Source organism: Nuphar pumila, chromosome 10 (genome assembly GCF_984573655.1).
Source record: "Nuphar pumila chromosome 10, dmNupPumi1.hap1.1, whole genome shotgun sequence".
NCBI classification, from domain to species: domain Eukaryota; kingdom Viridiplantae; phylum Streptophyta; class Magnoliopsida; order Nymphaeales; family Nymphaeaceae; genus Nuphar; species Nuphar pumila.
The window spans coordinates 6702080-6764641 of record NC_143258.1 but is presented as its reverse complement, the minus strand read 5'-3'; the positions used below and the strand labels follow the sequence as shown (position 1 = coordinate 6764641).

General features: G+C 37.2%; 2 protein-coding genes across 2 annotated transcripts; one reads left to right on the top strand and one right to left on the bottom strand.

Annotated features, from left to right (window-relative positions):
* Positions 1-29469: 29469 nt before the first annotated feature.
* LOC149823398 (soluble inorganic pyrophosphatase 4-like) lies at positions 29470-36765 on the top strand. The gene is made up of 9 exons (XM_090018812.1): positions 29470-29695; positions 31470-31611; positions 31719-31747; positions 33621-33686; positions 33764-33871; positions 34410-34475; positions 34568-34688; positions 34924-35005; positions 36509-36765. The coding sequence occupies exons 2-9, from the start codon at positions 31479-31481 to the stop codon at positions 36549-36551; spliced, it is 648 nt and encodes a 215-aa protein (XP_089874938.1). The 5' UTR covers positions 29470-29695; positions 31470-31478; the 3' UTR covers positions 36552-36765.
* Positions 36766-46165: 9400 nt separating this feature from the next.
* LOC149823397 (uncharacterized) lies at positions 46166-53110 on the bottom strand. Its single transcript, XM_090019951.1, has 5 exons — positions 52625-53110; positions 51543-52551; positions 50469-51050; positions 49839-50336; positions 46166-46347 (listed from the first exon to the last, which is right to left on the bottom strand). The coding sequence occupies exons 1-5, from the start codon at positions 53108-53110 to the stop codon at positions 46166-46168; spliced, it is 2757 nt and encodes a 918-aa protein (XP_089876077.1).
* Positions 53111-62562: the final 9452 nt, after the last annotated feature.

Genomic DNA, 62562 nt, shown 5'->3' with positions numbered 1-62562 from the left:
GTAATGGTGGTGGTGGTGGTGGTGGTGGTGGTGGAAATGGGAGGAAGGGTGAAAACTCTCCTCCTCCCATGTTTTGCACTAAGGGTTTTGCACTTATACTACAAGAAAAACTCTAATTAGTGATGGAAATTTGCGACGGATTTTTTTCATCCCAAATTTGCGATGAATTAGCTAGAGAAAACTATATGTCACTAACATTCGAATTATTTATAGAATTAGCGATGGAAAAAATTTCGTAGGGAATCCATTGCGAATTAGCGATAGATTCACGACGGAACAATTCCGTCGCAACTTCGCGATGGCTCAGCAGCAGAAATTTTCTGTCGCTACTCTGTCGCACATTTGCAACGGCGTTTGTGACAGAATTTTTTCATCGCGAATCCGTCGCTAAATTTCTCATAAATCCCTAATGTGAGCCCATTTTCCCTTTCTGTTTCATCAGTCGCTTGCTCGTCTGCCTCCCGTCGCCCTCCCTCTGCCAGGCAACCTCTCATCGCTCGCCCGACCGGCGACCTCCCATCGCCCGCTCGATGACCTCCTCTCTCTTTCCTCTCTTGTTCTCTCTCCCGTTGCTCCCCCTCTGGTTTTTTCGGCGAGCCCCATTCGATAAGCCCCATCCGCAGGTAACCCTCCCTCTTTCCCCTATGGTGTAGCCTCCCCCTTCCCTCTATGGTTGTCGGAGGGTCAGTAGAGGCCTGACAGCCTCTATCGGGCCATCCCCACCCTTGTGTAGTCGGTGGGGGCTGACAGAGGCTCCGATCGCCTCTGCCAGGCCCTCTCCTTGCCCTTGATCTCTTCAGCAGAACAGGGGGCTCTGCCCTGTCCTCTTTTTCTCTGGCATGATAGGGGGCTTCGCTCTTGTCCTTTTGAATGTCGACAGAGGGTCCCTTATCCTCTTGACTTTGCCGATAGGGACCCCCCTGCCAGCTGTCGGAGAATGATCGACAGAGGGAGAAGCCCCCTGCCCTTTTGTTTTCTCTGGCAGGGGGTGGCTTAGCCCCCCTGCCCTCGATAATTTCAACAAGGGGTGAAGCCCCTTGTCTTTTTTGCTCGGTAGGGGGCGGATCCCCTGCCGGGAAAATTTGCCCAGCAGGGGGCGGATTCCCCTGCCGAGAAATTTTGCCTCGATAGAGGGCAAGACCCCCTTGCCTCATGATTGATACAGGAGGGGGCGAGACCTCCCTGCCATGACCTTACTGTCGGTAGGGGCAGCGCCCCTATCTGTCTCGCTTTCACCAGAGGGTTGTGTCTCCTTGTTCAGGCTCATTTTCGATAGGGAGCATCACTCTCCTTGTTATCGGGTAATAAACTTCATTTTAACACAGTGTCTCTTGCAGATTTCTCAATGGATCTCGCTTGTGCCCCACGACCCATGGTAAGTAAGTGGCAAAAGTAATGCAAATCAGGTAAATACCCGTGGTGAGTAAGTGATGCATATGCATCAAAGGTTATTTAATTTTTTGGATGCAACATTTTTCTGTTCACACACTCACTTAGTTGTGGATATCTAAGACTGCTTTGGTGGAGTTCGGAGATCATGCTGAACATGATTTTAATGTATGAAAATAGAAGTATTCTTGTTTTTAGAGTTTGGATTTCATGCTAGTCATGGTAGTAGTTAGCGGGATATTGGAGTGTGTTTGCTACAGTTGTATGTTTGACATTGTTCTGATATGAATGATTTGAATGTATTGCAATGTTTGATGTGATTGTATCTATGCGTACATGAAGTTACTTTCAATTTGATTATGATTTTCATGTGAAATTATATCATGAAAACATGCTTCAAATGAATATATCGTGTTATGAATGAGTTTGCACTTGAAAATGAATGATAAGTTATCAATGCTTCAAACATGTTTCAAATGAATGGTTTTGCACATAAAAATATTAAGTTATCAATGCATGCATCATAGTTTTGCGATTGTATGATTATATATATATATATATATATATATATATATGTGTGTGTGTGTGTGTGTGTGTGTGATATATCAAATCATTACATCTACCACGAATGCATAATAAATTTGATATTTTTTTTATCATAGCATTCTGATGATTCTCTTTTAACTGGTTAGGATAATATCTATAATATTATACGACAAAATGACTGCAAACCATGAATGAATGTATCGTGGAATAGTTGACAATGAGGTATCGCTTGAATATATGGATGGTGTTGATAGTTTTATTGAATTTGCAATGGCAAGTATCAGTACAGTGGATCCCACAGGTCGGATTAGGTGCCCCTGCACGATGTGTAAGAACAATCAATTTGTAGAACCTTATGGCGTTAGACATCACCTATAAAGGAAGGTTTTTGTGAGTGATTATCAAAATTGGATATTTTATGGTGAAGAATTTAGGAACAATTTTGACACACGGGTGGATGTAGTGCACGATAATCCATATATGGATTTGATATTTGATGTTACAGGACCAGAACTGGGTTTTGATATGTGTTCTAGTGATGTACCAACTGGGGTAGAGGAAGAAGCAGCAAATGATGCAGTTAGTAGATTTTATGATTTACTTAAAGATGCTAATGAGACACTTTAGAATGATTGCGAAAGTCACACTATCTTGTCTGTCGTTCTTCAACTACTGAATCTGAAGTTCGAGTTTAATTTGAGTCAATAATGTTTTGACCGTTTGTGCTCTATTATGAAGAGTATGTTGCCCAAAGATGAGAAATTGTCATAAAATTTATATCATGTGAAGATTATGGTCAACGCTCTAGGTATGAAGTATCAAACAATAGATGTTTGTCCAAATCACTGCATGTTGTATTTCAAAGATCAGAAAAATAGCAGGTCATGCCCATCATGTGGGCATCCTTGGTTCAAGCCAAATATAAGAGGAAATGGTAGCACGAGGTCAAAAGAAGTGTTATACAAGTCACTCTGCTACTTCCCTTTCACCCCTAGATTGCAACGATTGTATATGTCTTCGAAGACTGCTAAACACATGAGATGTCATGTAAATAAAGCTCGACATGATGAAGACAATATCACGCATCCTGTTGACATGGAAGCTTGGAAGCACTTTGATCGTACTCATCAGACCTTCGCAATAGAAGTGAGAAATGTTAGGCTCGATTTATATACAGATGAATTTAATCCATTTAGGGGTATATCAACTCCATACTCGTGTTGGATAGTATTTGTAACCTCATACAACTTTCCTCCAAGTTTGTGTATAAAGCATCAAAATCTTTTCTTGTCTCTATTGATCCCTGGTCCGACCCCTCTGGGCCAAAATCTTGATGTATATTTAAGGTCATTAATTGATGAACTGAAAGTACTATGGGATGATGGTGTTCTCACGTACGATGCCCACAAAAAATAAAACTTTAATATGAAGGTTGTTGTTTTATGGACAATGAGTGACTTCCATGCATATGGTATGTTATCTGGTTGGAGCACACATGGGAGGTTGGCATGTCTGTACTGCATGGAGGATACAAAATCTTTTAGATTGACGCATGAAAGGAAGTCGTGCTGGTTTGATTATCACTGTCGATTTTCACCCAACAATCATCCATTCCGACGACAAAAGAATATGTTTCGAGCAGGCACAACTGAAATAAAAGATCCACCCACAAGGTTGTCTGGCATAAAGATTTTAAGAAGATTGTGATACTTTACATATGGATTGACAGATGCCCGTATCCCGTAGCCCGACACCCTTCCTTGGATTTGGGAAGGATCACAATTGAACAAAAAAATATATATTTTGAGAACTATCATATTGGCCGACGACCTTATTGACACGACATAATTTGGATGTGATGCATGTAGAGAAAAAAGTGTTTGATAATGTGTTCAATACGATAATGAATCTGAAAAACAAAACAAAGTATAATCCAAAGGCCCGTATGGATTTAAAAGTAATATGTAAAATATCATAATTGGAACTCAAAGAGTACAATGGCAAAGTATTGAAACCAAGTGCTTGGACCAGATTAAGTAAAGCAGGTATGTCAATGGTTGAGACAGTTGAGATTTTCAAATGGATATGTCTCTAACATTGCTCAGACTGTGAAGATAGACGAGGGACAATTATATGGGTTGAAGAATCATGATTGTCATGTCATTATACAACGGTTAATACCCCTAGCATTCCATGATATGTTAGACAAACCTATATGGGGGGTATTATCTGAGTTGAGTAGATTTTTTAGAACATTGTGCGCATCGATAGTCGTAGTATCTGAGGTAAAGAATCTCGAAGATTCTGTCGTCACTACTATTTGTCAGCTAGAGAAGATATTTCTGCCAACATTTTTCGATGTTATGGAACATGTGATCATACATTTTCCATATGGAACGTGAAGATCCAAAATTCTTATATTCATTCCATAAGAAGCCTCTACAATCCCATCTACGACCTTGGGTCCTTATCTTTCTAAAATCCTTAGAAGCTTTCTCCATTCTCTTAGAGATAAGTCATTGCTATCCTAGGAAGCCTCTAGAAGTCATTCAATGAACCTAGTCTTCATTCATGAATCCCCAAAACACATCATAATCTCAAAAACCTTAGCCTCTAAGTAAGGTAACTCCAGCCAATAAGAATTAGCCTGGCAAACATCAACCAATAGTATTTTACAATGCAACATTTCCATCCAATCATATTCAAGATGTTGTACAATAGCTGAATCTGGATCTTTAAACCTAAAATTCATAGGATCAATACCCAAATCCATTTCAAAATATATAAATAGGGATCTACTCCTCTAGTCCAGCCATATAGAGTCTAACCCAACTTGAGCATCCTCACTTTGTCGAACCTACCTACCAAATCTATGTCTAGATCACCTGTCATAGAATCCATTCTATTGGATCTAAACCTCTCTGAGCTCGTACCCTACAGAAGTGCTATTGAATTCATCGCTCGTTCAAGTCAATGTCTTAGGAAGGCTACCTAAGCCCATGATGAGTTTACTTCATTCTTATTTTTTTTATTTAATTTATTTAGAGTGTGCTTATCTCTAATTTCATATGTTTGTCTTTGTTTCGTGCTTTTTCTAGCGTTGGTGGTGCTCCGCACCATCAACCTTACCTTTTTTATAGGACCTACATACGAGGTATGAGCCACCTTGCAATCCCAAAAATCTAGGTATAGATCACCTATCCTAGGATTCATTCTACTAGATCCAAACCTCTTTGAGCTGGTACCTTATGGAGGTGTCGTCGAATTCATCACTCGTCAAAGCCAATGTCTTAGAAGGGCGACCTAAGCCCGTGGTGAGTTCACTTTCCTCTTATTTTTATTTTATTTATTTTATTTAGAGTATGTTTGTCTCTAATTTTATATATTTGTCTTTGTTCCTGATTTTTTGAGTGTTGGTGGTACCCCGCACCATCAACCATACTTTTTTTTATAAGACCTACGTACGAGTTTAGAGCCACTTTGTAAGCCACGACCTAGTTATCAAGGATTTCAAGTCTCTGGTGTGGTTGATCCCTGCTCAACGGAGGAGGAAAGGCACACAACTTGAACAGTGAACCCCACATATCTCTTTTTGTTTTCAAAATCCGAATCTATTTTGAATATCCAAATCCATATTCTAATTTCCTCAGTTTTTTCTTTTAAAAAATTGAGGATCCATAGGAGAAAACAATGTAAAAGTATTATCCTTTTCATTATCACCTTCAACATAATTATCTCCAGCACACTTAGATTGGGACAATGAAATATATAACCTTCATCTTATAAATACTTAGCAAATACAACTAGTCAAACATTTGAGTTTGGCCTAAGTTTTCAAATATGAATCTAGAAAATTCAACTTGGTTTATATGTAAATTTATTTCCAAGGATGGTGAAAAGTTAGCAAGATTCATCCAATATGAGACATTATATCCAATTATATATCTGAAACAATATCCAATATTGCCAAAGTAGCACTAATCAATATTGGCAAGCATGTAAAAAATGCAAAAAATAAAAATATTAACTAGCTAACTCAGTGGATTCAAAAGATTTTGTTTTTAATAAAACATTATGGAATTATCAATCACACTACTAATGCATTATTTAAAAAAAAAAAGATGTCTTGGCAACTAGAGTTCAGTCTTCACAATATTGTAGAGAAAGGATTAGGAACCATTTGATATTTTGTTTATCAAGAATTATACAATGTGTTTCAAGGGATGAATTACATAAATATAAAGCCACAAAAACAAAAATCCATCTTCATTAAAATTTGCTATATTTCTTTACAAAAAAAATAGACGTGTATATCAAATAACTCTTGCTAAAGCTTACTTCTTCAAATAGTGATGATGTGATTGACAAAAAAAATGTCCTAGTTGAGCTAAAGGAAAACTAGTTCAAAAAGAATAATATGATTAAAGGAAACCAATACAATAACAAGCAAGAAACCAAGGGAGAGAACATATAAACACAACCAAACTTTTAAATCATAGCATTAAATATCATTCTTTATTTCTTATTTTGATATTTACACGAGAAACCGTCCCTAGGATCAGAGACCTACCTGCACTGGCTATGCCTGTTGTACTTACGATCAGTGTCCTGGCAGTGTAAAACTCAGTGAGCTTACCCCCTTGCACCCAGGGAGTCACCATCATTCTTTCTTTTCAAAACACAATCATCAAACACAATACTGAACAGAAGTTAACAAAAAAAAATGATGATCGATGGATGTCTTTCTACATGATACCTCCGTAGGAGCGGCCGATTTGGCTATGGGGAAAATCTCATATATTGAAGCATGCATTGCAGCAACATGAGCTTCCTTCTGATTATTTCCTTTAAAAATGTCCATAATGACATAGCAAACATAAAAGGTTAAGAACCAAGAAATTAGTAAAAATAGTCTAGTAAGCCAAAAACGAAAACAACTAAAACACAAGAAAGCAATACATGTCCAATCCTAGACACACACGCATGCACACATACACATGTACACATGCATGCAAGCAAACACATGCACACACACACACACATGCATGCAAGCATACACACAAGGTTACATGGGAAAATTTTGTCTCAAAACCTTATTAAAGTTTCGAGTCTAAAAATTAACCTTTTGACTGGATTTTTAAGTCTAGAGAAGCCAATGCTACAAGAAAAGTGGGTCCAATCCATAAAAACAACACGATAATAAGAAAAGCATAAAATTGGAAATATGACTTTAGAAAGAAAGCACTGTGAAGTATCTATTGAAACAATTACCACCGAGGTGGTATCCCATGTGGTAAGTGGGGTCCTGTGTCAAGTTGAAGGCCTAGGATCGAATCCCTCTGACAGATGGGGAGGCTGTTGTTCTGGTAGGGGTCTGCCTAACCCCAGCTTGCCTTTCAAAAAAAAATCTATTGAAGCAATTTTATGACAGCTAAAATAGTTGTCAGTGTTCCAAGTTAAATGTCAAAATAACAAATTTCCTATAAATAGTTTATAAATGGCTCACAACTAATCTTAACAAGGTCGTCCGTATATTGCAGCTAGGGATGGTAGTGGACCGGGGCGAGGATGGGGGACAAGGTCTCCACCCCCACCCCATCTCAAAATTTTGTCATTCATCCCCACCTCCATCCCCATACAGGTTTTGATTTTAACCTCCATTTCCGCATACATCCCCATTTCATGTTCTCCTTCCCAGGTCCAAATGGGGCGAGGCGGGGCCCCATTTCTCCTCAGTCCACTGCCATCCTTAAAGAGTATTTTAGCATTTTACTAACGGGGATCGGGGACGAGGCAGGGCGGGGTGGGGGAAAGCATAAGTCCATCCCCGCCTTCATCCCCACACGGGTTTTGATTTTAACCTCCATCCCCAAACATCCTTGTTGCGGTCTAAACGGGGTGAGGCGGGGTTGGCCCCCATTTTCCCCCTATCCACTGTCATCCCTAATTGCAGCAATGATATAGTGAGCCATGAAAAGAGACTACTTCAATAAAAAAAAAATTTGTTGCACTTCTGAAAATGAAGGTCAGATCTTCACTCACGATATCAAAACAACAAAGGTGATAGTGGCCAAAGGCCCCAATGGAGATGAAAAAAAATCACCTATCACCCCCATTAATGTGTACACAAGTACGTTTGCTATTAGTTCTTCCATCCACCTCTCACTGAAACTGAATCAAAAGATTTAGTGAAGTCTACCTTCAGTAGCGAAGGATCCCCACTCTGTGAAATATTCAGTGGCTAGGGCTGCACGTATGGATAGCCCTACCAAGGATGAAGGCTTCTTGTGATTCACTAATGACCTTGTGGATGACGGACTTTAAACATGATGCAATGACTTTAGCTACTATTTGATAGAATAACGGGTCCTTGCTAAACCACATGCTAAATGGGTTTTTCAGGCTTTTTCATTTTATTTTTTAAATTCTCACCGCACAGATGCGATTTATGTACTTGATTTTATAGGGATCAGCTCTCGAAGCATTTGATTCCAACACGGGTAGATTTTTTATAAAGTTCAAAAAATCAACGGTCCAAAATTTTTGTAAATTTTCAAGGCTCCAAACATCAATTTTTTTCAGCGAAAACACATGACCTAGGTGTGGACTCTCAGTAAATCGACCATGCCCACCAACATATTTATGGAGCCGGAACCGCATAAAAAGCATTGGAGAAGCTCAAAAAACTCATTTAGCATGCGGTTTAGCACCAAATGGGTTTAGCACGGACCCATTTTCCCTATTTTATATATTTCTCCAATGGTATCCAATTAGAAGGATGGAGAAATGGGAAAATATATTAGTTAAAAGAGGTCGGGGTAGGCCTAAGAAGACTTGGATGGAGATGATAGGAATGGATATGGATGCTTTGAACCTCACCGAGGACACGACATTGGATAAAAATGATAGGAGGAGATGGATTCATGTGGAAGACCCATAATGATTTTCTTTTTTGGTTCATATCACTGACCCCAATTGTTTTGGGATGAAGGCGTTGTTGTTGTTGTTGAGAGATTGGTCGGAACTGCCCAGTATCCTTTGCACCATGATGCTTGGGAAGGAGCATGATGAGCGATCTATTTAGGGCCTAGATCAATCAGCAATATATTGCAGTGAAATTCTCAAAAGAGTTGCAGTAGATCCTGTTGATATCCCAAAACCACTTGAAAAAATTAACCAGGTATCCATGAATGCTCTATGGGTGCTTGGAGTTTTGACAGGCTTCAGACGGCCTCATGGATTTCCTTTAGTGAGAACATGGCTTGCATGCAGTGAAAGACCATCCTTCCCAAAGATAGTGTAAAAATTTGTAGGGAAGGTGCCCCACCATCGATTGGTGACTTCTGGTACCTACATGTCATAGTGACAAACGTTTTTATTGGCAATTTCTCATTTTTTCAAAAACTTGTGAGAAATTTTAAAAAAAATCCATAAATCTCATGCTTTTTTTGGCAAAATCTCTGCAATAAAAAAATTAATTAAAAAATATAAAAAAATAGCTTTTATAAGAAATATCAATAAAAATTATTTAAAAATAAAAATACATGATTTTTTGTGATAAATGGTCGTTTAAAACGTAAATATCGCATTTAAATCATGGTATTTATGTTTTTTTATAAATCTCACGATATTTTGTAAATCTCGCAAGAAATTGCCGTTTTAAACTTTTAGGGAATTTTTCACAATATTATGGCAAGATTTTTTCATAAATCTCGTGATATTTGTCACACTGCTACAGGTTCGTAAGTGATTGCCCCAAGAGGGATTTGTGGGGCCTTGGCTGCTAGACCATGTGCATCTCTGCGCAAGCCAACACATAGCATAGGCCCCGAGAGCAGGGATCTTAGCCTCGGAGTTTTACGTTGCATGGCAGGCTGAGCCAACGCGACCAGGTAGTTATCTTGCATGTCCTAAACAAATATGGAAATAGCATGGATTAAGATGATAAGCTTACCTTAGAAAATACTGTCAAACATTTGTATTTCTTCAAACAACTAGCCCATCAAGGGGTCTTTAGCTATAACCATCATTTGGCTAGAATACACCTTTTTTAACGTGCAATTCGGACAAGTTGTGAATTATATAAGGAACAAGCATGGTGACAAAAGTTTTTTTCAGCAAAATCTCGTTTGTCAAAAACTCGTGAGAAATTGAAATTTTTTCATAAATCTCGTGTTTTTTTTGGCAAAATCTTGACAATAAAAAAATAAATTAAAAATATATAAAAAATATTTTTTATAAAAAAATATTAATAAAAATTATTTTAAAAAAATACATGGTTATTCACGATAAATAGTGGTTTAAAACATAAATATCATGTTTAAATTGCAGTATCTATGTTTTTTTATAAATCTCATGATATTTTGAAAATCTCGTGAGAATTTGTCGTTTTAAACTTTCAGGCAATTTCTCGCGATATTTGTTACAGAGGGAACAAGATACATTGTTGAAGGGAGGGGCAGCCCTCAAGATGGGGACATTCAAATGACCAGTCTTTTTTTTTTGTAAAGGCCATCCATGAAGGGAATCACTGTTCAAGTCTTATCTTGAGTAGGTGCATGGTCACACATGAATTCTTGGCTTCAGGATCAACAGAATTGAAATAAGACATAGTAAATCGCAAAAAACTCCCAAAATTTGTGAGCTATTTAAAAACAGGTGCTTAGCTTATTTTGTGATTACATCCTATGTGACAAATATTGCAGGATTTATGAAAATCTCGCGATAATATCGTGAGAAATTGCCTGAGAGTTTAAAACGGCAATTTCTCTGGAGATTTTCAAAATATTGTGAGATTTACGAAAAAACATAAATACCGCAATTTAAATGTGATATTTACATTTTAAATGGCTATTTATCATGAAAAAACCATTTTTTTATTTTTAAATAAATTTTATTAATATTTTCTTATAAAAAATATTTTTAGATTTTTTAATTTATTTTTTATTGCCAAGATTTTGCCAAAAAAAGCAAGATTTATGAAAATTTTCAAATTCTCATGAGTTTTTGAAAAAACAAGATTTTGTCGTTTTTAACGTTTGTCACTATGATTACATCCAGCTTCTTTTTTTCTTTCCTTTATTTTCTGGCCATGCTGGGTTATAAAATTACTCGATTGATCATACTTTAATTAATCAAAATGAATAATTCACCCCGAATGGTTATTTCTTTAATAAATAGGAACACAAAATGAATCATTTTATCAGCAAATAAAGAGAAACAATTTTTATCAACAATTTACAAAAGCACTCCTACCTTTTTGTGTATCTATAAATATACACCTAACATTTTAAAAATTATGTTTAACCCTGTCAACTTTGAAATGAGGAAGTGAGCTTTCACATAAGCACACTTTGCCCCAAGGGGGGGTTGGCTTACTGGGTGGGGCCTTAGCTGCTAGACGGGCAGTCAATGTTTGATTCTCATGGGTGTCACCCCTCTGCGCAAGCTAATGCATAGCATAGGCCCCGAGGGCAAGGGTCCTAGCCTCAGGGTTTTATGTTAGACTGAGACAGTGTGACCAGGTCTTCATGCCGGGTGTGGTTTCTTCGGGTTATAAATTCAAACAAATATAAGTACACTTTGGAAGTGGAAAACTCATTGCTTTCCTGAAATGAGGGGCAGCGATGGAAAATCCACTTTCTATATTTGGGGAACTCATTTCCCCTTTGCTTCATAAATGAATTCTCCGTGGCTTCCCAAATCTATTCCCTATCACTTACTTCCCCTTAATTTCTCATGTTTTTTGTATTAAAATATAGTATTTTTCATTATAACAAGCTTGTACATTGATTCTCTATTGCTTCTTACTCGTTTTCACAGTGACTTTCTACTCCTTTCGACTTCCACTTCACATTGCAAGCTTTCACATTTGCTTCGCAATGATATCTTTCTCACTAAGGTTCAAGAATTGGTTTTATAAGGGCTAAAAATGAATCACTTATTTTGGCTTTTTGACCCTATATTGTAGGGTGGATTTCGAAAGATACGAAAGATCTCCCTCCAAGTCATACATATGACTTTCATCGAATATGGCTTTTCACAGAATTCTATATGTATCTATGAAATCGAGTATGAAATTCTCACTTCATGCATTACTTCTCTGTCATTTCATATCTTGGTAACTATGCACCAGAAAGCAACTACATGAAGATGACCAAACCAATTTTGTCAATATCGGAGCGTATCGGCGTTTCATATCATCAAAAAATCGATACGATACTGACATGAATCAGCTAAGTTTTTAATAAATGTAAAAAATAGCTTAAATTTAATTTTTAATATTATTTTAATACTTTTAACATGTGTCACATTCTGATTGACATGTAATATTTTTTTAATTATTTTTTGGCTGATTCAGAACGATACACCTGAGTATTGGTATCAGCCAATACACCTGAATTGTTGGTCAAACGATACAGGTCCGATTCTGATACTGACAACATTGGATTAAACAAAGCTAATGATTTTAACCCTTATTTGTCTTTTATAAAAAATAAAACCATACAAGCCACTGAATTCATTTCATCCCTTTTTTCTTGCTTAATCTTGACATGACATCACAATCTACAAGAGGAAATATGAGAGAAAGCATCTTCTACCCATAGTGACAAAAGTTAAAAACGGCAAAATCTCAATAAGCAAAAAACTTGAGAGATTTTATAATTTTTCATAAATCTCGCATTTTTTTTGACAAAATCTTGTGTATAAAAAAAAACAAAAATTGATTTTTGTAAGAAAATATAAATAAAACACATTTAAAAATAAAAATCTTGAGGGTTTTCACAATAAATATATTTTAAAAATATAAATATCATGATATTTGTCATAGTTTGAAAATCTCATGAGAAATTGCCATTTTAAACTTTCAGGCAATTTCTCACGATATATCAGCAATATTTTTTATAAATATCACGGTATTTGTCACAATGCTCCTACCTTCGTCATCTCTTGATTGGCTAGTTCTTCCCTTCATGGGCCAATTGTTCGTTGCCATTCAATCTGTGGATTATTGGGCATCTTCCACGTGGAATGTCAGTAGTGGATAGCAAAATAATGTTTTTAAGTAAAAAAAAGTGAAACAAAGGGCAATATTTGTACAAAAGGCTATAAAGGTAATTTCATGTGGCAAAGTTTCTATCACCTAATGTTAGCCAAGGTGCTTGAAACGTAAATTGAAAGGACAGAATATATTTTTAAATACATTAAAAATGTAGGCAAGATTTCATAAATTATTTTATACTGATAATGACGTAAACGGTGCCCACTTTTTTGACACAATTCCTTGTTTTTGCCCGTGACTAGAGAAATATGTCAAAACATAGCCATTTCACTACTAAAAATATGCCAAGCATGGCCACTTGAATTTTTTTTTGACAATTTTACCCTTTTGTCTCCTAAAAAATTAGACGTCTTGGCTGAACAACTTGTCTTAAGGCGCCATGTAAGTTGTTGCGAGAAAAAAAATCAAAATCAGACACCTAAATTTTTAGGCGATAAAGAGTAAAAGTATTAAGTGAACAGTAAATTGGTCATGTTGGTTATTTCTAATAAAATCTAAGATCATTTGCATAATTATTTTATATCATTACATATAGTGTGTCATGGACATAGATTAATCATTTAATTGGTCGTGCGCACTACCGCGTGCATAGCTGCCTAGCGGAAGCTGATCAAGCGCATCTTTAAATGTGAATTTCATCTAGTCCATGCCGCTTAATGCATAGTCATCTCATACCAACTATCACTTTCGAAAGAGACACAAACTTGCTTTAGCCTTACGTACCATGGAGTGTATTGCGATTCTATGCGCACAATACAACAAAATATCGCTAGTGAAGAAACAAGACCTTGCAGATCTCAGTCCGAAGACTAATTGATGATTAAACATCATAGCGAAGAGCATCACCCAAACTTATTCGTCGGCGCCTAGGCATTCACTTGCCTAGCCTCGAGTCACCGTACTCGGTTGAAACCACCTAAGGTAATTCCTGGGAGAATTAGCCTTAATTCACACGCACCCTTGTGCGTTCAACCGCTATGCGTGAGAAGCTCTTGCAAGTTGAAGGGTTCTTAACCAAATCTCCAAAGGCAACATCCTCTGATCCGTCGGCACTACTTAATCAAACAACGCTCCATGTCAGTGCCGTCATACAATGATGTACTAACAACAATATTGTTGTCTATTGTGTGTCGTACTATCACCGCATATCACCGATCAAGCCAACACATGCCGCTTGTTCCTTCACTCGATGCATTTTCCATTCAGTAAAGCTCTACAGTGTGCATGTCCCATTCTAAAAGCTCGGTCGGAGACAGAGTGTTTGGTGAATTAAAAAAGTTTAAGTAATTGTAGGTAATAACTACCAAGTTGTGCCAACTTGTTTAAATAGCTAATAGGTTGGACTGCCTTTTGTAATTCACAATGAAATATTCATGGTGTCAATTTGACGTGGCTGCCTTTTGTAATTTGAGTTCAATATCAAGAATTTTGGTCTGGGGAAAATTTTTGATGACAGAGTAAAAAAAAATAAAAATTTTGTGCATATTTATAATTTAAAATTTTTAAATATATGAAACATAGGAATAATGTAAAAAAATTTAAAATCAATGAAATCATGATAAAGTTGTGATATATGTTGAAGAAGGTAACTTTTTGAATTTATCTTTATGATCCGAGACAGGTCAGTCAAGCCTTTAGGCCAACAGCATGTAGGTCCAAGGCAGTTTACCCAAACAGACCCAAGGAATTGAGCTAGTAGGGATGGAAAAGAGGCCAGATATGGGTCAGATCATGCTCGAACCCACATTTGGTTTGGTTTGAGGGGCAGATCCAGTTTTGGTTAGGATGTGTAGGATGTGAGTCCTTATGGTACTGGATCCATTGAAAACAACTAAAATCTTTGATTTCAAGTAGAAAATCTGATGGATCAGCTCAGATCTGATTTGATCCAGATGGATATGACATAGATCTTACTATATTTCTCTATTTAATTCTGACCCGCACCAGAACAGGCCCAATCATACTTGTTTTGAATCTGACCCATATCCTGATGTATACTATTGAGAACCGACAATCCGCATCGAATTTGGATCTCTAATTTCCAAGTAGAAAATTTAACAGATACGCTCAGATCTTATTTAACCCAGATGTATATGACCCAGATCTGTCTATATTTGTCAAACTGATTCCAAATGCACCAGAACTGGCCCAATCATTTTTTTAAAATCCGACCCGTATCCAGATATATAATATTGATAACCGATCATAGTTTCAAAAGTTTAAAACGGCAAAATCTTGGGAGTCAAAAACTCGGGAGATTTTGAAATTTTTCATAAATCTTGCATTTTTTTGGCAAAATCTTGACAATAAAAAATAAATTAAAAAATATAAAAAAAATAAATTTTATAAGAAAATATAAATAAAACACATTTAAAAATGAAAATCTCATGATAAATATGTGCTAAAATGGTAAATATCACCATATTTGTCGCGGTTTAAAAACCTCGCGAGAAATTGCCGTTTTAAACTTTCAGACAGTTTCTCACGATATTATCGCGAGATTTTTTATAAATCTCGCGATATTTGTTACAGATGAACCGATCAACAATCTGCATCAGATATGGGTTGAATCAGGGCTCAAACTCTGACTCAATTTTATCCCTAGCAGTTGTGCCTAGAGTGAGACATGCTGGGCCCAGTAGGCCCATTGAGCATTTGAGGTGGGTCAGGTTCTTTGCAAGTTGCAGCCATACAACTGGATCTAGCTTAGCATAAGAAAAAGGACAGAAGCCAAAAGAAATTTGGAATATGCCTAGCCCACTTGCGTTCCTCTTGTTTCAAACGTGTAAATTGATCCGAACTCTTTTCAGATTTGGACATCTTGACAAACACTTTTGAGGTTCGGCAGATCAAGTACATTTTTTATAATTAGCTAGGAAAACCTCGGTTCATGTGGTGCGGCATATGGAACAATGATGCCTTATTGTGTGGCTAGGGATGTAAACGGGTCGGACACAGGTCAGACCTCAGATTCAGAGTCGGATGGAATCAGATAAGACTGGATTTGGATCTGACTAGCTTAAAACCTGTTAATTACACTAAATCGGGTTTGAGTTTGAATGCAATGCCAAATCCGATTATTAATCGGATCTGAATTTGGCTACCGAATCTGTCCCATTGACATCCCTCGGTTTTGCCCAATTTTCATAGAGGACGGATCAGGTGTAATATGATTGCACACTTTTAGTGTGCTGCTGGACCGTGGGAAAACGGGCCCCACCCCACCCTGGTTGGACTGGGGATGGAGGACATGAATCAGAGATGAAGGTTAAAATCAAAACTGGTGCAGGGATGAAGGCATGGATGGACTTACACTTTCTCCCACCCTACCCTGCCCCGTCCCTGATCCCCATTCATAAAATGTTAAAATACTCTTTAGGGATGACAGTGGACTGAGGAAAAATGGGGCCCCATCCCACCTCGCCCCATTTGGACCAGAGATAGAGAACATGAAACAGGGATGGAGGTTAAAATCAAAACCCGTGCAGAGATGGAGGCGGGGATGGACTTACACTTTTTACTGACCTGGCTTGCCTCACCCGGCCACATCCTCGATTCCCGTCAGTAAAATGCTAAAATACCCTTTAGGAATGACAGTGGACCAAGGAAAAACGAGGCTCCATCCCGCCTCACCCCGTTTGGACCAGGCATGGAGGACAAGAAACGGGGATGGAGGCGAGGACATGAAACGGGAACGGAGGCTTAACTCAAAACCCGTGCAGACATAGAGGCGGGGATAGAGGGCAGAATTTTGAGATGGAGAGGGAGTGAAGACCTAATGCCCCGCACCTGCTCTGGTGCACTACCATCCCTACACACGGCCACCATCTTTGAGGTACAGCCTATAGGCGTGGGACCAGAGCCGTACCTGTGTTTTATGGGGGTTGAGACGGATGGGCCCCTAAAAATTTTTTGGGCCCAGGGGCCCTGAGGTCCAAGCCTCATTGGCCTCTTTACAGGTCAGGCTCTGCGTGGGACCAACAACACACTTAAATAGTGCAATCACATTTCACCTGATCTCAATTCTTTTCTGCATGCAAGACTGTATTCTGCATAAAACCATGCCCTTTGTTAGGGTGCCACACTTTTTTTTTTCTTTTCATTTTTTTTAATAGGCAAACTTGAGTTAGTCTGACTCGTACCGGTTCATTGATATGTACAAACTGTACACCAAAAAGAATAGCTATTTACAATGCATCAACTATTAAAGAGTGTCTGGCCATATCACAAGGCAGAAATGGCATATCGTTGTCACTTAGAAAAAGAGAAAATCCTGGCTGGAGATCCGCATATCTTTTTGTAAAATGCGAATATTAAACCACCGAATTTGAATATTAAATGGCATATCCTTGTGAATTCGAATCGTGGACCTCACGCCAAAATCAATACAGGAATCTTGAGATCTCAAGTATTTGAACTCCTAAGCTGCCATAGATTGCACCCTGAGGTCACAATCGGTGGGATCCACGCATAAAGAAGTAGGAAAATGGGGGATTCTCTCTCTACTCAAAGTGCAGACTCTAATGTAGGGTTGTCAATTGGTCCGATTTACCCTGACCAAACCCTATAGGGTCCGGGTCCGGGTATGGTGACAAATAAGAAGACCCGGGTCCAGAATTGAAGGTCCAATTAATACATGGACAGGGTATAGTTTGTGAAATTTTATACCAGACCCGGGCCCGACCCAAGTTTCGATTAAGACCCATAATTTTTCAATGTAAAAATGATAAAAAAATATTATTTTACTAGGTATGGTTCGTGTCTGATTCATGTAGTTCTTATTGGGTCTGTGTATGGTTTCTCTTATAGTAGACTCAATAAGACCTGTGTCCGGACCCGATACCATACCCAAAAATCTGGTCCAAGTCTGGTTCCACCTTGGTCCGAGCCAAACCTGACCTGTTGACACCTTTATTCTAATGCATTGTTGTTTCATATGTCAACGGATCCGATATATCTGTATCCAACCTGATTTCGAATCTGATTAGTGTCGGGATTCTGACCGATTTGGTTTAAAAGTTCATCACCAAGTCTGAAGGATATTTCATAAATTTCATGCATTTTATGAATTCAATATTAGACTTTTCCCATTCGGAGTGTGATTAACTAATATCGGATTGGTCGAATTGAATTTGGTATTGACTACATCCAACCCCAATACGAACCCTTTACGTCGCTAAGTAAAAAAACCCTTTAACAAGACGGGTCAGAATATGATGATTTTTGCGGCACCTTCTCCTCTTTTTTTCTCTGGTTCTGCCTGCTGTACTTACCATCGTTGTCCTGGTAGCGTAAAACTGTGAGCTTACTCCTTGCCTCTAGGGAGTCGCCACGCTTCAGCTTGTGCAAGAAGTGATGCCCATGTGATTTGAACCTAGACCACCTGACTAACCGCTTAGGTCCCATCCTAAAAACAGTTGAATTTGAAAAATAAGGCTAAACATATTGGATGATATAGCTAGGGCTGGTAAACGAGCCCAACGATCTAAATACAACTTGTTTGGGCTCGCTCATTTGCCAATGAACCCAACTCGGGCTCAAGTCTACACGAACTGAGCTTGAGTTGAAGCCCAGCCCAAAAAATTGCCACTTTTAAAGGATGAGGCAGTACTGGGATTCAAACACAAATCCCTCTCTGCCACAGACATAAAATTTAACTACCTAACCAAAGACACACTTGTGACATATTCACATGTATATTGTGTGTATTCTCTTCACACGAGGCTAGACAAGCCAAACTGAAACGAATACCCACTGTTCATACTCGGCTCATTTACATTATATGAACAAAGAACGAGTATCGAACAAGCCAAGCTTAGGGATGGCAGTGGACGAGAAAAAAATGGAGCCCCGCCTTGCCCCGTTTGGACCAGGGATGGAGGCAGGGATAGACTTATGCTTTCCCCAGTCCCGCCCCCGCCCGGCCCCATCCCATCCCCAATCCTTCTTTAGGAATGACAATGAACCGACGGTAAATGGGGCTCCGCTCCACCCCATTTGAACCAGGGATGTAGGTTAAAATCAAAACACGTGTGGGGATGGAGGCATGGATGAACTTACGCTTCCCCCCGCCCCCATCCCCTCCTTACCCGCCCCGCCCCATCCCATCCCCAATCCTTCTTTAGGGATGGCAATGAATCGAAGGGAAATGGGGCCCGCCTCGCCCCATTTGGACCGGAGATGGAGGATATAAAACAGGGATGAAGGTTAAAATCAAAACCGGTGCCAACATGGAGGGCAGAATTTTGAGACGGGACAGAGGTGAAGACCTTGTCCCCCTCCCCTGCCCCGGTCCATAGAATCACTTTCATGGGAAGTGAACACACCCTTTAGGTTTTTCCATACTTATGTAGCAATAGCAAGGGTGCACCTTTTTTTTTAGATAGAGAAAGATGGGATTAGGCAAACCCCTACCAGTTATACAATCATACCATTGGGATTTGAACTTGCAACGTCCCAACAGAAGGTGACGTGCACCAACTGCTCCTACCAGACAAGCCGAGCCCCCCTCCCCTTTGGTAGCGTGAACCTTTTTCTTATAAGAGACTTTTACATAATTGTCCCTACCTTATAGACGATATCAAAAAACATCTCTACCTTATTTGATTTCCTGAAATTGTCTTTACATTATAAAATATTAGAACAAATGCAGTTTTCTTTCCTCATGTACTGTCTAGTGACGGTTTTGCATTGGCTATAAAAAAGGAAGAGTTATAGAAAAAATGAATTTGGGTTTGCCTTATAAGCAACAAATGATTATAGAAAAAACTCTTAGCAGCATGCACATGGGGGCTTGCATTTAAAGGTTTATCATTTAGGAGCAACATGCCCTCGCTACATGATCTGTTCTGTTTGGATCCAGTTTTGTTTTGGATTTATAATCCCAAGAAACCGCATTCTACACAAAGACATGGTCGCGCGCTGACTCAGCCTGTCATACCTACGGGGCAGCATAAAACTCTGAGGCTAGGACCTTTGCCCCCGAGGCCTATGCTACGGGTTGGCTTGCGCAGAGGGGCAATGCCCATGTGAATTGAACCTTGACTGTCCATCAAGCAGCCAAGGCCCCACCCCACAATGTCAACCCCCCTTGCGGCTGTTTGGATCCAGTTTGATTATTTATATTTTTTTGTAAGTATTTAGTTTGTTTGATAGTTTTTTATTATGTTTTGAATCTTAATTTAGTATTGGATCTATCTCATCTATAATAAGATATTACAATAACGGTCCGTCCATACTGATGGGTCACAAATTCTAAGTACAATTTACATACCATAAGAAATACAAACAATTGTGAAGACACCAATAAAATTTGATCCTGATTTTGGAGTCCTACAATTACCTAAACTAAGGCCTTAATTTATGTTCTATAAATACTCATTTTAAAGAGGGAGAGGGAAGATACTAATGATAGATCAATGATAATTTGGTAATTCTTATTGTTTTTTTTATAATTTATTCTTATTTTTTGTTAATTTTTATTTTTTCTAGTTTTATTAGTTTTGTAGCTGTGCTAGGATATCCATTTTCATGAGGTTTAAGACTGATCTTATTATTCAGTGTATCAATTTTTCTATAACTTCACCCTCTCCCTTTTCCTCCTATATGACACCGGCCAATAGGGATGTCAACAGGTCGGAACATGTAACCCGAATCCGAATCCAATTAGTTAGATTTGGTATCTAAATTCAGATCTGATTAGAAATTAGATTCAGGTTCGGTATTGAGTTTTTCATTGAAACCCGACCTGAATCCCATTAAAGTCTGAATCCAACTAAAACCAAAACTCGATTAAGTGTAAATATCGGGTTTTAAGCTAGTCGCTCCCTGGGTCAAGGGGTGTACTTGGGTTTACACCTCTTTGGGGTGGTTTTCCCATTTGAAAAAAATGCTAGTTGGATCTAGATTGGGTTTTAACTTTTTTCATCTTGCTCCGAACCCGATTAAGTCGGATTTGATTCAGTTTTATCTTTTTTCATCCTAATCCGACCCGTTGACATCCCTACATGACCATATTGCATGGGGCCCACTGTAGGTGTGACACGGAATGCTGCCAGGTGATTGGCTATGTCACTTAACCGCACCTAGGGATGGCAGTGGGGCGGTGCGGGGGACAAGGTCTCCACCCCTGCCCCGCCTCAAGATTTTATCCTCCACCCCCGCCTCCTTGGCGGGGATGGATTTTATCCTCCACCCCCGCCTTCATCCCTGTTTCATGTCCTCCATCCCCGGTTCAAACGGGGATGAGGCGGGGCAGGGCGGGGATATTGCGGGGAAAAGTGGGCGGGGCGGGGAAAAGTGCATGTCCATCCCCGCCTCCACCCCCGGACGGGGATGGATTTAAACCTTCGTCCCCGCCTCCATCCCCGTTTCATACCCTTCATCCTCGGTCCAAATGGGGCAAGGCAGGGCGGGGCCCCGCTTTCCCCCGGTCCACTGCCATCCCTAACCGCACCTTGGATCCCCTTTGGCTCTCGTCGTCAAAACTCATCATTGCCACGTAAATCCAAGAAATAGGAAATCAACGTTCGCTGTTTGACAAATTCTTACGTGAACATGAGAACTACCCTCTCATGGGCTGTCAACTTGAACTGCCCTCCATTAAATTATGGAGGAGGTTTAGGGATCTCTCTCTCTCTCTCTCTCATATGTGATGTAAAAATGGCAACTTACCCAAATGCCCAAACTGGAAGACCTATTGAAGTTTGGTATATTTTATTATGCTTTCACATGTATTGGTTTTTTCTATCTAAATTTTAAGCAATTTCTTTTGGGCACTACCTTATTGGGTTTTTTTTTTATTTACAATAAGTGAAAGACAATAATTTATTCATTTCATTTTAACCAAGGCTTGACCCCTCAACGGTCGTAAAAGCATAAATCATATTATTATTAACATCTTTATCTAATATACAAAATCTTAGAAGAGACGTTTGAATAACTTAACTTCATAGTTTTTTTTTAAAGAAAAAAAAAAGATAACACTAAAGATACTCTTCATCTCTCGTGACGAATGATTAACCAGCCTGAAGTGAGTCCTCTCACATTCCTTTATTACGCATGAGTTAGCTCGCTTCATTAAAGTGGTTGTCACGTTGGACAACCACATGTTTTGAGATTCTAAGTCGTCGGATCATAAATACACTATAGTCGTACCACCATATAATTGCTCTCTTTTTCAAAAAAAGAAAAAGAAAAAGAATTAGCAGCGCTTTTAATTCTCTGTCTTCCACCCAAAGATTTAAAGGCTATTAAGATTGCCACTAAAAATAGTAAGCGTGCAAAAAAAATGATGAAACGTCACTGTTTGATAGCGCGCAATCAACTGCAAAGCGTCGTTCCATATGGGTTACTTTCTCTCTCTCTTTCTTTCGCTCCATATCACCCACCATGCTTCGCCAACGGGTCCTGTCTTATGTGTATCTGGCTCTTAAATTACATAGTAGGGGGGAGGGGTTGATCTGTTTGTACTCTGAACTATGCACAATCACGTCTAGATTGTAGCTGTTTTGTTCTTATGTTTCTCTCTCATCCAATATTATGTTGGATGTATTTTGATAATATTGAATGGTGAATGTTCACTCTCTCTTTATATATATATATACATATATATATATATATATATATATATATATATATATATATATATATATAAAACGTTCTCTCTCAACTTGGAAGTCAACATAATTAAAAGCCAACAATTATGGATGATTGGCTGGCTGGACTTGTTGACCTAGACCATCGGGTGCACAATTATTTACAATAGTAGCTTTCCCTCGTGCCAAGAGTCTTAGCCGAGTCCACTCTATTAAGGCGGGTAGACAAGCTGAACAAACTGAATAGGGCTTGTTCGGGCTCAGCACGTTTATCAATGGACTGAGATCGTGGCTCGACTAATATTCAAGTTTAGCCGTCAAGCTTGGCTCGTGTAAAAACATTCCATGTTATTTATACATGGAACATATTTATTTTTTTACATTAGATATCATACTATATATATATATATATATATATATATTATTCACCATTTTCTTTTTATTTATTTTATGCATTCTCCTTTTATATATATATATATATATATATATTATACTTAAAATATATACTATATATAAAACATACGTTTTTATCTAGACCAACTCTCCCAAGCCTAGCTGAGCCAGACACATGGCTTGAATCGTTTAAGTTAAACAAGCTGATCATGGCTGGGCTCGCCAGCTATACGAACCGATCACGAATGAGTTCATGATGAGCTGAGTCACGAGTTGCTCGGTTCATTTACCAGCTCTACACTATATGCCACCCCGAATTAATTAACAATTATTAGCATACTTGGACCTGACTCAGTCAACAATTGTTGCCTAGTTGGCTTGCTGTTTGACATCTTTCCCTGTGGGAAGGCTAGGTCCAAGAAGGATCTCGTAGCTCTCTATCGTGAGCAGGTTGTACGTTCCCCCCACGAACACGGAGCCGCATGTTCGGGGGGTCCGAATGAGTGCCACGTTGGCACTCATTCGGGAGTTATGTACGGAGGAATATCTTGGGATCCGTGATATTCCTTCGTACACACCCAAACTGACGAATGAGTGCCAACGTGGCACTCATAAGGACCCCGAACACGCAGCCCCGTGTTCCACGGGGAACATACACCACCCTCTCCTCTCTATCTGCCTTTAAAAATGTCGGTGAGGAAAATATGCCATACGTTTGTTACTTAAAAAAAAACTCAAGAAAATAAGTATAACAAAAAAAATATGTAAGTATTTAATTAAAAATATCAAAAACACTAAATATGTGTTTTATCACGTTAATATCTTGACAGTACGTGGTATTTTTAAGTAAAAAAAAATTACAAAAACATGACTAACTTTTGTCCAGCTTAACTTTAGAGATATTATGGCTCACGAGGGTTTTGCTCATTTGGTAGGGGGTATTTGTGAATGTCACCAAGTTGATGGGACATCACAAGTTCGAAACCCATGGGTGGCATCCCTTGCCACAAGGTCGAAGCTATGTGTACTCCCCCTTGAACGGGAGACCTTAAAGTTTTCTCTTGGACTATCCAAAAATAAAAAGGCTTTTGAGATATTACCAATACACACCTAGTTAACAAAACAATTCTCAAAAGTTAGTGATGTTTTTGCAAATAAGCCAAACGTTAGGTGTGCTTTTGTAATTTTTTAAGTAGATGATACTTTGAAAATATTGCATTTTTTAAATAATGTATTGGCCTTTAAAAATCACAGTATTTTTCAAAATATCGACATATTTGTGGCTTATAGGCTCCGTTTGGAAGCAGGCATTCAGGCAAGAATTTAAGTATTGGCAGGAAAATTATCTTTATAAATGAAATTGTGTGTTTTCCTAAAAAAGGTTATAATTAAACCAAAAATTAGAAACCAATTTATACAAAGGAAAAATTTTTAATTAATTTTTGGTTGGTATTTTAATTTTTATTAGCTGAGAAATATCTCACTTTTTCCCCAATTTTTTTGAGAATATGCCTATATTTTTCATATGTCAAAATCTTAGTATCGAGATTTTATTTGCTGAAGAGAAAAATTAAATATGTTTGTTTTTTTTTAGAAAATCCTAGAAAACCATCAATGTGTTTTAAACAAGTTTATATTTAAAAATAAGTGATGTTTCGACAATATCATGATTTTATTTTTCCATGTCGTGGAATAAAATTATGACATTATCAAAATAACATCAAAATTTTGACTCCATTGTTTGGGAGAAAGGGATTGAGAAATTAAAGAGATAGTTGAGGCATTAATTACTCTTCTGTATTTATAGTTTTACACTCTTCTGGGCTGTTGAGGTAGCATTTGTCAATTCCAATAACTTTTCCAATTGCATAAACATCGAATCTTCAAGATCTACCAAATCCCTTTCGGTGAACTCATTAATAAAGATCTAAATGTGATTTGGATGGATGATCTGCAAAAGGGATTTATTACCAACAATGTGCAGTGGAAAAGGACCCACTATGAAAAAGAGTTTGGCTTTTTTTAGTAATGATAGGGACACCTACTCTCAAATTTTGTAAATATGAGTGTTTTTTTTTGGTTGATCAGACCCTATAGATACGAGCTACAATCATTATTTGGTAAAACACATGCTTTGGATAATATGATTATGGCATACATGTAGGTTTTTAATATCTCTCACAATGTACTAAAATTTTATGACTTAAAAAAACCTATTTTGATGTCCAAAAACATAATCCAAAACATAATATGTGTTAAGTACACCTATAAGGTCTGATTGAGAAGATGCAACCTACAATTATGATTTCTATTAGGTGCTCTCGGAGTCGTAGCATTACGCTCTCTCTCTCTCTCTTATGATGAGGAACTATCATGGAAGCGAGGAAAACCCCGAGTGGGACCCATGATTAGGGTACTCTTAATGGATTGAATACCATATCAACTGGTGTTCCATCTTGCAAATAAGGCGTATCCTGTATAGGATTTTTTTTTGAAATGATACCTTTATTCCCATGTCTTTCAGCTACTTTATCGCCCACTTTGATTTTACATTTCTGTGATATATATATATATATATATATATATATATATATATATATATATATATATATATATAAATCATTTCTAGATTATAAATGGAACACCCCTTTTTATGGCCCCATCTCACATCAATAACTCAACATCTTCCGCCTATAGGAAACTTTAGACAAGTTTCATTTGCAATGGATACCTGAATGCCAAGTATGGCTCATAATAATCTATCTTCTGGGGCATAGGATGATTATTTCGCTGTCTGAGACGTTAATTTACCTACTAAAACATGACTAGGGTAGGGATGCATGCTCGGCTCGACTTTATAAAAGAAATTTTAAAGTTTTTTTTTTTAAATTACTTTTTGAAAGAAATGAAAGTGGTGAGATTTGAAAATAGGCTACTTTAAAAAGAGACCAAAAACTTACCCACTAAGGTAAAACCTCCTTTTATGTTCATATAAAAAATAATATATATAAAGGGTTTATCGAGCCTATCAGAGTTGGACTACCTTTTCAAGCTCGGGTCATTTATATTTCGAACGAGCTTGAGCCAAGCTTAACAGGTCAAGCATGAGCCAAGCTCGGCTCATTGTGCATCCCTACCCACGACCACCTTGCCTTTCGTGGCTACAAAGAGAAAGAGTTTGACCTTGTATAGCACAAACGATAGGACCTATGTTAGGGATCTCAATGACACAAGATATAGAGTTGAACACGTCAATATGGAGACCAATATGTATACATATTGTTTTAACATTTATATTAATATTTTATTATATTTAAATATTATTTGGATCAAAATACATCTTTTACCCTTAAAATACAAAAATAATTTTTTATTAATAACTCGAAGAAAATGCATTTGGCAGGAAGACCTAGTCATGATGGTTGAGCCGATCATGCCTACGATCGTCGTATGAGCGATACAAAATAATGAGGTTAGGACCCCTGTACTCAGGGCCTATGCTAGTCATCAAATAGCGGAAGAGCGATGCCCATGAGAATCGAACCTTGACGATCAGTCTAGCTGCTAAAGGCCCACCCCCACTATGCCAACCCCCTTGAGGGATAAAAATAGGTTTTAAATTACTAAAATTTTAAAAAATGTGTGTCTTCCTATCCCATTTCGAGAATAAAATCTTAGAGTTTTCATGTCACCAACATTGACCATGCTCTGGGGAATGCACAACATACAAGGACGCTAACATTTCGAGGGATCAAGTCATGGGTTCCTCTAACAGTATATTTCCTTGATGGATGAGCGGCTTCAAACGATCATGACAAGATAGATTATGTTTTAGATGGACCCTACAAAAAAATTTCAACCGTTGATGCTTGTGTTTGATCAGTTCATAAACAATGGATGAACGACATCAAAGGAAACCCTGACCTAATCCACACTTGGCTAGACACACCCACATCAACAAAAGTGGGATTGAACAAGTTCTAAAGTTCAAACGCATCATCCTATGTTTAGTTTTTCTTTTTCTTTTTCTTCTCTATTAGTTTTATAAGAATTTGCAACTAAGCCTCCATGTGGGAGACATGGCTTACCTAAGTAGGGGAATCATGCAATGGATTTTATTTTTTTATTTTTTTATTTATCTTTTTAAGTCAATGGGTAAAGTTCAGCTTGGCACATTGACCCATTATATGCCTTGGATGTAAGTGTGCTTTGACTGCCTCCAATCTCGGAGATCTCATGGTTTTAAGATCCAAGGAACCCGAATTCATGCATCTTTGACTCTTACTTTGGTTCGATCCCATGAGATTCACTTACTAATAGACATTATTAAGTAAATCTCATTTGATCATTACCTCAAAAGCAATCATAAATAAAGAATTGCTCAGAACTTCAAAAGTAAATTCATAAAAAGTGAGTTGGTATGTAACCTCAAAAGTGAGATTTAAAAAGTGAATCTCATTTGCATATGATTCACTTTCTCACAAGGTTTCATAAGATTTGGAATTGCATGAGATTTTGAAAGTGAATTTCTTTTGAACAATATTTTCACTTTTCAAAAACACAACCAAACATACCCTTAGCTTCCCTACGTATTTAGAGCCTTTTGGGGGTTGCAGATTGGAGGACTTGAGATCCCTTGTTTGGTTGTTGATTCAAAAGGGGTCGATTCAATTTATATTTTTAATAATTTTAAGGGGTTAATTTTTAAAAAAATTATTTTAATACTTTTTTATTTTTAATGGCACGTGTTAAGTTGATCGATTATTGATCCTATTTTTTCATTTTTTTAAGAAACTGAATCACCTAGTGAACTGATTTTATCATTGCTTGATACCTCTCTTGAATCTCAGATCTAAGATTACATACCCCTTATTTGCTTAAAACAGAAATCTAGCATGAGTCTCATGCCAAATCCAACCCTCTCTATGATCTAGGCATTCAAACTGCATCCTCTGGAAATTGAATCAATGTATTAGAGCACACCAAGACCATTCAACTCACAAGTAGGTCCATTCAGGTGAAGTGTTTAAGACACATTGCTAGTCAAACTTGGCATAAACCCATGAACATGTCCATTAGTTCGCAAACGGGGTGCCTATATCCGTGCGCGGTGTAGGTCAAGAACATGCAACCAAACCCTATTGGTAGAGTAGAGAAACCAATTTTCCCATGGCCCCAAAATGGACCAAGTTTGAGCCAAGTTAGAGCTTGGGCCAACCAGACCTATTATTCAAACCACAGTCACAAATGATTGCTATTCATTGAAAGTCTCACAATTTATCGCAAGATTTAGAAAACCAATATCAAGTTTTTATCATGATATTTAATTTTTTTTTTTTTGCATATTTTACATATATTTAATGTTTAAAGATACCAATAATTTGGCTGAGAAAAATAAATTTTAAAATTTATCACAATATTTTAATTTGAGAAAAAAAAAATCTGATAATGAGATATGTAACTATGTTTTTTTTTTAACAAAAAAAACTGAGATTAGTCAGACCCCTACCCGTTTTACAACTACACCATAGGGATTCAAACTTGCAACGTCTCAACACAAGTCTTGCCACACAAGTGGAGCCCCGTTGGTAGATATGTAACTATGCTTAAAACTATAGTTACCAGGAAGCAAAATGGATACGAAAAGCAATATATGAAGCAAAAGCGAGTTTTAAAAGTAGCATGAAGCGTGAAGTGAGATTCATTTTGAAAGTGATTGTAGAAGCGTATGGAAAGCGAAAAAATAAAACATGAAGAAAAATGAGAGAAGCACTAGTGGGAAGTGAGGGAGAAAAAAAAACTTATAATAGGGTAAAAACACAAAAAAACAAAAAACAAGAAGAAAGCAAGAGAAAAACTATAGAGAAACAAGAGAAAACGAAAAAGACTCGAGAAAGAAAGCATTTTTAGAAGAGAATGAAAAGTGTGTTTTACTTCGAAATGAAAAGCCAGTTTCTTCCATGCTTATGTATGATGTTTTTAGCTTCGAAAGAGCTTTGAGAAAGTGTACACAACCAAACAAAGAAAAGAGAGAGAAAGAGATAAGAAGTGCATTGTTATTTTGTGTGGGAGGGATCTACGTTTGCTTGGAAGCCACTTGTTCTGTCTATCCTTTTATTTTGTACTTTATTGAGAGCTAGGGACTGATAACGGCACGACCGTTAGGAATTCGGTCAACATCCCAGCGGGAGCCAGGAGTGAAAATATAAGGTGAAATATGATTGCACAAATATTTATGCAATAAAGCACCTGATCACCCTTCATCTTGGAAACAGACCTGTCAGTTGTGGGGCCCAATGCCTGATGGAGATGCACAAGTGCCATGTGATTGCACCCGATCCGAACTCGAGCAGGTTACAAGAGGATCGTGAAGTTGAGCTCGACACGTGTCGCTCTATGATTCGAATCTCGATTATTCGGTTCGGATTCTTTCCGCTGTCTCGCGTGAGAGAGAGAGAGGAGACTCCGCAGGGGGTTTAAAAGGGAAAGCGTCACTGAAAAGCGGGAGCATGAGTGCCCTCTTTTTCTTCTTCCCCTTCTTTTCTTTCTTTCTCTGACAGAGGATCAGTGGCTCTTCACACAGAGCAAACAGAAGCAAGAAGGAAGAAGAAGGCCTCTCTCTCTCGATCGAGCGTGATTTTGACTGAGATCTTCCGGTTTTCGAAAGGGATCGCTGCTTCGGTGCCTTTCACGAGCTCGATTTCCTACGGTGCCTCCCTCTCTCTCTCTCTCTTGAGAGTTTCCTCTTGGTGGAGATCCCCTGTTTCTGAGAAATAATCGGTTCCGGTGGCTTTTGTCGTCGTCGTCACCGTTTTTTTTTTTTTTTTTTTTTTGAAATGAATCATCGTCGTCTCTCTCTCTCTCAGAGTGAGAATCAGGTTTTTGTGGCTATTACTCAGCTGGTTTTATTGTGTCACGGCGAGAAATATCTCTTTAGATTTTAGATCTATGATTGGATTTTCCGTTTCGTTTATTTCATGATTTTTACTGTATTTCAGGGTTTTTAACATGCTACTACGCTTTTCTTCTTCTTCTTTTTGCGTTTGGAAGATCTGATCCGAAGGATTTTTTGACTATTTTGCGGATTCTAACCCTTTGTTTAGCGAGATTCTCTTTTTATTAATCTTAGGGTTTGGACTTTTGTTTCGAGTTCACGTTTTGATTTTAGTCGTGATTATTGTTGATTTAAGTGATACTACTGTTTTCCTCCAGTCTATCTTGAGTTTGGGAACTTTAAAATGCTGTTGTTTAGCTGTTCTCTTATGGTTCTGATACGGCGGATTCTGATTCTTAATTAAAACTGATCTGGTGAAGTTATTTTCTTTATCGTGTTAATCTGATAGCCTCTGGAGTTGCAAATTTAACGTTCTTTTCATGGTTCTCGTTATGAATTCATCCACTTGAAGTCTATGCAATTTCCCTGATGCTATGCATATCATCCCAGAATCTTTTGCCTTTAATTCTCACCAAATTTCTGATGCACGACTTGCTAAGTCTGTGGTTGATTTTGTTTATAATATTTTTAATCATATCTTGATGGCAAAGCTAGGAAATGAAGTGCTTCAAGCACACGGTTGGACCTTTCTTGATGTTTTCATGTTAGTATAGGTCTGTCATTGTTGTCCACTATTCTCTTTATTTTTGCAGAACATAAGCAATTCTTGAATCTTTTGTTATAGGGAATAGTTGATTGAAAAGTTGTTCTTAATCATGCATTGATTTGATGAAAACAAAGCAACATGTTTTTCAAAGTCTTCTACCCTTCTCAATTGGTTGATATTTGTGCTCTTTGAAAGCAGAAGCATTACATGTCAGCTTCCACGGTTTCTTGCACAATGAACAATGAAATGTGGAATATGAAAGTTTCAATTTCCTTTATCATGACAAGCATGTTAAGATTGGCGGAATTTACCTCTCCTCTTCCTGTTGGAGGAACCATGGATCTGCTTTATTGCTTGTAAATCTGGCCTTACTACCTCTATACTCCTTAGTTAAGGTCTCATAGTTAGAACATGGTAAAGTCATACACAAGCTAATATCTGGATGTCCAAGTTTCGTACTTTGAAATTTTTTATTTTGTGATTTGTGAACCAGTCATGAGAATATTGAACCTATCTGCAGAAAAATATGCTGAAGGGTATGTTAACGTAAGCACCATGTTTTATGCATTTTAACAATTGATTTCTATTTATGCAATTATTTATTTGTTGTCTTAAGAGATGGAAACATTTCTCAATGTCCCTTTACACTCTGTCACTACGGATGATGGTCAAAGCTAGTGCTAGTCAACCAGAGAGTGCCTCCAATATTTCTAGGGGGAAATGAAAAGTTTTGATTCTAATAAATTATAAATATGTCTTGATGCATTACACATTCTAAAAGATAAAGGGTAGTCGTCTATCTAATAGTATTATATATTGTCAAACTGCATGTGGAAAGCAAATTGGCTTAAGCAGGGACGATTTCTGGTGTGTTCTTTTCAGCTTGAGGACATGGATCCATCACTTGAAAATGCAATCAAATATGTTGATGCTACCCATGTGCATCCTCCTCTCAATGAGAGGATACTTTCTTCTATGTCCAGAAGGTCTATTGCTGCTCATCCTTGGCATGATCTTGAGATAGGTACATTTCCTTGCTGTTATAATTTTTTACCAATGGTATTTTCAACCTTTGTTTCTCTTTCAAGTTTCAAACTGCCACTTATTTTCAATTTGATACTGTGGAAGCAGGACCTGGAGCTCCTACCATTTTCAATTGTGTAAGAATTGATCCTCAATTTTCATTGTGCTCAGATGAGTTGCTTGCCATCAATAAAATGTGTGATAATATTTATTTATTTTCAATTAGATCTTGAAGTTTATAACTTGCTAATTTGATAGTTAATTGCTATGTAATACAAACTCTTTTAAATCGCCAACACACATGGGTGAGACACTTGGACATGACTTCCATATTTCAGGTGCATTCAACCGCACCGGGGTCCATTTTTATCCAAAATTGGACTATGTTAACCCTAACCAAGTCCAGTTTTATCTATAGTATACACATGAATGCATATGTATATCATAGTCACAAATATTGTCTTTGGCTATATCTCGCCAAGGAAATTTCTCATGATAATATAGGTTCAGTTGATAATTCTTTGGGAAATCTCGGGAAAAACTTGGAGCTTAAAATATATATATATATATAGTAGAAATAAGTAAGAAAATAACATGTTTAGATAATAAAATATACATACAATAAAAGAAATAAGTTGTTACAAAGCACGAAAAATTGTAGTGGTAAACAACATAAAAGAAAGAAGAAAAATGTCGTTAAGATATAGAAAAGAAGTAAAAAAGTATAAGGTAACTCATAATATCATGATATTATCGTGATAATATCATGACATATATAAACTTATGATATTTTGCCTATAATATTGTTTTATGAATTTATAGCTATATTATTGCTATATATTCAAAATATTGCCTATATTGGTGACTGTATATATATATATATATATATATATATATATATATATATATTTAACAGTTTTAAAGTTAACACCAATGAAATAAAAACAATTATCATATCATCAATTCATCATGCAGAAATTCATGCAATAAATCAAATTAACAGTCTACAATTGTTGTTCCTCATCAATAAAAGATAACACCACACTGGTGCGGTTATGTATAAGTATATGTATACGTGTATGTGTGTGCATTTATGTATTTATATATATAATATAGATAAAACTAAACTTGGTTAGGGTTAACTGAATCTACTTTTGGACAGAAATGAACATTGGTGTGGTTAACTTCACCTGATAGAAGAGTCTGTGTTACATATCTGTGAAGTTGTCTGCAGATTAAGCATACTCTTCTTTCTTCCACTTAAACAATTCACCTTATTTTAATTTGAAAGTAAGCATATTTGGTCCTTTTTTTGTCTTCTTCCGGAAAGGGATAAGAACTTTGAATCATGAACGTTCATCAATTCAAGAGATATTTCACCTGGGTTGAGTACATTCAATTGTTTGCATAGTTGAATTGGTTCTCTTTTGAAATTTGTAAATGCCTTTCTGACCAGTTCACTAAAACTAATGTGGTTGTTTACACTAGATGAATATAAGAACATTGATTGAGTAAATGCTAAAGCATCCACAACTCATTGGAAATGAACAGAGCTTTTGTATGTTAAAAGCTTAAAATAATAAATTTGATATTCTGCAGCATTAACATGATACAATGCCACTAGATTGGGAAGAAAAGTGTGCAAATTTATCCTTCTTCTTTGTCATTTTTTTATGCTTAAATTACTTGCCATTATCAGTAAGTGCCTTTATCAAGTATCATCATCGGTGCCTCATGGTTTTCCTGGTTAATTTTCCTTTTCGTTATGTGTTGCTGGCTCACTTTACTGTCTTGCAAAAGATGATTGAAATCCATTTTCTGAATGTCATAATTGGGGGATTGGTTTTATTCAAAAGGTTTTTTGGGTTCAGCACTCTGGAGGACATTGGGAACCCAACACTCCATATGTTACACATCATCCATATGTTGGATTTCTTTTATGCTGCTCTCTAGTTATGTGCCTGATGTCTGAACTTTATTAAGTAATATCCAGACGGTTGATTCCTTCAGGTTGTGGAGATTGGAAAAGGTAGCAAAGTTAAATATGAGCTGGACAAGAAAACCGGTCTGATTAAGGTAATGGTAATACTGTTTTTTGGTTTTCAGGAGCCCTTTTTATGTTGATCAGGGTTCTTAATGTGGTGTTAATGCAGGTGGACCGTGTATTATACTCATCGGTTGTGTACCCTCACAATTATGGTTTTATCCCACGGACACTCTGTGAGGACAATGACCCAATCGATGTCTTAGTCATTATGCAGGTAAAAGTTCGTATGGGAAGCAGCCTAGGTTTTTCAACAAGTTGAAAAAAAAATCTAAGAAGCCTTGAAAATTGGCTTTAGTATTCATGTAAAATGATCTGTTCAGGTCATTCTGGAATTCGGACTATTGCATGGGTAGCTTCTTCTTAGGCCTATATTAATGTTGGAACATGTTTATTTGACCAACTTACTGATTCTTGATCAGTGCATAAATGTTTATAAAACACCTGTATCTTAATTTCTTGATTGCTGACTTGGAATGCATAATCAACTTCTGTTTTTTATTTTTAGATAATTATGCAATTCCTTTTTCTTTAGGGAGTAGTTGCTATGAACGTAATATTTAATCTTGCTAATATGTCCAAGGCCTTATTTTTTATGTGACATATATGGTCAATAGCATTTGTTCTCGGGGAATTAGGGTCTCCAACATTTGAAAAGTGGATAAGTTTATTAAGGCTGGTCATATGTCACTGAATAAAGTACAGGCTTCATGACATTTGAGTCCTCTTCTGGTTTTTCCTTTTTACTGTCACAGGAACCTGTTCTTCCAGGCTGTTTTTTGCGAGCTAAAGCTATAGGACTCATGCCTATGATTGATCAGGTGCTATTGAAAGACTTCTTGATCTTTCTTCCTGTTATATTTATTTCTTTTTTAGAGAATGGCCCTAACAGATTGAATGTGTTATCATATAGGGAGAAAAAGATGACAAAATTATTGCTGTTTGTGCTGATGATCCTGAATACCGTCACTACACTGACATCAAGGAGCTGCCTCCTCACCGTTTAGCTGAAATCAGACGCTTTTTTGAAGACTGTATCCTTTATTATTATTTAATTGCATTACAAGTGTTGTAGCTTTCATCATTGCATGCCAATGACATAGGCACTTCATTTTAATTGCATTTTATTAAGACATGACAAGAGTTCATAAAATCATTTATGTGTATCTTCATATAACTTTTTGGCTTTTTGTGACTGTTCTTTCTCAAGGAGACTCTCTCTCTCTCTCTCTCATATATGAACATGTCCTTGATCAACTTCAAAATCAGACAAAAAGAATGAAAACAAGGAAGTTGCTGTGAATGACTTCCTGCCTGCCTCTACTGCCTATGAAGCTATCCAGCACTCGATGTGAGTTTTCTTTTCACATTGATTATATTATCATTTCATATTTTGTTTGGATTATGTGTATCTTAAAACTTAAGACTGTTTATGTTTTTCACTTTGATTATGTTAGCTTTTCGTATTTTGTTTGGCTTTTATTTTTCTTAAAACTTTGGATGGAAAGCTACTCAATGATGACCTTCCATGGATTCACCTATATAAGCCGCGACTAAGATTGCAAAAACCAGAACTTGAATACCGCTTGTGAATAATCCTTGGAACATCACAGGTATAAGAATCACTAAATGTACTAAAGAAACAAGAACTACTAGTTCATTGGCCAATATATTCCTGAAAAGTCGAAAACTAAGTGAAAGGTTTTGTTAAATCTTCTAAGACATTAATTGGTAAAAGTATTGGAGTTGGATTGATGTATATACCGAAATAACCCAATCCCTTTTTACTAAGGCCTGCATAGAAATATGCCACTGACATGAGTAAAGCTAAATCAAGAATAGCATTTACATCATTCCTAGGTGTAGCTAACTCCCCAAGAGGTAACTGGATTTATGGATACACAAACCATTGAGGGTAGTTCCAGATTTGGGTCAAGACGAACTATTATATATAATTTATTAAAACCATTGAATTCTGGATATGGTAAAGTAGCTTCTGGTTGGGGAACTATACCCTTTATGGGTGTTGCAATGACTCTTTCTTTAGTATTCCTATCTATTATTTTGTAGATTTATAATTCTTCGATTTTACTCGATGGGATTTCAAAAAGTTAGATCCAGAAGAATCAGAAGTCCTAACTTTCAATAAAAAAAGAATCACTTAGGATTCAGATTTCTAGGTCATCTCAATCTGTTTGGTAGTTTGACTGGAATTCTTTTGTTTCGGTATTTCCGGAATATGAGTGTGACTTGTTATACCTACGATAGTACAAAGAATAAGTCTGTAAAAGTGCTTTCCACTTTGATTATGTTATTTGTTTAACTTATGTGTATCTTAAAACTGTTTTAGATGTGCTTGTTCATATCCATTGACCACAGGCTTGATGCATCCAACGAAGCCCAGTGGCAGTTGGAATGTGCCCTCTCAACATTTCGTTCTTTTGTGTTTTTTACTTAGAAAGAAGTAATATGGCATTGCATAGATCTCCGTGGAAGGAAAAAGTGCTGATATATCTTTTTTTTCTAAAGATGTGTCATACTGTAAATGGTCAATGCTTTCTCCTACAAAGTAGCACTTTGTCAAGTAAAAATTTCAACAGGAGAAACATGTTTGCTTATTTTGTAGTACTGAAGGATCTAATGTGGTCGTTCTGATCATTGGGACATAAGGTTAAAAACCAAAATCATGTTTCCTTTGGTGGGCACGCTTCCCAGGTTCATCAACCCTTGCAGGAATATGATGTTATTCTGTGGGAGCTGAAAACATCGTGATGTCATCAATGTTAAACTGTGTCAATCGACAAATGGCTGGTCTCTGTCATTTTTAGTGACTTATTCCTTCTTGGTTGTGCAGGGATCTCTATGCCACATACATTGTGGAGAGCCTAAGGAGATAGAATGCTGCTCTGTTAAGCATAGATGTTGACGAAAGCATATATCAACCATTACAGTTGGTTTTTCTTATTGAAAAATTCAGTTCTGTGATTGTTTTGATGAATATGATGTTTGCATAGGTATATGTTAAATTGTAATGTGTGATTTAACCATAAGACGCCCCATATGTGTTTTTTTATGCAAATATATAATGTGGTGAAGCTTCTTGTTTGGCAATCTTTGCTCGTTCTTACTCGTTACAGATTTAGTTGATAGCCAATGAGCCAATTATGATCAATTTGCTTTCTTGATCTCAAAGTTTTAGTTGATCTTGACGAGTTCAAAGGAGATGAAAATTATGATTGTGAATTTATGTTCTGCAATAATATAAAAATGTCTGCTCATGATCCTGAATGTCAAGATTTTGGGAAACAAAATATCATTAAATTCAAGTCTTATGGTGATAATTTGCAATGGGAAGTTTAATAGGGTTAGGGTTCAAGTTGGGGCATCATCTTAAAGTTGTGGTATGTCACAAATGAGTAGAGCGTAGGTGCTTGAACATTAGGTGCTTGTGATACGTGCTTGATGGGTTTTTCAATTTTTTTTTTAAAATTCTGACTGTACAGATGTGATCTATGTACTTGATTTTATAGGGATCAGCTCTTGAAGTGTTCTATTCCGACACATGGGTGGGTTTTTATAAGGTTTGAAAAATCAATCGTCCAAAATCTTTGTAAAATTTTGAGGCACCAAATATCATTTTTTTCATCGAAAACACATGATCCAGATGTGGATTCTTTGTAAATCAACCATGCCCAACACATTTATTGGGTCAGAACTGCGAAAAAAACACCGGAAGAGCAGAAAAATCCGTCAAGCAAGTATCGCAAGCACCTACTGCCACAAATATACATATATATTCGAAAGGCAAGCTGGGGTTAGGCAAACCCTTACCAGATTCATTCATATAAAATTCCATTACAATATTTCATACATTATCCTTTCCATGAGACCAATCTGGGGGGTGATCCTTCCATGATTTCTTGATTCCCCCCCTCACTAATTTCACTGAGACTCTAACTGTATAATTTGAGTTAAATTTTGGTTTCTGAATATCAACTCAACTGTACGAAAATGCCTCAATTCCTGAGGTATAGTATAGCATGTATCTCTTCTATTTTTTTTAACCACCAGATCTACTCTGCCTGATTCTATAATCACTGTAGAATCAGATTTAACTAATGACAGTATGTACAACCACCCACAGCATTTTGTTCGAAAAGACCCTGCCATGATATGATAACCAGTGGCTCTGAATAGTATACCCAAAATTCCATCCTGTCCAAAAAATTCCACATATACTTACCTGCATCCAGCCAAGTTTTGGAGGAAACCAGCAAAATAAACTCGTCCATTGTGCAGCTATAGTTTCTTTAGAGTTGTTGAGCACTTGAAGTACATGTTCTTTCACTGTCATGAGCCTTTCTTTTTTAAGTTGTCTCGCAGATCGTCTTTCTGCACCAAAAATCTGCAAGTTTCTCATTTTTCATAAAACCCAGATTGCTATTTGGAAAGTCCTCTCCCTGCTCCACCACAGTTTTCTTTTTGAATTTGGCAACAAACCAAGTTTGAATATCATTTGTCAGGTTACTTGTGGATCGCCATTGAGCACTGTATAAGTTAGTTATAATCCTCCATAATCCTGTTGTTACTGGGCATAGAAGGAAGACATGACCTGATTCTTCACTTGTTGCTGCACAAAATTCACATCTGCTTGGGAAATGATGTCCTAGTTTGCGAAGTCTTTCCTGCGTGAGAAGATGCTTGCTCAATGCCCGCCTTGAGAAAGGCTTTTTTGACCCAAGCAAAATATAAAAAAAAAAATCATTTTTTGGACATGTGATATGATCGTATCACATACCGACTTGCTCAAGAAGACATCTTTAGGAAGCCACATCATACAATCAGAGAGGCTTGGCACCCATTTCTGGGTATTAATTAGTGACTTCAAAGAGTCAGGGGCCCTCACACTGGTTTCTACATAGCAGCAGTTAGGAACCTGTGAGGCATCCAGTTCATGGCATACCTTGAAGGTTCTTAGGATGTGATATAGAATTTGTTTAGTGTTGATGGATAGTAAATTCACAAGTGGCCCTTGGGGGCACCAAGGATCAAACCAGAATTTCACCTGTGTACCTCCACCCCCACCCTCCTGATTTTCTATCTAACATGATCTAAAATTGCAGCTGCCTCCTGTTTAACTCCCTTCCATCCATGAGATCTAAGTTTATTTTTTTTGGCATACACATGGATTCCAACTTGTGATACTTGCTTCGAACTAACCGGATCCAAGGAGTGTCAACCTGATTCGCCACCTTCCAAGCCAATTTCGCTAGGTAGACTATGTTCATTTCCTTTAGGCTTCAAATGCCTGATCATCCCTCATCTCGAGGTTTACAAATGCTTTCCCAGCACATAAGGTGGGGATGATTTTTCCTGTGTTGTCACAGAAAATTACATAAAATTTTCTCCATGGTTGAGGATATGCAAGCTGGAAGCATGAGGGATCCCATCCAATAAAGAGGGAAGGATTGGAGTACTGCCCTGATGAGAACAGTGTCACTGCTTGTGAAAGTTGCTTACCATTCCACATCTCCATTTTAGACTTATTTATCAAAAGTTCACACATTACCTTTCTCAAATTTTCTCTGAATATGGGCAGCCCCAGGTAAGTGAGAGGGAGTTTACGTGGTTGTCACCCACTTCACCTTGCTATAGTATCTTCTATGCTATGAGGCATGTTACAAGTAATGAAAATAGTCTTTTCTCTGCTAATTTTAAGCCCTGAAGCTGCCTCAAAAGATGCCATGATCTCTAGAAAGTGATGAATGGATTGCTTGTGGTCTCTTAGAAAAAATAATGCATAACTATCATTTCATAGGATAGAGATCTAATACATCCCATGATTTTTTGTCCAACTTCTTCCAAATACAAAAAAAAAAATGTATCTTCAAGAAAGTCCCAATCCACCATGTCATAAGCCTTCGCCAAGTTGGTCTTGAAAATCACTCCCTTTTTCTTACTCAAGAACATTGAGCACAATCCACCCTGTCATAAGCCTTCGCCAGGTCGGTCTTGAAAATCACTCCCTTTTTCTTACTCTAAGAACATTGAGTCCATCATCTCGTGAGCCATGAGAACACTCTCCTGAATGCTACGCCCTTTCAGGAAAGCTTGTTGATTCGGACTTATAATTCTGTTTAAAATCTCCTTCATCCTATTGACTAAAATCTTGGTGAGCAACTTGTATATATAATTACATGTCCTTATAGGGCAGAATTAAGACAATTTGTTTGCCCCTTCCATCTTTGGAATCAAGGCTATATTCATACAATTGATTTTTTTAAGCAGTTTACCTAGGAGGAAAGAGTTCTTGACTGCTTTAGTTACAGGGAAGTCGTCAGGCCCCGAACCATCATCCCCTTTGAGCTTAAAAACTGTACTTTTAACTCCTGCATCAGTAACTTTTTCTAGGAGTGCATTTTCCTCAACCCTTACTCTTGGTTCTATATCTCCTGAGAAGATGTTCATAGTCATATCGGTCATATTGAAGAGATTCGCAAAAAAAATCATTGCCTCCTCTTTAATCCCTTCCACCTCTTTTACTCTAGATCCATATGTTAGAAAACGCTCAAGCAAGAAAACGAATAAACAAGAACAATCAAATCACAAAGAAGAGAGACACGGATTTACGTGAAAAAACCTTCCCTCAAAACCGAGAGAGTAAAAAACCACGGCGGTCCAGAGAAATCTTATTGCTCTTTTCCAATTGTTACAAGAGAGAGAGAGAGAGAAAAGAAAGAATTTATACAAGGCAAAGGGCGACAACCCTAAACCTAAACAAGGCGGGTTGGATCCATAAGAAACCCGGTCTCACACATAAGCCCAAATAATAAAAAAAATCTTTCGAGGGCGCTGCCCCCGGAAGACCCCCCCGCCAAGGGCGGCCCCCCTAGACCCCCTTCCATTGACCGTGCAACGGGACCCATGCCAGGGGAGAGCCCCCGGACCCCCCTCTCTGAATCAGGCTCCACAACTCATCACCATCATCCAGAGTTATTAAGGTAATGTGATTCCTCTTGATGTTCCTATTGTATAATGAATGGAAGGACGCGTTGAGGTCCCCCTTCTCTAACCATCAACACCTTGCTTTTTGCTTTCACATTGATTCCTCAATTTCATGTAGTAAGTCGAGCTCATCCTTCAAATTTTAGTTCTTTTGATAGTCCTTCAGGATCCCCTTTATCTACCAATTGTTGGCAGGCTTCCAGCTCTTCACTGATGTTCTTAATTCTTTTTGGGATGGCCCCAAAAGAGAATTTAGCCCATCTTATTAAGTTCTTTTTTGTCGTAGCCAACAGGGTGGTAAGCACAAACATATCTCATCCCCTTGGTTCAATTTTCCAACTAGCTTTAATGATTTGTTCACATTTGTTTCTAAGTGCCCAACACTTAAAAAATTTAGAGGAGGTGAGCAGTTTGAAATGGGGGCATAAGTGATCTGCTTCCCATTATGATTTGATATGACTTTGGGGATCAACTTCCCTTCTGTGTTCGAAAATCTCTGCACCCACTGATCATTAACCAGACACTTATCCAGATGACCAGAAAGAACAGGCCCTTTTGTTGGTTATGCCAAGTCATCACTGTGTTTGGGATCTGAATCTCTATGAAACCACATTCCTCTATCATATGATTGAACTGCTCATTGTCAACGTTTCCAAACCAGGATCCCATTCGTTCCAAAGATTGTCTGGTTGTGTTCTAGTCCCCTGAGACTATCTATGAACGTGTTGCTGTAATTGTTGCCACTACTTGCTTCTTCTAATAGCTTTGTTTCTGCCATACACTCCGAAGGCCATAATAATCTCATCTCACCATTCAGCTACGCCAATCATGAGCTGATCCAAACAATACACCACTTCTACTTTTATCGTGTTTGGATTCCAAATGAAGACAATTCTACTATGCTCTGTTGCCTCAAAGTTCCCCGATATTTCAAAACCAAGAAACTCCTTAACTATTTAATGTATTTTGTCCTCTATGCGCTTTGTTTTTAGTAGGAAAACTAGATCAACCTGATGGCCTTGTAAGACATCAAAGATTTGTCAGCAGGCCCACCAGCGACCACAATGTGGGTGGACAACCCAACTGAACTGACCTATGGCTTTAATAAAGAGAACCCTATTAGCAATTTTTGGGCGAAAGTAGACTCTGAAATTGCAGAATGATGGATCACATTAGCTGTTTCAGGCAAAATTAGTTATTGAACCTGTGTGATCGGACTTCTCTAACCTGTCTTGGAGAGGGCAGGGGTACAACTTGCATGGACCCTATTTTTCTTTATGGGCAGGTCTTATTGGTCCCAATCCATGGATTTAAGGGGACAAACTACCTAAACGAGTCCTAACTGGTATGTCCAGCAGAGTTCAAATCTATCTTATGTGTAGCCACTGGTGAGTTAATCTCAAAATTAGATCGCTCCCAGATGGGTTTAGGTCAGCCAGTTACTCGGTTTAATTAAAATGCATTGAATAATATACCTCAAGTGGTTTGGATTGGGTTATAGGGCTCTTTGATATACCCATTGAGTTGTTAAAAAGTGAAACAATGCATTAGTTGATTGGGGACACTTTACAAATATTACATGCATGTTCATAATTACATTTATGCTTAAAGCATGCTCTTGCTTATGTTATATTTAACTGATATATTTACATATAATGTTCCTTGAATTTAACTATTTGATTAAATGCTTATGATTATCAATTGCATGTGCATGTATGCTTTGTGTTATGTATATATGCCTTGTTGACGTGTTTTACTACTCAGACTATAAAAGTATAACCTCATATTTTAAAATCAATAAATACAGATAGTTGAGCTGGAGCAATTGCAGGTGCTACGGAGTGCCATACGAACAAACTATTAATCCCTGACAAACTTTTTAGATTTTTTTATTTTTTTTTATTTAATTTAGATTCATAAATAATTGTTTTATGAAATAAATGAACTGTATTTATTATGATTTGGTGGTGACATTTTTTTATACCTATAGCTCGCTCAAAATGTTTAACTGGTTTCAAAATAATATTTTCATTGTGATTTCGAAACAATCATGATTTATCAATTAGTTGTCTTGTCTTGAATGTTGTTCTAGGGAGCTAGTAAATGCCGGTGCTTGCATAAGCAGACTCCTTAGAGCTTGATTTGGTTAAGACAAATCCATAAATGAGACCTCATATTTAAAAAAAAAATTTATGTATTTTTTTGTTAAAATTCTTGAGTGTTATATTACCAAAGCGCCATTGTCACATGCCTCCTTCATTTTTAGGTAGATAAACTTTTTCCATTAAAGAATTGAAGCCCAAACATCCTTCTTGTAAGAAATTGATCATGCACGCCAGGTAAAAAAATGTAAAGGTGTCTAACAAGAATCTTGTGAGATGGTTCCTATGAAGCTGCTAAGGTATTGTGCATCTCGCCCTATGAGTTGTCCATACTTATTAATGACAACCTTATGCTTTTATCTCAAGTGAAGGCCTACAACAGCCAAAGCACGCGTACGCCCTCTTGTCTCGGGCGAAGGTCTACCTGTTGTACTAGAAAGACATGCATTGATGATTTGTCAGTTACCATAAACAATACTACATTGTCAATATAATATAGCAAATACTTGATGATTCATATGCATTTAAGATTTTTGTGTTAATGCTTGTGATGATACTAGTGTAAGATTTTTCATCTATTAAAAACTAAATAATAAGTTCAAATCTAAATGATATAAAAAAAAACAGATTTAACATATATTAACTAAATAAATAATAAAATTATCAATTAAAATGCAAAACCCCACAATTTTAAGTTACACATGATAACAGATTTAGCATGCACTCACTAAATAAATTACATAAAATTAAGAATTAAAATATAAACCCCTAAAATCTAAATCATAAAAAAATTGATTTAGCATACATTGACAAAATATATTTCTAAATTAGAGAGAAAAAAACAGAATTAGCAAGCATTCACTGAATAAATTATATAAAATTATGAATTAAAATGTAAAACCCTTAAATTCTAAATCATATATAAGAAGAAAAATACATTTAGCATTTATTTATTGAATAAATTACATAAAATTAGGAAGTAAAAATAAAACCCTTAAATTCAAAATCATATATAAGAAAAAAATTTATTTTAGCATGCATTCATTGAGTAAATTATACAAAATTAGAAATTAAAATTAAAACCCCTAAAATATAAATAATATATAAGAAAAAAATGAGATTTAGCATGCATCGCAGAATATATTTCTAAATTAGCAATTAAAATGCAGAACCACTAAAATCAAAATTATACGTAAAAAGAAAAAACAAAATTAGCATGCATTCACTAAATAAATTACACAAAATTAGAAATTAAAATGTAAAACCCATAAAATTTACATCATATATAAGAAAAAAATTAATTTAGCATGCATTCACTGAATAAATTACACAAAATTAGGAATTAAAATATAAAATTCCTAAATTCTAAATCATATATAAGAAAAACAACCGATTTAGCATGCATTCAATGAATAAATTATACAAAATTAAGACTTAAAATGTAAAACCTCTAAATTCTAATCATATATAAGAAAAAATAGATTTAGCATAGATTCACTAAATAAATTATACAAAATTAAGAATTAATATGTAAAATCCTTAAAATTTAAATCATATATAAGATAAAATAAATAAATTTAGTATGCAGTCACTGAAAAAATTATACAAAATTAGAAATTAAAATATAAAACCCCTAAAATCTAAATCATATATAAGAAAAATAGATTTAGCATGCATTTACTAAATAAATTACATAAAATTAAGAATTAAAATGTAAAACCCCTAAATTCTAAATCATATATAAGAAGAAAAATATATTCAACATGCATTCACTAAATAAATTACATAAAATTAAAAATTAAAATATAAAATCACTAAAATATAAATCATATATATAAAAAAATAGATTTTGTAACACCCCATTTAATTTTTAATGAAAATTCTAAATTTTTTTTTTTCGTTTTTTTTTTTTAAAACCTTTAACTAGATAAATGAGGAGCTACTAAGAACTTCAATCTTATTCCATCATAACAAAGTTTATTACATCAAGTTCAAATATCCAGAAACATTAAACAGAAAAGTAGTAGTGTCATGATCGCCTGACGATGCCACCGCCCTCACTCTGATTGTGCATTTATGTCTTCACCTGAAAATAGTAAACCACAAAGGAATCAGACTACCACTGTCTGAGTAAGTGATACAGACTAAATTACATATGTGCAGTGTCATGTGAACAAGTATGTATGAACTTTGATTTACCCGAAATTTAGTACTTATGTCAACATGCTTTTCTTTTTAAGACCATCATGTCTGAAGTGGTTTCTGAGTAAGAGAATTCTATGATTTTAGTTTTCCATGTTTTATTTCACAAGAACTCCTATCGGTCCCATTAGTTAATACCACATTTTTTTTTTTTAATTTTCAGTTCATTCTTACCCTGTGGGTACGCACAGGCATTCGACATCGTAGCGGACCGAGATTATACGGAGGTTCATACGATCCGTATAACTAGCTGTACGGATACCCAAAAGGGGCGCGGTGCTCGACCGAGAGAGATCCCCAATTGGCAAGACTAACATTGGATGCACCCCAAAACTCTTCTGCAGAAGACTTGGACTCACCACCTAGGACTCACTGGTGGTCCTGGTCCCCTAACTCCGAGGACTAGGGACCGGGTGAGACGCCTCGCTCTCACAATACAGGTATGTCCTACGGAGTGTGTACCATCCACTCTCTCCAAAGTGGACCATGGGTCTGGTAACATACACTGTGATCCAGTGTACCCAGAACCCAGGAATCCAGTAACATACACCGTCGTGGTGTACCCAGAAACCCATTGAGAAACCGGTAACATATACCCTTTTTGGTATACCCAGTTCTCACACTTATTATCTTTCTTTATTTTCTCACCTTTATTCTATGCTCAGCTGACCCGACCAAGATTTCTTGTGTCAGTTGGTTCTCAAAATTCTTATCTTTCCCATGGCATATAATTCAAAATTCTAACTCGAGTTATACCATTCTAGAGTTATGCTCCACGATCCTTCTAGGTGAACGAGCAAGTTGGCTCCTTTGATTCTCACAACCTTGTACATTCCACCCTGAATCACCCATGTGCATGGTTCAAATAAGGAAGTGGTTGCTACCAGCCCCTTCTGCCTATTACAACAGTGGGTGGTTTCTTACGCATCACATAGTGTAAAGAGGGTCCATATATATATATATATATATATATATATATATATATATATATATATATATATATATATATATATATATATATATATATATATATATATATATATATATATATATATATATATATATATATATATATTCAGCAGTTATGGGTTAGGTAGCACTCTACCCGTCCACTCCATTGAAACCACTGTAACCAGTATGACTATGCAAACCGATTTATGTGGTACCACCGAAAGCAGTGGTTTCGGTCGGCTGACTCACCACTATGACTCTGCCAACACAAAACGTTGGCCACAGTAGAACTCGGTTCTACTGAACCCTACCACATCCGCCATCACTATCAGTCCAGACCTATCTAACTGGACTCCAACCGGCATGGCCCAGCAGGTCACAAGAGGCCCTGCAGCGTGCCATCTAGTTGACCTCTTGCTGGCTGCAACCACAACTGGATTCAAATTAAAATCCCACTAGGTTATGTCATTAGGCGAACCACCACAGCGTCTGAAGTTCTAACAATAAAAGAGAACAAACAATCGTGGGTGTATATCCATCTAGGTGAGTATTTAGTCAGCCTAACTCTAACATGTGTTATACATATTATGAGGGTAACTAAATATTATCATTTGCACAGGTAATAGTTGAGACACTTTGGTCTGGACATAAAGTAACTTGAAATTTCCTCTTAATACTATTTCATATGCTCATTACGTGTATGTATTAAAAAATTAATTCAAGTTCTCATGTACACACTAGACACCCCACTAAAACCAACCAGGTGGTGATCTGAACATTCATTTTCCAATATATATATATATATATATATATATATATATATATATATATATATATATATATATATATATATATATATATATATATATTCATTGGAATCTGATTTACTAAATACCACCCATTATACGGTAAAAGTCCAGAAGCCAATTCAATCACTACTTACCCAACCCAACCTTATACAATCTGGTGGTTTGATGGTATAATTCAAATACAGGCATATCATGACTAGTGAGACTTGTGTCCTGTATACCTTGAGTGATACCCACTATGCTGCAACTTGGACCACAACAAAAAGGAATCTCTTCCCCATAAATCGATCCAGAAAAAACTCTTCTATTAACTAATTTTATTATCCAGATTTTTGGTTTAATTGAGTTTCTAGTCCTCTTACAACATTAATTTGCTGGCAGCTCTCCATGAAGCGTGAGTTATATATGGAACAAAAAAACAAAGAGTAGGGCTAATCTGTCTATCAGATTTTTAATAAATCAAAGGACGTCTCACGATTGGAACTAGTAACGCAGGGTCTGTTTGTTCACTAACGGGGTTGCGACACACATAACCCCAACTGCAACTGAGTTCTAAATTGCAAACTTTGCTCTATTGTTGGCTATTATTGAGGAAGCCATGACGTCTATATTACACATGGCCCTTCTTTGACACATTTTATTTTCAGATTACTTGAAATGAGAAATTCCACACGAACGTCTAAATCTCTGCTCAGATCATACACGTAACCCGTTTAAACAAAACTATACGAGAGGTGTTTCCCTTTTTTTTTTCTTTTTTTCTTTTTTCTTTTTTTGATCTAACAGTTACTCGATTTCAGGGGAGGGTTTGAAATACGGAATAAGCAAACCCTTTTCATGATTTAGGAACGCATTACATTACAAATATGTATTTAGTTGTGTATCCCTTACCTCGTGTGAGCGTGAATCCACCGGAAAAATGTTCGCCTTCCTCGCGGACGTCCGGTAGCCGTGCACCAACTCCTTGCCGAGATCAATGGTGGGAAGTCGTTCAGCTGGTTGGACTGAAGGGGAGAGGGAAGGAAGGTCACACGTTTGGGCTGAAGGGGTTGTGAGAGAGAGAGCAAGAGGCCTTGGGTTCCAAGGTACCTCGTTAGTTGTTGTAGGGTTTCCTAAAAAAAATGTAAAATTAATATGGTTTTTTTTTATTGCAGCCTTCCCAATTGCTGGACTGTTGGGCTTCCAAGGTGGCCCAACGTTCAGCCCTTTCCTAAAAAAAAATCGCCTTTACCTCCGGATTAAATTCCTCCTTTAATTCCACCTTGATTTCTTATTTATATATTTTTTTCTTGGTTGGGCTTCCAAGTTGGGAAAAACGCCCATTCCTTTGGGCGTCACCCCCTTTCCCCATTTAAGTCTCCTTAAATGGGAAGTTGAAACGCCCAATTAGAGAGAGGAGGAAAAAAAAAACGTTAATCCTATATATATAAAAAAAATGTTCTTTATTATTATTGGTGCCCTGGGGTTTTGAACTGAGGTCTCCATCCGAATGGGTAACTAGCCCCACCATTGCACCAGATTGTGTTTCGTTGCAATACCTTGCAACAATATCTCATTTGTCCTCTTTTGATGCATTTTACAAAAATACCATTTTCTAAAAATATTCGGGTGTCCATGGGGTTTCGAACCACACTCTCTTCCTGTTGAGGCAACCCACCATACCAGTGCGCCAATTCTTACTTGGTTGTACTTCTTTTCAACTAAAACTACTTCAGTGATGGGCGATAATCGCAAGAGATGATATTTTCGAGATGCGCTTTGTGAATGTAGTTGAAATTGACAATTTGAAACTGGATTTTATTTTTTTAAGTGGGTTTCGACTCCATCCAAGATCTAAATCCCTATATACTGTTCGAATCCGATTGTTGGATCCGTTTGATCCATTTGGATCGACTTTTCATCCTTTTATCGTATCCATTCCAACAAATTTAACCTTTATTAAATTTGAAAATTGTCAGAAATTTTGCAGGTTTTACATCCTTTCCCCCTAAAAAGAATTTCGTCCGCGAAATTCGTTACAAGTTAGATATAAACAGGTCAGGGTATCTCTCTTTCATTGCTTCTTCGGGCTCCCAGGTACATTCTTCGAGCCCATGGTGTTGCCAGCGAACTTTAACTAATGTGATGGTCTTATTTCTCATCACCCTTTCACGACGATCTACGATTTCCACGGGTCGCTCCTCTACCGTCAAGTCCTCTTGTACCTGTAGATCCTCGAATTGTATCACGTGGGAGGGATCTGGCACATACTTTCGCAACATTGATATGTGGAATACATTGTGAATGTTTGCGAATTGCGGAGGTAATTCCACTCGATATGCCGTTTCGCCGATCTTCTCTAATATGCTGAATGGTCCTACATATCGAGGACTAAGCTTTCCCTTCTTACCAAACCGAAAAACACTCTTGGTTGGTGATACTTTCACAAATATCCTGTCCCCAACTTCAAATGCTAGCTCTTTGCGTCGCTGATCCGCGTGACTCTTTTGTCGACTTTGAGCGGCACGCAGTCTATGCTGGATCTTTTGGATTTGTTCTATATAATGTTGGAGTATTATAGGGGATTCAATTGTTCTCTCTCCCACCTCATTCCAATGTACTGGCGATCTACAAGGTCGCCCATACAGAGCTTCAAACGGTGCCATTCCGATGCTTGCATGGTAACTATTGTTGTACGCGAACTCTGCTAGCACCACGTGAGTATCCCACTCACCTTTCCAATCCAACATGCAAGCCCTCAACATATCTTCCAATGTTTGTATGGTCCTTTCTGATTGTCCGTCCGTCTGGGGATGAAAAGCTGTACTAAACTTTAATTTGGTACCCAGCGCAGACTGAAGTTGTCGCCACAATCGAGAAGTGAATCGAGGATCTCGATCGGAAATAATGGAGATTGGTACTCCATGCAATCTGACTATCTCTTGAATGTACAACTCCGTCAAGCTTTCCAATGATTGACCCTTCCTCATCGGCAGAAAATGTGCCGATTTGGTTAGTCTATCGACGATGACCCAAATGGCATCATGTTTTCTCCGTGTACGGGGTAATCCCATTATGAAGTCCATGGTTATGTTCTCCCACTTCCATTGAGGAATTTCCATCAATTGCATCATACCTCCGGGTCTCTGATGTTCAATCTTGACTTGTTGGCAAGTCAAACATTTCGCGACGTATCTAGCGATATCGCGTTTCATTCCGTTCCACAAATATCCGCGTTGTAGATCCTTGAACATTTTTGTACTTCCCGGGTGAATGGTGTATTTGCTTTTGTGGGCTTCACCTAGTAATTCTTCTCTCAACTCTGGGTCGCTGGGGACCCATAGTCTTTCCCGCATCCATATGCTTCCATCCTCTCTTCGCCTGAATTCATTATCTTCTTGTTGAACCAGTGTCTCCATCTTCCCGTACTGAGGATCTTCCTTCTGCTTTGCTATCACCTTCTTTTTGAATTCTGGTTGTATAGTGAGATTATTCACTTTTATTGTGCCGGAGCTTGTTGTGAATGGACTCCATTCTGCAAGGTCTTCTATCAACTTCCATTCTATATTTATTAAACTGGCCAATCCACCGCCCGACTTTCGACTGAGAGCATCTGCTACGACGTTCGCTTTTCCTGGATGGTAGGAAAGGGTGAACTCATAATCTTTTATGAATTCGAGCCATCTCCGTTGTCTCATATTTAATTCTTTTTGCGAAAACAAATATTTTAAACTCTTATGATCTGTAAATATTTCGAATTGCTCACCATATAGGTAATGCCTCCATACTTTAAGAGCGAACACTACTGCTGCTAACTCCAGGTCATGTGTAGGATAATTCCTCTCATGGGTCTTCAACTGCCTTGACGCATATGCTATGACCTTGTCATGTTGCATTAATACACAACCCAATCCGGTACCCGAAGCGTCAGTATATACCACAAATCCACCGCTTCCCGAGGGTAACGTCAGCACAGGGGCTGTAGTCAGTTTTGTCTTGAGGGTCTGAAAACTCTCTTCACATTTTTCGCTCCAAACGAACTTCACACCTTTTCGTAAGAGCTTCGTCATTGGCATCGCGATTCTGGAGAAATCTTGAATAAACCGTCTATAATATCCTGCCAACCCGAGAAAACTCCTGATCTCGCTAACATTCTTTGGTGGAGCCCAATTAGTTACAGCCTCCACCTTTGCTGGATCCACCGAAACACCGTCCTTGGAGATAACGTGTCCAAGGAACATAACTTGGTCGAGCCAGAACTCGCACTTTGAAAATTTGGCATACAACTGGTGTTCTCGTAGAGTCTCCAGTACAGTCCTTAAATGCTCTCGATGTTCATTCACACTTTCTGAGTATATCAATATGTCGTCAATGAAAACAATGACAAAAGTGTCCAAGTATGGTCTAAAGACTCTATTCATCAAGTCCATGAAGGCAGCAGGGGCATTCGTGAGTCCAAAAGGCATCACGACGAATTCATAGTGGTCGTACCTAGTGCGGAAAGCTGATTTTGGAATATCTTCATCTTTAATTCTCAACTGATGATAGCCAGATCTCAAGTCGATCTTTGAGAAGACTTTAGCATTCCTTAACTGATCAAATAGATCCTCAATGCGAGGTAATGGATATTTGTTTTTCACTGTCGCTTGATTGAGCATCCTGTAATCAATACAGAGTCTCATGGATCCATCCTTCTTTTTCACGAACAACATGGGTGCTCCCCATGGTGATATGCTTGGTCTTACGAACCCTCGATCCATCAGTTCTTGAAGTTGTTTCTTTAATTCTTCCAATTCTGCTGGCGCCATTCGGTAAGGTGCTCTGGAGATTGGCTTGGTACCTGGTACCAAGTCAATTCCGAATTCCACTTCTCGAGGTGGAGGTATCCCCGGTAGTTCATCCGGAAATACATCGGAAAAGTCTCTGACGATATCCAGATCGTGAATCTGGACTTTAACTTCACCTCCAATTATGTTTACTAGGAAAGCAGTATCTCCCCTCTGGACATACTTATTTGCTCTTAAGGCCGATATCATCCGCTGCTTGATGATTGGTCTCGAAAGGCGAAACCCAACTTCTGGTTCGTTCGGTCGGGATATGATCACCCTACCTTCTCTACACAAGATTCTGGCATAGTGTTCATACAACCAATCCATACCTAATATGACATCATATTCCGTCATATCGAGTAGGATTAGGTTTGCAAGCAGTGTTTGTTCTCCTAACACGACTGGTATGTTTGGCATGTAATTTACACATGGTTCATTAAACCCGATGGGATTATAAACTACCAATTCATGCTTCAGTGATTCAGTGGGTGCCCTAAGTTGTTTAGCAAAATTAACAGATATGAAAGAATGTGTTGCTCCACAATCAAAGAGTACTAAAGCGGCTTGTCCAGATATGAGAACTGTACCTTGGACCAAATCGCCCTTCTGAAGTTCTTCTGCCGAGGTCGCATAAACTCTCCCAACCATCTTCTTCTGATTTGCTTGCTGAGATGGCGGTGCCTGCAGCTGTGATTGTGGTTGTTGACCTCCACTTGCCCTTTTTGCATCATCTGCCTGTTTCTTGCGGCACTCCCTGATATAGTGCCCCAGTTTTCCACAGTAAAGGCAGCCGCCAGTCTCTCGAGGGCATTGTTGTCCCGGATGGAAACGGTTGCATTTCTGGCATCGCTGGCCTTGGGTCTGAACCGTTTTATTTTCTCCGGAATGCCTTGGTTTCTTAGCATAGGGGTGGAACTTTTTCCCACTGAACCTCTTCTTGAATTCTGGCTTTTGCACTCCAGGGCGATTCTTCTGGAACTTCTGTCCTTCCTTCCAATCATCCTCAAGTAATGTAGCAACCTGGGTTGGTGACATTCACCGATATAAGTTAGGATTTTTTTTTTCCATCAATTATCTATTAGTTGTGTTTTACCTGAATAGCCTCATCGAGGGTTTTTGGCCCTCGGGTATACAGGCGATTTCTGAGTCCTGCTTTCAGTCCTCGGGCAAATTTCATTGCCCGGTCTTCGTCCGTCGTGTATACATTGGGACAATAACGCTCTAGGCTGTGAAACTTCGTGATGTATTCTGCCAATGTCCTTTCTCCTTGTTGCAGGTCGAGAAATTCCTGCATCTTCTTGGTTCTCTCGTGTTTCGGAAAGTAGGTGTTGTTAAACACTTCCACGAACTGCGGCCATGTCACGGGTCCATTCTGAAACTTCACTGCATGGGTGGTTTCCCACCACTTCTCTGCATGTTCCTTCAGGCAATATGTGCCAAAATCTACCTGTCGTTCGGCCGGAACTTCCAATACTCGAAAAATCCTCTCTATTTCCCGCACCCAGGACTCCGCTGCTTCAGGATCGGTCTTTCCTAGAAACGCAGGTGGATCCATATCCATGAATTTCTTGTACGACATGGTCCCGATTGCATTCGATTTGTCATGGGCCACTTGTTGTAAGTTAGTGCCCATTTGTTGCATTGTTGTGGCCTGTTGGCCCACCAGTCCAGCCAGGTTTTGCAGTGTCTCGAGAATATCGTTGCACCTGTTAGCCCATGCCATCTAATTGGCATAGACATAAAAAAAAATTAGTGTTATAGTTATTCCAAAACGTAGTGGTTTTCAGATACTCGATTAATGTTAAATATGGCCAAACCAAGCACAATTTTAGTGGATATATTTAAATTATATACTTACAGAGTGATGGCAGACCGTCGAGGCTGTCATGACTACTACTTTTTTGTCTGGCTTTGATACCATAATTGTAACACCCCATTTAATTTTTAATGAAAATTCTAAAAAAAAAAAAATTTCATTTTTTTTTTAAACCTTTAACTAGATAAATGAGGAGCTACTAACAACTTCAATCTTATTCCATCATAACAAAGTTTATTACATCAAGTTCAAATATCCAGAAACATTAAACAGAAAAGTAGTAGTGTCATGATCGCCTGACGATGCCACCGCCCTCACTCTGATTGTGCATTTATGTCTTCACCTGAAAATAGTAAACCACAAAGGAATCAGACAACCACTGTCTGAGTAAGTGATACAGACTAAATTACATATGTGCAGTGTCATGTGAACAAGTATGTATGAACTTTGATTTACCCGAAATTTAGTACTTATGTCAACATGCTTTTCTTTGTAAGACCATCATGTCTGAAGTGGTTTCTGAGTAAGAGAATTCTATGATTTTAGTTTTCCATGTTTTATTTCACAAGAACTCCTATCGGTCCCATTAGTTAATACCACATTTTTTTTTTAATTTTCAGTTCATTCTTACCCTGTGGGTACGCACAGGCATTCGACATCGTAGCGGACCGAGATTATACGGAGGTTCATACGATCCGTATAACTAGCCGTACGGATACCCAAAAGGGGCGCGGTGCTCGATCGAGAGAGATCCCCAATTGGCAAGACTAACATTGGATGCACCCCAAAACTCTTCTGCAGAAGACTTGGACTCACCACCTAGGACTCACTGGTGGTCCTGGTCCCCTAACTCCGAGGACTGGGGACCGGGTGAGCCGCCTCGCTCTCACAATACAGGTATGTCCTACGGAGTGTGTACCATCCACTCTCTCCAAAGTGGACCATGGGTCTGGTAACATACACTGTGATCCAGTGTACCCAGAACCCAGGAATCCAGTAACATACACCGTCGTGGTGTACCCAGAAACCCATTGAGAAACCGGTAACATATACCCTTTTTGGTATACCCAGTTCTCACACTTATTATCTTTCTTTATTTTCTCACCTTTATTCTATGCTCAGCTGACCCGACCAAGATTTCTTGTGTCAGTTGGTTCTCAAAATTCTTATCTTTCCCATGGCATATAATTCAAAATTCTAACTCGAGTTATACCATTCTAGAGTTATGCTCCACGATCCTTCTAGGTGAACGAGCAAGTTGGCTCCTTTGATTCTCACAACCTTGTACATTCCACCCTGAATCACCCATGTGCATGGTTCAAATAAGGAAGTGGTTGCTACCAGCCCCTTCTGCCTATTACAACAGTGGGTGGTTTCTTACGCATCACATAGTGTAAAGAGGGTCCATATATATATATATATATATATATATATATATATATATATATATATATATATATATATATATATATATATATATTCAGCAATTATGGGTTAGGTAGCACTCTACCCGTCCACTCCATTGAAACCACTGTAACCAGTATGACTATGCAAACCAATTTATGTGGTACCACCGAAAGCAGTGGTTTCGGTCGGCTGACTCACCACTATGACTCTGCCAACACAAAACATTGGCTACAGTAGAACTCGGTTCTACTGAACCCTACCACATCCGCCATCACTATCAGTTCAGACCTGTCTAACTGGACTCCAACCGGCATGGCCCAGCAGGTCACAAGAGGCCCTGCAGCGTGCCATCTAGTTGACCTCTTGCTGGCTGCAACCACAACTGGATTCAAATTAAAATCCCACTAGGTTATGTCATTAGGCGAACCACCACAGCGTCTGAAGTTCTAACAATAAAAGAGAACAAACAATCGTGGGTGTATATCCATCTAGGTGAGTATTTAGTCAGCCTAACTCTAACATGTGTTATACATATTATGAGGGTAACTAAATATTACCATTTGCACAGGTAATAGTTGAGACACTTTGGTCTGGACATAAAGTAACTTGAAATTTCCTCTTAATACTATTTCATATGCTCATTACGTGTATGTATTGAAAAATTAATTCAAGTTCTCATGTACACACTAGACACCCCACTAAAACCAACCAGGTGGTGATCTGAACATTCATTTTCCAATATATATATATATATATATATATATATATATATATATATATATATATATATATATATATATATTCATTGGAATCTGATTTACTAAATACCACCCATTATACGGTAAAAGTCCAGAAGCCAATTCAATCACTACTTACCCAACGCAACCTTATACAATCTGGTGGTTTGATGGTATAATTCAAATACAGGCATATCATGACTAGTGAGACTTGTGTCCTGTATACCTTGAGTGATACCCACTATGCTGCAACTTGGACCACAACAAAAAGGAATCTCTTCCCCATAAATCAATCCAGAAAAATCTCTTCTATTAACTAATTTTATTATCCAGATTTTTGGTTTAATTGAGTTTCTAGTCCTCTTACAACATTAATTTGCTGGCAGCTCTCCATGAAGCGTGAGTTATATATGGAACAAAAAAACAAAGAGTAGGGCTAATCTGTCTATCAGATTTTTAATAAATCAAAGGACGTCTCACGATTGGAACTAGTAACGCAGGGTCTGTTTGTTCACTAACGGGGTTGCGACACACATAACCCCAACTGCAACTGAGTTCTAAATTGCAAACTTTGCTCTATTGTTGGCTAGTATTGAGGAAGCCATGACGTCTATATTACACATGGCCCTTCTTTGACACATTTTATTTTCAGATTACTTGAAATGAGAAATTCCACACGAACGTCTAAATCTCTGCTCAGATCATACACGTAACCCGTTTAAACAAAACTATACGAGAGGTGTTTCCCTTTTTTTTCTTTTTTTCTTTTTTTTTTTTTGATCTAACAGTTACTCGATTTCAGGGGAGGGTTTGAAATACGGAATAAGCAAACCCTTTTCATGATTTAGGAACACATTACATTACAAATATGTATTTAGTTGTGTATCCCTTACCTCGTGTGAGCGTGAATCCACCGGAAAAATGTTCGCCTTCCTCGCGGACGTCCGGTAGCCGTGCACCAACTCCTTGCCGGGATCAATGGTGGGAAGTCGTTCAGCTGGTTGGACTGAAGGGGAGAGGGAAGGAGGGTCACACGTTTGGGCTGAAGGGGTTGTGAGAGAGAGAGCAAGAGGCCTTGGGTTCCAAGGTACCTCGTTAGTTGTTGTAGGGTTTCCTAAAAAAAATGTAAAATTAATATGGTTTTTTTTTATTGCAGCCTTCCCAATTGCTGGACTGTTGGGCTTCCAAGGTGGCCCAACGTTCAGCCCTTTCCTAAAAAAAAATCGCCCCTACCTCCGGATTAAATTCCTCCTTTAATTCCACCTTGATTTCTTATTTATATATTTTTTTCTTGGTTGGGCTTCCAAGTTGGGAAAAATGCCCATTCCTTTGGGCGTCACCCCCTTTCCCCATTTAAGTCTCCTTAAATGGGAAGTTGAAACGCCCAATTAGAGAGAGGAGGAAAAAAAAAAAACGTTAATCCTATATATATAAAAAAAATGTTCTTTATTATTATTGGTGCCCTGGGGTTTTGAACTGAGGTCTCCATCCGAATGGGTAACTAGCCCCACCATTGCACCAGATTGTGTTTCGTTGCAATACCTTGCAACAATATCTCATTTGTCCTCTTTTGATGCATTTTACAAAAATACCATTTTCTAAAAATATTCGGGTGTCCATGGGGTTTCGAACCACACTCTCTTCCTGTTGAGGCAACCCACCATACCAGTGCGCCAATTCTTACTTGGTTGTACTTCTTTTCAACTAAAACTACTTCAGTGATGGGCGATAATCGCAAGAGATGATATTTTCGAGATGCGCTTTGTGAATGTAGTTGAAATTGACAATTTGAAACTGGATTTTATTTTTTTAAGTGGGTTTCGACTCCATCCAAGATCTAAATCCCTATATACTGTTCGAATCCGATTGTTGGATCCGTTTGATCCATTTGGATCGACTTTTCATCCTTTTATCGTATCCATTCCAACAAATTTAACCTTTATTAAATTTGAAAATTGTCAGAAATTTTGCAGGTTTTACAGATTTAGCTTGTATGTATAGAATATAATTCTAAATTAGCAATTAAAATGCAAAACCCTTAAAATATAAATCATACATGAAAAAAAATAGAAGTAACATAGATTCACTGAATAAATTATATAAAATTAAGAATTAAAATGTATGTAAACGAGGCCCACAAATAAACATTGATGAAAGAATTACACACACACACACACACACACACACACATATATATATATATATATATATATATATATATATATATATATATATATATATATATACCAAATAAAAATTCATGTACATGATTAAAATCTTTAGTTATATCAACCTACTTAAGGAGCTTGTGAGGAACTTGATTTATTGTTGGTCACCATTTTCACCAATAGCTCCTTTAACCCTACGACCTTAAATTCAAAACTTATGAGTTACTCTTGCATTACATCTATCTTCTCACGATATACAATGTTTTGATACAAGAGTTTTGTTCAGCTTGGAATTGTATCGAATACTTTATTGTTGAACACCCTTATGCCAAACATCCATACACGTCTGACCCCAAAACCTGAGAGAGGACATTCTCTCTTGATGGGTCATCCACAAATGCACCGGAGATCTGAGACAACTGATTTATCTTGTCTATGATCTTTGTCTGCAAGATAACACATTAATTTAATAAGAATTACATATTTTGTTTTCATATATAATTCTTCTATGAATAACAATAAACCCTAATAAAGAAAATAAGCCTTACCATCACTTGATTTGTTTTCACACTGACAACCCTAGGTTTTTTGTTGATACGGGCCATGCAAAATATTTGCCTTCGATAAGGCTCCATTCATCATCACCAACCTATGAATAAATGAAATATGATTAAAAGGTGTGAAGTTCTATACAACTATGCAAAATATGATACGTACATTCTCTTCTTGATATCATGTGAAACTCTTCATGTTCGTGGTGTGTAAATTTTTTTTTGGCATGCTTGGTTGTGTTCTTTATACTTAGCACCTACAAAGGCATGTAAGTGAGATATATATAAATTATTACATCAGATATAATAAATACATAAATATTAATATATAATAAAAATGCAAACCTTCAATTAACGAGAATCAAAATGATGTATCAAACATTATCACTAATTATCAGGGATACAGGGTGGATGTGCAGCGAAGCACTCTTCGAGAGTACTATGCTGCTTATAGATCATCTTAAGCTCGAACCTGAAGTTTCCCTAAGCTATAGTGTATTTCTTTAGCACCCATCATTTTATCATCTCTAAAATTTCATATTTTTCATGCATTAACACTATCTATATCTTTAAAAATTAAAATATAAAACCCTTAAATTCTAAATCATATATAAGAAAACTAATAGATTTAGATTACATTCACTGAATAAATTACATAAAATTAAAAATTAAAATATAAAACCCCTAAAATCTAAATTATATATAAAAAATTAGATTTAGCATGCATTCATAAAATATATTTCTAAGTTAGCAATTAAAATGCAAAACCCCTAAAACAGAATTAGCATGCATTTTACACAAAATTAAGAATTTCAAAACCAAATACATGTTGTTATTATGCACCACACACACGTGATAATTTCAATGCACAAGCATGACATATTGTATTTAACCATAAACACACGCACATTAAGATATCATATGCAATAGTCACCTGACCACATGCTATATTTTAAAACATTTTATGCAAATAGAACCCCATATGCACTATATGTCCACTTACTATATGTCATAGCTATATATGCATTGAGACATCTCACATGCATTCATAAACATGTTATTCGATATAAGTACATGTATTCTATTAGTTCATGTTAATCATCGTACCATAGAGGCATGCATAATCACGTATGCATGTCATAAACATCAATAAAAATACTTTCAATAGTTCTAGAACAAAACCATGTATCAATTGGTCCACTTTCGGAATCTCGAAAACATGATCACAATAGTTTCAATTCAGAACTACAGAGACTGGATTTTATCAGTCATTGAAATTTTTGTCTCGGTCAAGTTACAGTGAAAAAAATCTAAATTTTTAACAAAAGATTCACATCTGTGTTAGCTAAACATAACCACAAACCTTGTCTCAATACAATTCGGATCTCAGAAAAATAATTATTTTATTGACTATAATGGTTGGGTTACATCCAATGTCCGCACCTGTGGAGGGGTGACAACCAATTTTCTTATAACGGTTGGGTTACATCAAGGATATGCTTTAAGCCCTTTCCTATTTGCTATAGTGATGGATGAGCTTACGAGATCAATTCAAGAAAATGTACCATGGTGTATGTTGTTTGCTGATGATATTGTTTTGATTGATGAGTCTAGAGTTGGGGTTAATGCTAAGTTAGAATTATGGAGACAGACAATGGAAGTAAGAGGTTTTAAGTTGAGTAAGAGTAAAACGGAAAATATGGAATGTCGGTTTAGTAAGCAACGAAGTAGTGATGAGAGTGTAGTGAAGCTTGGTGAGCAAGAAATATTGGTGGATGACTGTTTCAAATATTTGTGATCTATCATTCAAAAGTATGGAGAAATTGATGGAGATGTAAATCATAGGATAAAGGTTGGGTGGATGAAATGAAAAAGTGCAATTGGAGTGTTGTGCGATCGTAGAATGTCATTGCGATTGAAGGAAAAGTTTTATTGGACGACTATTAGGCCCGCTTTACTATATGATACAGAATGTTGGGCTGTCAAGAGACATCATATTCAAAAAATGAGTGTAGCTGAGATGTGTATGCTGAGATGGATGTGTGGAAATGCAATAAAAGATAAGATTCGGAACGAGGAGATACGTAAGAAGGTAGGCGTTGCACCCATTGAAAATAAGATGAGAGAGAATTGTTTACGGTGGTTTGGACATATTTGGCGAAGGCCTAATGATGCTCCAGTTAGAAGGATGGAAAAATGGGAAAATATATTAGTTAAAAGAGGTCGGGTAGGCCTAGGAAGACTTGGATGGAGATGATAGGAAAGGATATGAATGCTTTGAACCTCACCGAGGACATGGCATTGGATAGAAATGATTGGAGGAGAAGGATTCATGTGGAAGACCCAGAATGATTTTCTTTGTTGGTTCGTATTGCCGAACCCAATTGTTTTGGGATGAAGGCATAGTTGTTGTTGTTGTTGTTGTTGTTGTTGTTGTTGTTGTTGTTGTTGTTGTTGTTGTTGTTGTTGTTGTTGTTGTTGTATTTTTTTATTCCTAAACTAAGCTATCTAGTTCAGTCATTCTGAAGAATCATTGATTCAGTATCTTTACAAAACAAAACAAAATCTATAAAAAATATTGTAAGTAGATTAATATGTCTAGTACAATCTCTCATAAAGTTCATGACCAAACTCCATTGGAAATGTGAATTAAAATTCATGGACTGCAGCTTGTTCAGGTTCTCAGACTGTCAAAGCTCTAGAAATTTCAAGTTTCTATACAAAATTCTGTGATTTTTAACTCACAGACAGTAATGAATCTTTGCCCCAACTTTTTATTAAAACTTTCTCAATATGTAATCTAATACACATAAAATTCTTAGCTATATATGAAACAAATTTATAGAAATACAATTGGCAAGATAATATAGTCGAAATACAAGATGTCTGTTAGGAGATAAATCCTATTCCAACTTTAGGATACCGTAACCTCTCATCTGAAACTTAAACGAAGCCAAAATTTCTCCTAGGACTTCCTCAATAAGTATAGAACATCCTTCTAAAATTTAAGAATTTTTTGCCAGGTTGTTTAAGCATACGATAAAGTTCTTGAAAAGTATATGAGACTGTAAAAATCAAGACAATGTGCATTTTTATAGAGAATCATGTATATTTCATATTTATACAAAATAAACCTATCAACATAATTTTTTATGTATACAAATTTAATATGATAAATAAAACATGGTTGAGCATGAATTAGATAAACACATATCATAAATAGAATCATATAAATCATATTTATCTAAAAAAGGTTCTCATAAACTCTAATCAGTACTATCTAACATAATTTTATTTATGATATTTAATTTTAGCCATCATAAAATCATAACATGAATATGGTTCATATCATTCAATACATGCATATCAACATGAATCATAACAATAAATAATATTTAAACCCAATTTTTCAAAAAAAAAACCAAAAATTTCAAAATCGATATTCCATATTTAGGGGGTTTTTTATTTTATTTCATTAAATACCATAAATATCAATTTTAATATGATTTAAACATGTTTATCACATCAATACACGTTCAACATAATCTGAAAATATAAATCATCACTTTATGAACTACGATCAAGAAACAAGATTTTTCAGAAATTATTTTTGATAAAAATACCTTTCGAGGTTCTGTAAACCTCCAAAAACATCAGATATTGATCTGAGTATATCACCTTTATTTCAGCATGTTGATGTAGCATTGGTGCTAACTACATGCATAAGTTGAAGGTCCTCTACTTGAAATCACGTGAAATAAAAAATTGTCTGATGTTCGGTATTGATGCGGAGCTTTACCACCTTCGTATAGGAGCTCTAATGGCTGCCACAAAACCAGATTTCTTCTATAAGAGTTTTGGGTTAGGGGAAAAGAAGAAGAGAGAAGAGAGAAAATAGGAAAAAAATGAGAGGATAGAGAAAAAGAGTTGACAGAGATTAAATAGGATGGCATGTGGGCGTCTATTTATAGACCCTCTCACCACTTTTATTCATTCTAATTGGGGCTCTCTCTCCCCTAAACCGTGTGGATGGGGAGAGAGTCCCCAAGCTTTTTAAAACTTTGTGTTTTATCCCTATTTTACTTTCTTCTTAATTTAAAATTTTTATTTTTAATTTCCTACTTTGATTTTTACTAACCAACTAACTTAATTAATTAATTAAAAGGACTAGAGAGGTGGGGACGTCCCACCCTCTTCCCATATTTAATTAATTAGTTTCAAGTGGGTCTCACCTAGGGCCGTCCCCACCATATGAGTCTGATCTATTTGAGATTGGATCAAATGACCAAATTAAGTCCGGTCCAAACCCAAAAGCTAATCCAAACCCATATTGAATCCAATTAATATAGTTT

What these genes read in the sequence shown, in the direction of transcription:
- LOC149823398 (XM_090018812.1), top strand. Translation starts at nt 31,479, where the DNA reads ATGGATCCATCACTTGAAAATGCAATCAAATATGTTGATGCTACCCAT. An exon ending in AGAAAACCGGTCTGATTAAG is followed by an intron (nt 33,687 to 33,763) that starts GTAATGGTAATA and finishes GTGTTAATGCAG; the next exon opens with GTGGACCGTGTATTATACTC. An exon ending in ATGTCTTAGTCATTATGCAG is followed by an intron (nt 33,872 to 34,409) that starts GTAAAAGTTCGT and finishes TTACTGTCACAG; the next exon opens with GAACCTGTTCTTCCAGGCTG.
- LOC149823397 (XM_090019951.1), bottom strand. Translation starts at nt 53,110, where the DNA reads ATGTCGTACAAGAAATTCATGGATATGGATCCACCTGCGTTTCTAGGA. An exon ending in CCCTCGATGAGGCTATTCAG is followed by an intron (nt 52,552 to 52,624) that starts GTAAAACACAAC and finishes TCACCAACCCAG; the next exon opens with GTTGCTACATTACTTGAGGA. An exon ending in ATGGAGGCATTACCTATATG is followed by an intron (nt 50,337 to 50,468) that starts GTGAGCAATTCG and finishes CCTACCATCCAG; the next exon opens with GAAAAGCGAACGTCGTAGCA.